The sequence below is a fragment of the Erigeron canadensis genome, chromosome 4 (assembly GCF_010389155.1).
Source record: "Erigeron canadensis isolate Cc75 chromosome 4, C_canadensis_v1, whole genome shotgun sequence".
Classification (NCBI taxonomy): domain Eukaryota; kingdom Viridiplantae; phylum Streptophyta; class Magnoliopsida; order Asterales; family Asteraceae; genus Erigeron; species Erigeron canadensis.
The window spans coordinates 26,989,443-27,040,706 of record NC_057764.1 but is presented as its reverse complement, the minus strand read 5'-3'; the positions used below and the strand labels follow the sequence as shown (position 1 = coordinate 27,040,706).

General features: G+C 33.4%; 8 protein-coding genes across 8 annotated transcripts; 4 read left to right on the top strand and 4 right to left on the bottom strand.

Annotated features, from left to right (window-relative positions):
- Positions 1–4,522: 4,522 nt before the first annotated feature.
- LOC122595172 (enoyl-[acyl-carrier-protein] reductase [NADH], chloroplastic-like) lies at positions 4,523–9,478 on the top strand. Its single transcript, XM_043767502.1, has 13 exons — positions 4,523–4,734; positions 5,904–6,198; positions 6,364–6,473; positions 6,924–6,979; positions 7,086–7,170; positions 7,258–7,305; positions 7,436–7,510; positions 7,990–8,101; positions 8,202–8,253; positions 8,352–8,403; positions 8,479–8,536; positions 8,678–8,776; positions 9,187–9,478. The coding sequence occupies exons 2-13, from the start codon at positions 5,925–5,927 to the stop codon at positions 9,342–9,344; spliced, it is 1,179 nt and encodes a 392-aa protein (XP_043623437.1). The 5' UTR covers positions 4,523–4,734; positions 5,904–5,924; the 3' UTR covers positions 9,345–9,478.
- A 1,781-nt stretch (positions 9,479–11,259) lies between these two features.
- On the top strand, positions 11,260–15,308 carry LOC122597971 (enoyl-[acyl-carrier-protein] reductase [NADH] 1, chloroplastic-like). The gene is made up of 12 exons (XM_043770566.1): positions 11,260–11,527; positions 11,696–11,805; positions 12,183–12,238; positions 12,330–12,414; positions 12,528–12,575; positions 12,699–12,773; positions 13,146–13,257; positions 13,626–13,677; positions 13,797–13,848; positions 13,929–13,986; positions 14,098–14,196; positions 14,965–15,308. Exons 1-12 carry the CDS (start codon positions 11,260–11,262, stop codon positions 15,117–15,119), a joined length of 1,170 nt encoding a protein of 389 aa, XP_043626501.1. The 3' UTR covers positions 15,120–15,308.
- A 1,048-nt stretch (positions 15,309–16,356) lies between these two features.
- Positions 16,357–20,323, top strand: LOC122595613 (enoyl-[acyl-carrier-protein] reductase [NADH], chloroplastic-like). The gene is made up of 13 exons (XM_043768017.1): positions 16,357–16,420; positions 16,601–16,898; positions 17,084–17,193; positions 17,635–17,690; positions 17,782–17,866; positions 17,968–18,015; positions 18,148–18,222; positions 18,598–18,709; positions 19,021–19,072; positions 19,163–19,214; positions 19,295–19,352; positions 19,449–19,547; positions 19,906–20,323. Exons 2-13 carry the CDS (start codon positions 16,622–16,624, stop codon positions 20,058–20,060), a joined length of 1,179 nt encoding a protein of 392 aa, XP_043623952.1. The 5' UTR covers positions 16,357–16,420; positions 16,601–16,621; the 3' UTR covers positions 20,061–20,323.
- A 16-nt stretch (positions 20,324–20,339) lies between these two features.
- On the bottom strand, positions 20,340–25,648 carry LOC122595612 (obg-like ATPase 1). The gene is made up of 12 exons (XM_043768016.1): positions 25,486–25,648; positions 24,581–24,748; positions 24,036–24,159; positions 23,738–23,829; positions 23,541–23,639; positions 23,225–23,338; positions 22,582–22,646; positions 21,981–22,097; positions 21,737–21,812; positions 21,476–21,568; positions 21,057–21,107; positions 20,340–20,618 (listed from the first exon to the last, which is right to left on the bottom strand). Exons 1-12 carry the CDS (start codon positions 25,570–25,572, stop codon positions 20,520–20,522), a joined length of 1,185 nt encoding a protein of 394 aa, XP_043623951.1. The 5' UTR covers positions 25,573–25,648; the 3' UTR covers positions 20,340–20,519.
- A 1,558-nt stretch (positions 25,649–27,206) lies between these two features.
- Positions 27,207–34,927, bottom strand: LOC122597892 (subtilisin-like protease SBT2.2). Its single transcript, XM_043770474.1, has 10 exons — positions 34,614–34,927; positions 33,205–33,364; positions 32,431–32,828; positions 31,416–31,511; positions 31,079–31,151; positions 30,203–30,485; positions 29,407–29,729; positions 28,612–28,882; positions 28,111–28,392; positions 27,207–27,813 (listed from the first exon to the last, which is right to left on the bottom strand). The coding sequence occupies exons 1-10, from the start codon at positions 34,844–34,846 to the stop codon at positions 27,392–27,394; spliced, it is 2,541 nt and encodes an 846-aa protein (XP_043626409.1). The 5' UTR covers positions 34,847–34,927; the 3' UTR covers positions 27,207–27,391.
- A 1,360-nt stretch (positions 34,928–36,287) lies between these two features.
- On the bottom strand, positions 36,288–40,986 carry LOC122598118 (probable ADP-ribosylation factor GTPase-activating protein AGD11). Its single transcript, XM_043770720.1, has 9 exons — positions 40,890–40,986; positions 40,630–40,749; positions 39,236–39,320; positions 38,971–39,046; positions 38,718–38,881; positions 38,351–38,627; positions 37,342–37,458; positions 37,157–37,252; positions 36,288–36,826 (listed from the first exon to the last, which is right to left on the bottom strand). Exons 2-9 carry the CDS (start codon positions 40,721–40,723, stop codon positions 36,542–36,544), a joined length of 1,194 nt encoding a protein of 397 aa, XP_043626655.1. The 5' UTR covers positions 40,724–40,749; positions 40,890–40,986; the 3' UTR covers positions 36,288–36,541.
- Positions 40,987–43,592: 2,606 nt separating this feature from the next.
- LOC122597274 (lysine-specific demethylase JMJ706-like) lies at positions 43,593–45,923 on the top strand. The gene is made up of 8 exons (XM_043769887.1): positions 43,593–43,842; positions 43,942–44,098; positions 44,195–44,414; positions 44,492–44,545; positions 44,639–44,718; positions 44,809–45,101; positions 45,655–45,785; positions 45,876–45,923. The coding sequence occupies exons 1-8, from the start codon at positions 43,593–43,595 to the stop codon at positions 45,921–45,923; spliced, it is 1,233 nt and encodes a 410-aa protein (XP_043625822.1).
- Positions 45,924–46,378: 455 nt separating this feature from the next.
- Positions 46,379–50,291, bottom strand: LOC122597273 (DNA-directed RNA polymerase V subunit 5C-like). Its single transcript, XM_043769886.1, has 4 exons — positions 50,001–50,291; positions 47,551–47,727; positions 46,830–46,943; positions 46,379–46,639 (listed from the first exon to the last, which is right to left on the bottom strand). Exons 1-4 carry the CDS (start codon positions 50,289–50,291, stop codon positions 46,514–46,516), a joined length of 708 nt encoding a protein of 235 aa, XP_043625821.1. The 3' UTR covers positions 46,379–46,513.
- Between the last annotated feature and the right edge of the window lie 973 nt (positions 50,292–51,264).

Sequence of the window (51,264 nt, the reverse complement as noted above, 5' to 3'; positions counted from 1 at the left end):
ATGTGATAGGTCATAGGAGGTGATATGTGATAGAGTGTCATAGCCAAATGTCATAGCCGTATTGTTCCCGCCCTTGGATTTAAAAATTCGTCGAAAGTATATCGAATGACATCTCTAATGAAAGAGCATGAAATTTTAAGAACACCCATATAATTTTTATAATTTATTGATTTACGGTTTTTGAGATAAAAGATTTTGAAAGAATTAGAGGAATAAAATGATTTATGGAGAAGAGAGAAAGTTGTAAGCATTGATGTATGGTACATCATGCATTATCATTTATACATTGTTGAAATTGAAAGTTGAAACCCTATTTGCTTTATAATATAATATAGATATTAATATTACATTATGAGTACAAGTGGTTTTAAAAATTCTATAATAGAGAAATTATTGTAGCATGTGTCTTGTGGAATGACTACGACAAATAATTGCATCAATATTTCTCAGCTAATAATGACAGTGACGAACTTATGATTATTGTACTACAACTTGTAAAATATAACATTTAGAACCGTATACGTTCAAAATTATAAGCTTTTATTAATTAAATGTATGAAAATATAATATTGATAATATCGTAAACCCGTGTCCAGTGTTGGACACGGGTCTAAAATCTAGTACAATTACTATTGTTATCAAATTTTTTTTCTTTTTTATAATAAAAAGCAATACAATTCTACAAATTATTAATTTATAAAACTATATAAAACCATCACTATGCTTAATTAGCTTCATCTCAAAGATATAAACCTACCAAAATCATTGCAACTTACGGGGAAAAAAAATCTTTTATTTTTATAAAAATCATAAAAAGAAAAACGGGGCTCAAAGTGTGTAAAAAACCTTTGAAAAATCTTAACCGATGAAAAGAAAAATGTGATATTATTTCATGTAAATGTGCTAGGAAGTCAAGGGGCTCATTTCAAAAACAATTTGTCATGCTAGTAATAATGCACTTCTTGACATTAAAAAAAGAATCGATATGTGCCAAATGTTAAAGCTTAACGATAGGTATACGTTTAGATCAAGACTTTACTATAGAGTCATAAGATTAATATCACTTATAATTAAATACAATCAAGAGAATTGATAAATAATTAAATATAACCACTTGAGTTAAATTAAGACTTATTCTGTATGAATTATGTTTAACACATTATTATATAAGCATTTGAGTTAGATCAAGTGGCTACTAAAATGTTTAACATATTATTACATAAGCATTATTAAAATGAGCTATGTTTAACACATTATTACATAAACATTTGAGTTAGATCAAAGGGCCGGGTATGGTCCGGGTTTTAGTAATCCCGGATCCAGACCCGATTAACATTCCCCGTCTCAAACCTGGACCCGGACCCGACGAGTCTTCATTTACTTATTAACTATCGGGTAACGGGTTTTCTATTATTAATACCTTTTGAAATCCTTTTTTTTGTTATATAAAGATTTGTAAAGTAAAAATTTAGTTTTTCACAAAATAATCAACTTATTGGGATTTTCCATCTTTATAACCTCTATCACTGAATGTTTGAAACATTAATATCTAGCTTCATCATTTTTCTAGCTAGTATGAAACTTATCTCAATAATCTGATTATAATAGCAATGTTAACTGAAACCAACGAAACTGTTAATGTGGAACTAAAACTAAATTCATTACACAGTCTTAAGCTTCATGCGTTTTATATGGAAAACCATTTTACTTTCTATAAATATTTAATTGATCTCTCTTAAATTAGTACACATTTGTTAAGTTTGCATTTTATACCTATTCAAATAATTTGAAGTAAACATATTACTATGTAATGTAATATATACGGGCCAAGTTTAGGGTATACGTGTCGGGTTTGTGGGTTTTCATTTAAAAACATACCCAGACCCAAATCCGCAAAAAAAAACCTATTCCCATACTCGGCTCTAGACCCGCTTACCTGAATTCAAACCCAACCCAAAATTCTATGATTTTGGATTTTCCCATCGAATACGAGTTTGTTTGTCATCCCTATTCATTATTTAATAGTAGTAAAATTAAAACTGAATACAATTTTCAAAACATATTGTTCTCTAATACTACCCCATACCATTGTCATGAATCCATAAAAAAATCATCAAATATCTTAAAAAAAAACCCCATTTATTTAGCCACTTTGAACAAGTAGTACATAACGAAATGAGAAACCAAATAATTAGACAAAAATATATCACAAAATCCCTTTTCTATTTAACCCGACCCGAATTATAACGATTTAAAATAACGTTTCTCGGTATCTTTGAAGGATATAACGATTATGATTTGATTTATCAAATCGAACATATTATATGAGTGAATACAAATCACTCATGTTGTTTGTTATGAGAAGTGAAGATAATTCACTTTGTTCAATATATGTATGATATAGAAATATATTCTTTTTTAGTGATTCACTTATTATACTCATAATATGTACAGAGACACAGAGGTGGCTCAACAGTACTATGAGACTAGGCAATTGTTTTAGGCCCCCAAATTTTCAAGACTTCAAAATCTTGTATATTAGACTTAGTGTTTGAATTTTGGATTAAGTATCATTATATAATTTGCATTGCAGTAACGCCTTTTTGATTTTTGCATCAAGATTTGTATATTTTTTTTATTACTTGTAGTTCAATAACAAAAAACGAGCTATTTTTTTTTATTTTAGTTTATATGGTAATAAACTAGACCCCTACAATTAATCTCATTTGAGGCCTATAAACCTTAAGGCGCCACTACAGAGAGAACGAATGGTATCATCCATCTCTCCTCTGTCATGTATGAAAGAGCATGTTTATATAATTAAATAGGATTCATTTTTATTGTAGTGAGAGTATCCTTATTACTATATAATGTGGAATAGAGTGCATGACCCTTTGAGAATACATGAGAGCCAGAGATGTTTAATAGTGAAGTCTGTCACTTGTTTATAGTGAATATGGTTCACTTATAACATGAATATTTATAAGTAAAAAGAGTAAATAGGTATTTGTGAGATAACAATTGTTACCCAGTTACTTGTAACAATATAATGTATACGTAAATAAGATGGGTCAAAGGGCTCTTGCTATGCCTTTAGGCTTTAATAATATGTATGTAATCACATACGTGATCAGTGGCAGTTACCGGGAATAAATAGTTTGTTTTTACATTCTCTCCCAAACAATAATTTTTTATTTCTTTTATTAGTTTTGCCACATCAACACTTATAAATTGACATGTCAATTCATATTTTTATTTTGAGCTAATTAATTGGAAAGTGATCTAATTAACTTTTCTCAATAATATTTTTTGAGTTCCTACTAAAAAAGCACTAGTAGAAGTCTTTATCATTCAAAAACATTTATGGTGACTTAAAATGTTAATCCGAACCAAATAGACCGAATAACCGAAAAACCCGAACCAAATAGATCGAATAACCGAAAACCGAACCGATGAATACCCCTATTGTTTAACACATTACAGTATTACATAAACATTTGAGTTAGATCAACGGGTCGGGTATGGTCCGGGTTTTAGTAATCCCGGATCCAGACCCGATTAACATTCCCCGTCTCAAACCTGGACTCGGACCCGGACCCGACGAGTCCCCATTTACTTACTAACTATCGGGTAACGGGTTTTCCCACCGGTAATCGGGGATCCGTTATTATTAATACCTTTTGAAATCTTTTTTTTTTGTTATATAAAGATTTGTATAGTAAAAATTTAGTTTTTCACAAAATAATCAACATATTGGGATTTTCCATCTTTATAACCTCTATCACTGAATGTCTGAAACATTAATATCTAGCTTCATCATTTTTCTAGCTAGTATGAAACTTATCTCAATAATTTGATTATAATAGCAATATTAACTGAAACTGTTAATGTGGAACTAAAACTAAATTCATTATATAGTCTTAAGCTTCATGCGTTTTATTTGGAAAACCATTTTAATTTCTATAACTATTTAACTTATCTCTCTTAAACTAATACACATTTGTTAAGTTTGCATTTTATACCTATTCAAATAATTGGAAGTAAACATATTACTATGTAATGTAATATATACGGGCCGAGGTTGTAGGTTTTCATTTAAAACCATACCTAGACCTAAGCCCACAAAAAATATAAAACTATTCTCATACCCGGCCCTAGACCTGTTTACCTGAATCCAAACCCGACCCAAAATTCTATGATTTTGGGTTTTCCCATTGAATATGAGTTTGTTTGCCATCCTTACTCATTATTTAATAGTAGGAAAATTAAAACTGAATACGATTTTCGAAACATATTGTTCTCTTATACTACCCCATACCATTGTCACGAATCCATAAAAAAATCATCAAATATCTAAAAAAAATCCATTTATTTAGCCACTTTGAACAAATAGTACATAACGAAATGAGAAACCAAATATAATTAGACAACACAAGATCCCTTTTCTATTTAACCCGATCCGAACCTACACGTTTATGAAACCCACGAGTTAAACCCACTTAAAAACCCTGTTACGAATGGCAAATAATAATAAGAAAAACAATCACACTACTACTGGTTTCTCACCTGTTTTCGATACTACCAAAGCTACCCAACGGCCCTCTCAAAGACATTTCTTCCTTGTTTTGATCGAAACCCCCTTCTGTCTTCCAACTTATATATACATATATATCTATACATACACTGAAACTCCATAGCCAAAAAAGACTAGTACATTTTTCTCTGATCTGAAAGGTAAATCAAACACACACATACATACCCATTTCATTCCTGATTCTTACAGTTACTGACTGACCTTTAATTTGTTGTTTTTATTGCATTTATCTTAATTATATATATATATGTATATATATGTGTGTGTGTGTGTATTGTGTCAGTATTATTACGCTGATCTAAACTTGTAGATTTAAAATGGGTTATGCAGATATACAGTTTATTTATTTATGAGAAATGTGTATTCATATCGTAAATTTACGTGTTTTCGTTATGGTTTAAGTTGATGTGTTACTTGATATGGACATTGATTTGTGTTTATTGTATTAACCTTTATTTAGGTGTGTAATTAAGGTATTTATTTTAGCTAATTTTTAGGCTTAATATGTTTATGATAGGCGTAAAAGTTTGTGTACAACTTTGTTATAAGACGTGAGAGTACGCGAAATAATTTGATGAAAAGATTAGTCGAAAGGTGTGAGCCTACTCTTTTGATGTAGCAATAAAAGCTAGATATATTTAAAGAGATTAGTTTTGGTTGACCATGTTTGTTAAATCTTTGGATTAGCCAAGGAGGAACTCGAATTATATGAAAAAGTTTGTTGATGAAGCTAGATCGGTTGGCTGGATCACAATTGTAAATGGACTACTAGTTAAGCTTGATTTATGTCTCGTGGCGATCAAGCTAAATAGATAGGGTGTTTTTATTTAAGCTTCCTGGTAGTTGGTGCTTATATATAGAATTGGAAGCTGGAACTTTTGTATGTGTAGAAGTGTTTGACAACGTACCTCGAAGCCGTCAAGTTGAAACTTTATAAAAAAAATGTAAAATGACTTGAACCAATAGACAAACAAAATATGATGAAACTTAAAAGGGGAATTTCATGTAATTTAGCATAAATTAGCTCAAGCTAGTTTTATAAGCTACTCCGAGTAGCTTGTTTTCTTAGAGATAACTTTTTTTTAACAAGTTATTAGAATAAGCTTTGGAAAAACCCTCAACCCAATAAGCTCTTTTTGAGCACACCCATATAATAGAGAATGAACTTTGTGATCATAAAAATTTGAACAATATCATTCATTTTTTACAACCATCGATAGTAAACAGTTTTAATGTACATATCAAATAATGGAAATGATAAAAGTTGTAATCTTTTGTGAATTTTTGCTAATATATGTGGTTCTTGCAGGTCTGTGATCAAATTATTGAAATGGCAACTACTACTCCTAATATGCATATTGCTATAGCAAGAACCCCCACCTTTTCTTCTCGTGATGTTTCAAAACCAAGCATTGCAGTTTTCAGTAGCGACGTTAAGGGGGTGTCATGTGCAAAGCTTAAAAGCTCATGTCATGTCTCTTCTACACATTTATTATCTCAAAAAGTCAAATCCAGTCCTTTGAGATTTGAAAGGATGGTCACAAAAGCCATGTCGGATTCGAGTGACACAAAACCTCTTCCGGGGTTGCCTGTTGATCTAAGAGGTTAATTTTGCGGACTTGTTTTTATATGACTTCTGTAGATTTCAATATGCACGATAAGATGATGATCTAGGCACAAACTGTTACTGATTATATGTCTTGTGGATGATATGCTTAGATATTTAAAAAAATGTTAGAATCAATTCTAACTTAAGGAGCTATGTGCAGGAAAGAGGGCATTCATTGCTGGTATAGCTGATGATAACGGATATGGTTGGGCCATAGCAAAATCTCTAGCTGCTGCTGGTGCCGAGATTCTTGTTGGCACATGGGTCCCAGTATGTTTATAATCTTAGCCTTAATGCTAGAGGTGGCAAATTCAGCCAATTTAATGTGTGGTTGTTTTGGGTTGTATTTTATCTCACATGGGTCAAATCAGATAAAGGGAAATGGACCATTTGGGTCGAAGAGGTTGCAAGTAACCATATATTTTTTTAATATGTGCAACCTTCTAAATGAATACATTCAACGATTTAGATTATTATTGTTTTAATCATAATTAACTAATTAGTTACTAATTAATGTATTTTAATTAATGGAAATGGGCCTTTTGACTTCTCTCAGTTTGACCCGTGCTAAAAACAGATCCTTGTAGCCCACCCTTGTTTTGACCCATTAGACAACCCTCATGATCTGCCTGCCCTTTCACCTCTACCTACTTATCTGTGACTGGAATCCTCAAGCTATATAAAATGTATCTTGTTGCTGATGATTTTACACCTTTGTAGGCACTCAACATATTTGAGAGTAGTCTTCGTAGGGGAAAGTTCGATGAATCACGTGTGTAAGTGTGTATATAATACTCTTTCTTTTCAGTTATATCAAGATTTGGGATTTTGGTGATTAGTGATTACTTAACTAACCAGCAAGTTGAATTTGTTTTTTTTTAGTTTGCCAGATGGATCTTTGATGGAAATTACTAAAGTTTACCCGTTAGATGCCGTTTATGACACTCCTGAAGATGTTCCTGAGGATGTAAGTTCAATTTCTCAAAGATGTTTCTGCAGTTTATGCAAAGATGATTTCTGAAATACTCCATTATTGTTATGCTGAATTATGCAGGTCAAAACTAACAAGCGCTATGCGGGGGCCACAAAGTGGACTGTCAAGGTATCAATTCATAGCTAATAGTTGGAGTTATAGTCTACATGTTATTGTGACATCTAATCACAAAGCTCTTTGAAATATAATACAGTGAAAGACAGCATAGCACAACTAATTCAAAGTATATGTTTTGCAGGAAGTAGCCGAATCTGTAAAAGAGGACTTTGGCAGCATTGACATCCTTGTTCATTCATTAGCCAATGGACCTGAGGTATGCTCTGGATATTATTTCTTGTATATAATTTGTAGTGGATATTGGAAGGGGCAAATTGACTGGCATAGGTTGGTTGTTTAATGAGTTGAAATGTGTAATGTGTTGTATAGGGGTGTGTTGGGTTTGTGTAGAGCACTTTGTGTTTGGATTATATTTTCTTTAATTAATATTTACTTTGTCAAACATCGAGTACAAATATTAAAACAATAATGACAAGCAAATGTTTGAAGCAAACGATTTAGGAGGCTTCATGCTTTAAACACACTGTGGCGACTTTGACCAGTTTTTTTAGCTACCTTTTTTTTTTTTGATTTTACTCATTTGACTTGTTAGAGACAAAACATTACCCGAACTGATCCCTTCATAAGTTAAAGGCCCGAAAATTGCCTCCTCTAGTAGTTTAACCTATTAGTTAGTTCAAGTAAATGGTTCTTCCATAGTTAGTATTAGAGATGCTAATTAAGCACGGTTTATAGGTTACCAAACCTCTCTTAGAAACATCAAGGTACGGGTATCTTACGGCAATCTCTGCATCAAGCTATTCTTATGTATCCTTGCTCCAGCATTTTGTTCCAATAATGAACCCAGGTGTGTTTCACAATCCCATCTCAGACTTTCATGCATACATACCTTTTGGTTAATAAAGTCAATATTTTAATCGTTGAATTTGAGCTTTATTACATTTCAGGTGGTGCTTCAATATCTCTGACGTACATTGCTTCCGAAAGGATCATACCAGGGTATTTTCTTTCATTCGTACAAAAAATAAGTTCATTTGGATTCTCTTTTTCTCGAGTCATCCTAGAGACCATCTTTATTTGTACCTTGTTTATTACAGATATGGTGGAGGTATGAGCTCTGCCAAGGCTGCTTTGGAGAGTGACACAAAGGTTAGTTCCTTTATCTCATTTTTTCTTAATGGTGGTGTTTTCTTGTCTTACTATAACTAAGATTAATATACATAGGTGCTGGCATTTGAAGCGGGAAGAAAACATAGAATCAGAGTGAACACAATATCCGCAGGTAGTACCATAACATTGTAAACAATTTTTCTATAGAATTAGAAAGTTATATTCATGATCAAACAATAAAAAGTATAGTATCATTATGTGCTATGATACCTCTATGGTTATGTTGTACTAATACATCATAAGAATGTACCAGGACCACTAAGAAGTCGTGCTGCCAAGGCAATCGGTTTTATTGATATGATGATTGATTATTCATCAGAGAATGCGCCGTTGCAGAAGGAATTATCAGCAGGTCATTGTGAATCTATCTTTGGTATCTCAATGTGCTTCTTTAAGCTTTGGGAACCTAAAAGTTGTGGTACCACTTAGTTGGGTTGACCCAAAAAATTTCATCCAGATCTTTTATGAATAATTAAAATATAATTGCAAATAGAGGTATACTATTAATGCTTTGTCATATGGTTTGATAAGATTCAGGCTTTGAAAATTCACTTTGGCCGCTTCCTGATTTTGAACCACATGGCCATAAATAAAACATTAATGCTGAATTAATTATATAAATGGTTTGGAACATACACCTCTAGGTGGTTTTGGAAGTATCATAAAAGCTACGGGAGTTTATTCTAGTCAATATATATGTGTGATCAGTGTGTCTTTTATCAATATGCGGTATTGAATTTCTGAAATAATCTGTTTTAACAGAGGAGGTAGGAAATGCTGCTGCTTTCCTGGCATCACCACTGGCTTCTGCTATCACCGGGACAGTTTTGTATGTAGACAATGGGTTGAATGCAATGGGAGTTGGAGTTGACAGCCCAGTTTTTAAGGATCTCAACATCCCAAGAGATAACAAAAGTTAAGGTAGTGAGCAAGCACAACATTGTTGTGATTTTTCGAATAAATCTGTAATCGTCTTTGTTTGAATAGCTTAGTTTGGCTTTTACTGTAATTTGTCTCAGACATTGTATGCTGTAATAGCATTGATTTTTTTTCATGTCAGAGCCTGATGAAACAAATTCATGGCTGACACCAATTCATCTTCTTAGTTAAGGTATGCCATGAGATTCTTGTCTCATTGAGATTGAATAAATTACATGATGCTGAGCATTGTGAGCTCACATGGTGTAACAAGCATAAAAACTATCTAAATTTAGTTTCCTCGACCACTCCATTGAGTGTTTGTGTGAAAAAAAATACTGGTCACATGCCCGCGCGATACGGTAGCGGCAGCGACGGGTGGCGGTGGTGGTAGCGGTAGCGGGTGTGATTATTAATGTAACTAAACGCATTGTCAAAGAATTTAAGGTATAGGTAGATATAAGTACAATTACAATAAAAAAAACTTCTTGTATTTGTGTTTTTTAGAATTTGTAACTAAATGCGTTGTCAAAGTTTTCAAGGAATAAAAAAACCTCATTTTCATAGAAACCAAAAATTGAAAAATTAGAAAAAGTTTTCTGTAATTGAACAGAGTTTAATACTTTGAAAATTTTGGTACTTTCGTGACATGGGGTAGTAGGGGACACTTAACAAACATAGAATGATTTTGTACACGATATGAACAGAGATGCACACACCGAAAAATGCATTAATAGGGTTGTATGATCTGCATCAATAAGACAGAAATTGAATCATTTTTAGTACTTGTATTGATTGAAGCTTTTATGCTTTGTGCCATATTATTGTACTCTGATCACAGGCTTATATAGTCAAATATTTCACCTTAGCATTAATTCAGTTTAAATTTCGAAAAAAAAGTGTACTTGTACATACTATTAATTTGTAGTACTCCCCGTGACAGCAAGCTTTTCATTGGTCAAAAGGTTTAACCTCATAGATAAACTTCTCTTTTTACTGAGAAGAAAATGAATTTCACATTTTAAGACGAAAGTAGTGATGTTCGAAAAAAATGACGAAAGTAGTGGATTACTTTTACACCCTTCAAGTTCAACAAAAAACCATGGTGGAGTGATATTAATAGGCCAGAACTTTGAACTATTTCTTATCTCATACCAATGTGAGAGGGGTTGTTACATGTATCACATACTCAAATATAGATGTTTGATTCAATTTCATGATAATTAATTAAAATAAATAGTGTATCAATATGTATTAACTACTTAAAAGTTGCAATCTAGTTACAAAGCATATAAAACTATTAAGAGAGCAATTGGAATGGAGATGTAACATCCAGCCTATGTTAGAATGGTATAAGTGAAAAAAATGATATAACATCCCCAGCCTATGTTAGAATAGGTTTGGCCGTTTGGGTAACTTGGACGCCTAAGGACTCCGTGCGGTTAGACTTGCCACCTGGGTGGTAACCTTTCGCCAATGGATGACTCTGTATGGAGTAGCTGAGTGATTCTGTCCTGATTATAAAAGGAAGGTAATACAAGAGTTTATTAAATATGGACTAGTGATGTATTAAGAATGAATAGCATAATATATTACTAATAAAGTTTTTTTAATTACTTTGCAACAATGAAAATGTGACCATCATCAGCCTATAACCCTATATATATACACACACACAAGTGCACATAGGAGCTTAATCTAAGTTTTTATTTAAAGAGGTAAGCCACACTCTTCATTGCCTTTTAGCTTTAAGCTAGTTAATGAAGATCTAGTTAATGAAGATATAGTTACGTTAATTCTGCGACTTCTTTTAAATCATATGAATGAAAATAGAATCCTTTCTTTTTTACTGATGTGTAAGTTTTTAATCAACAAGATAAGTTTTGATTATTGCAGGCTTAATATCATTTTACTGAAATGACTACTACTAATACTGGTATGTACATTGCTATGGCAAGACCCTTATCTTTTCATGAAGTTTCAATTTCCGGTGTTGCTAGTATCAGTAGGGACTTTAGACGGTCATCATGTTCAAAGCTTAAAAGCTCATGCAACGTTTCTTCAACATGGATATTATCTCAGAATGAAAAATCCAGTTCTTTGAGATTTGGAAAGATGACCACCAAAGCCATGTCAAATTCTAGTGACCCAAAACCTCTTCCAGGGCTGCCAATTGATCTAAGAGGTTAATCTAGTGGACCTTATTCTGTTATATCATAATTTATGTTGTGGACTTGTGGATGATGTTAACCTTTACATATTCAAGAAATGAGTTAAAATCACTGCAAAAAAACAGCCAATTTTGGTTCAAACATGTTGTTAAAACTTACTAACTAAGTGGAACTATCTGCAGGAAAGAAAGCATTCATTGCTGGTATAGCTGATGATAATGGATACGGTTGGGCAATAGCAAAATCTCTAGCTGCTGCTGGTGCTTTGATTCTTGTTGGCACATGGGTCCCTGTAACATACTACAATCCTAGCTCTTATTCCTAGTTAATTGCTTCTAGAGACTAGAGGTGGTGAGATGGCGGGCTGGGGTGGTTGGCCATGTCTGGTAGACCCACTAGAACCTTTAGTCCATTTCAACTTTTTCTTATGATCACGAAAACGTTTTACTACAATAATATTCCAAATGTCTACATAAAAAGAGTCCGATGGTTTTGTGCATTAAGAAGAGGCTTTGGGCGACTTTCAGCCCATTTGACCAAGTTGTAATAAAATGTAAACCTAAATCACCGGATCACAAGTTAATGGGTTGAAACTGTCACCTCTATAAAGTAAATATCCTCAGGACTTCTGAATTGTATTTTCCTATAGATGACTTTTTACCTTTGCAGGCATTCAACATATTCGAGACTAGTCTTCGAAGGGGGAAGTTTGATGAATCACGTGTGTAAGTCTTTTCACAATTTCCTAATTTTCAACTATTTCAAGATTATATTAGTATTCCACAAATAAACAGTAGGTGCATTTTGTTGTTTTAGATTGCCAGATGGATCTCTGATGGATATTGCTAAAGTGTACCCCTTAGATGCAATCTATGATACACCTGAAGATGTTCCTGATGATGTAAGTATGAACACTCATAAAGGTCTTCCTACATTGTATTTAATGTGTCAGTCTCGTACTCTCATATATCCCATAGGCCATAATCATTAACCATGTTGTGCTGAGTTATGCAGGTAAAATCTAACAAGCGTTATGCAGGCTCCTCAAAGTGGACCGTTAAGGTATAATCTTGTAGCTCATGATGGGATTATTCTCACTTCTATTCAAAGACAAATGTTCCTGCAAGGCTGCAAAAGTCTTGGCATATCATATAGCTAATTCAATATTATCTTTATTTATTTCAGGAAGTAGCTGATACTGTGAAAGAGGACGTTGGCAGCATCGACATTCTTGTGCATTCATTAGCCAATGGACCCGAGGTTTGCTTTAGATGTTATTCCATTTTTAATTTTTGTTTGGAAGTGAGAGTTTTGACTCCTTTTTTATTGTAACAGCAAAGACTTACACCTACAGACTACAACAACCTGATAATTACACCAATTGTCTCAAGTGAGGCTTGAACCCACCACCTCTAGGTTGATGGGGCCCTAATACTGTTAGGCCAAAGGCCCTTTGGTTCGGGTTATATTGATCTCTAACAGGTCAAATGGGTCAAAACTCACCCAAAGTGCTTATTCAATATAACTTTTGCAATCATATTTATATATATAATATGGACAATTAGTATTTTCCAGATAGTTGGGCCTAGATTTGTCCAAAGTGTTTCGATGCTAATTTAGCAAGATTTGCAGGTTACCAAACGTCTCTTACAAACATCAAGGTCTGGGTACCTGGCTGCCATCTCAGCATCAAGCTATTCTTTTATATCTTTGCTGAAACACTTTCTCCCAATAATGAACCCAGGTATGATTCTCATCTTCACGTTTATATATGAATGGGTTTGGCGGGTTGGCATAATGGATTGGATTGACCTATCACACTTTTTCCCAGAAAGGGCAATCTTTTTCATAAAGAATCAACATGTCAAGAGTATACTTGTTTCCCAAGTACTCCATTTTCTTGAACAAAATGATCATTGGTAAGTTACACTTCATATAACTTTCTTCGGTGCTCTACCCATTTTGATCTATTTCCTTTTGAGCTAAACTTTTTTACATTTTACCCACGTAACTTACTAAAGATAAAACATAAGTACATTACCCAAGTCAATTTCCAGTTCCCGCCCTCTACATGTGGATGATAAACTGTTGAGCTTGAATATAATGTTGCAGGCAGTGCTTCAATTTCTCTGACCTACATGGCTTCTCAAAGGATCATGCCGAAGTAATTTTTTACATTTTATTTTCAGTAGAAGTTTTTTTCTTTTTCTTTTTTTTTTGGTGTGTGTGTGTGTGTGGTGGGGATTCTATAGGTGATCCTTATGTGCAACCTTTCAATACCAGATACGGTGGAGGTATGAGTTCAGCCAAGGCTGCTTTGGAGAGTGACACAAGAGTTAGTTCCTATATTTACAAAAGTTCTTACTTCGCGGTGCTATTCTATTGGCTTCAATTAATTAGGATTAATATACACAGATGTTGGCCTTTGATGTTGGAAGAAAACAAGGAATCCGAGTGAACACAATTTCTGCAGGTATTGCAATAACTTTGCAGCTTCTAATTCTTTGTATCATAAGGCAAATATATTTTAATTGTTACAAATTTTCTTCCTTATATAACATAATGGATAATAAGAATGTACCAGGAACACTAAGAAGTCGTGCTGCCCAAGCGACTGGTATCATTGATCAAATGATCAATTATTCATTAGAGAATGCACCGCTGCAAAAAGAACTATTAGCAGGTCAGTGCCAATTTCCCTTCAGAACTTTAGCGTGCTTCCTTAAGATCTGGATGCCAAGTAGCTTTTGGTGTGGTATGAGTCGGGCCTGGTTGGCTTGAAACCCTCTTTTTATAAAAATTCATAATCATAAACATTATACTACTTTGAATTTTAACTCGTTAGAGACAGAACATATAGTCCGAGTTGACGCCCCATAAGTAAATGGGTTGAAATTGCCATCTCCGGGTGGTACATTAATTAGAGTTAGGCCAATGTATACACACTGAAATGTAAAATTTATTGTCAAAACTTGTGAATTTTTTTTATATATAGTTATATTCTTTATCAATACATTAATAAATTAACCACTTGGTCTTAGATCAATTGGCCACCTGGGGCCTTCTTTGGGGGTTATGAGCTTGGAGACCAGGGATCGAATCTCAGTTCACCATGGTTTCGGGCATTTACCTCTTCAGACGCTTGCGGGCCGTTTTATCGCATCCTTGGTCTCTAGGGGTGCATTCGGGCAACCTCTAACATACTACCCACTGGGATGTCACTACTAGGGTTCGAACCACTAAACAACTAACAAGCCGTTCTAAAAAAAAAAACAAAACATTTATAGATTCATTGTTGACGTATAACTTCGTTAAGAAGTTGTGATGAAATTAAGGTTTTTGATTGGTTAGTTATTATGTCAACTTTCCTTTAGTGTGTGTATATATATATATATAAAGGTGAAGATAAAGATGTTTTGTATCAAGACTCTTAAACAATCTATATAAGCAGAGGAGGTCGGAAATGCTGCTGCTTTCCTGGCATCACCGCTGGCTTCAGCCATCACAGGGACAGTCTTGTATGTTGATAACGGACTAAATGCAATGGGCACCGGAGTTGATAGCCCTGCTTTTAAAGATGTTGACTTTTCATTTGAAATAAGTTAGTCACAAAGCACAATCCAGTTCACCACTTCAAAATAAAGGTGTAAGCTTATTGTTTGATTGGCTTCGTTGTCTTTCCCATTTTTACAGTACAATGTATATGTTGTACTTTCAACTTTAGCATTTCCAGATTTTGGTGATCACGCACAAAATATGTGCATGCACACATTGACACAAGCATCGTGTCCACATATTTTATGAAGCACAGATTAAAGATATCTTTGTGGCATTATAAGTATAACATGTTTGCATCTGTGATGATTTTACTTCAATTTTAAAGTGCTGTTTCTTATGATCACTTTATTAGTGAAGGCATGAATCTCCATCTCATTCTATATTTCATAACCGTATATATTCAGAATGTAGCATCATCATCTTCAAACATATGGATTACAACTCATAATAATGGTCAAACAAGTTAATACAATTGCACTAACATATCGAACAGGTAGCAATTAAGTTGTCCATTTTTCACAGATAACAATTTCTTTTTGTATGACGATGATGATGATGATGATGATGATGATGAAACAGGAGATTCTCAAGTTGTGCAGGGGCATTTTAGGTCCCTTGTGTCACCGTTATTACAATCAGAATTTAACTCAACTGAAAAGTGCTGCAGACTATGTTAAACCAGATATGATACAACTCAGTTTGCTTGAACTTAATTTACTCATCGAGCACATTATTCTGATTAGATGGGCTTAACTTCTTTCAATTGCCATTTATGCAGCTAATTAAATAATTCAAAGTTTGGTTTCTAAATGAATTGATGATACTGTCTAATACATTATGCCAACTGCTGGCTACGTACTAGCCAACTGCCAAATGTATAGGTAGCTTTAATTAATACCCTTAAGAATTTGGTTGCTGGCAGATTTTGAAATTTTAGCCGCTGCTCAAATTTTATGCGTAACTGCAAGTTGAGCTATACAATCATAGACCAACAAATGCCAAAAATTCACAAAAAATATTTATATTGCAAAATAATCAGAATCTTCTATGAACTTTTTCATTGTATTTTTCTTGCATGTGTGTTTATTTAATATGGACAGAGATTTATTAAGAACAAATAGCATAATAAATTACTCATAAAGATTTATAATAATTTTGCAACAAAACAAATTTGACCATCATCAACCTATACATATAAATACATACATATATACAGACATAAATAAATACATGTACCAATATACATGTGTGTGTGTGTGTATATATATATATATTACTGTATATACGAACACACACATACGTACACAAGTATAAGAGCTTAAAAGAGTGCTCGAAGTTTTTTTGGAGAGGTAAGCCACACTCGGGTTGATTCGTGTTTTTCTTTGCGTTGTAGCTTTAATTTAGATAATGAAGATATAGTTACGCGAATTCTGTGACTTTTTTAAGTTCATATGAACGAAAATATAATCCTTTCTTTTACTGATGTGTGAGTTCTTAATCATCAAAATAAAAAGTTTTGATTTTTGCAGGTTTAATATCAACTTATTGAAATGACTACTACTACTACTACTACTAGTATGCACATTACTTTTGCAAGACCCTTATCTTCTCATGAAGTTTCAAAATCCGGCATTGCTAATAAATTTAGTAAAGACTTTGGAGGATTATCATGTTCAAAGCATAAAAGCTTATGCAACGTTTCTTCAAGACGGTTATCGTCTCAGAATGTAAAATCTAGTTCTTTGAGATTTGGAAAGATAATCACAAAAGCCACCTCAGATTCTAGTGACCCAAAACCTCTTCCAGGGCTGCCTATTGATCTAAGAGGTTAATCTACTAGACCTTATTTTGTTGCATCATTATTTATGTGAATTCAATGGAAAAGACCATTTCTTGTGGATGATTTTAACCTTTACATATTCAAGAAACAAGTTTAAATCGCTGCATGAAAACAGCCCAATTCCGGTTCAAACATGATTTTAGATTTACTTACCTAGTGGAACAACCTGCAGGAAAAAGAGCATTCATTGCTGGTATAGCTGATGATACTGGATATGGTTGGACAATAGCAAAATCTCTAGCTGCTGCTGGTGCTGAGATTCTTGTTGGCACATGGGTCCCTGTAACATACTATAATCCTACCCCTTATTCCTAGTTAATTGCTTCCAGAGATTAGAGGTGGCGAGAAGGTGGGTTGGGGTGGTTTTTATCGCATCAATACAGGTTCCGTTGAAATTGTCAGTTAAATAGTATGTGGCAAAACAGGCAGTGTTCTGAAACTCACTAGCACCGTTCTGTCCAATTTAACTTTTTCTTATGGTCACGAAAACATTTTACTATAACAAAACTCCAAGCATTTACATAAAAAAGAGTCGGATGGTTTTGTGCATTAAAAAGAGGATTTAGGCCACTTTCAGCCCGTTTGACCAAGTTCAAATAAAACATAAGCCTAAATCGCCCGTACACAAGTTAATGGGTTGAAACTGCCACCTCTATAGAGCCAACATCCTCAGGCTGTTTAAGTTGTATTTTGCTATGTAATGATGACTATTTAACTTTGCAGGCATTCAACATATTCGAGACTAGCCTTCGAAGGGGGAAGTTTGACAAATCACGTGTGTAAGTCTTTCCACCATTTCTTAATCTTCAATTTTTTCAAGATTAAATTATGATTCTTTGACTAAACAGTAGGTGCATTTTGTTGTTTTAGATTGCCAGATGGATCTTTGATGAATATTACTAAAGTGTACCCTTTAGATGCCATCTATGATACACCTGAAGATGTTCCCGAGGATGTAAGCATGAACTGTCATAAAGATGTTCCTACATTATGTTAAAGTGACAGTCTCATATATCCCATAGGCCACAATCATTAACCACATTATGCTGTATGCAGGTAAAATCTAACAGGCGTTATGCCGGGTCCTCAAAGTGGACCGTTAAGGTATAATCTCGTAACTCATGATTGGATTATTCTCACTTCTATTCAGACTAATTTCAGAGCCAAATGTTCCTGCAAGACTGAAAAAAGCTTAGCATATCATATAGCTAATTCAAGATTATATTTTTATTTCAGGAAGTAGCTGAATCTGTAAAAGAGGATGTTGGCAGCATCGACATTTTTGTGCATTCATTAGCCAATGGACCTGAGGTTTGATTTTGATATTATTCCTTTCAGTTTTTGTTTGGAAGTGAGAATTTTTAATTTTTTTTACTAATGGCAAAGACTTGAACCCAATTGTCTCAAGTAAGAACTTGAACCCACAACCTCTAGGTAGATAGGTCCCTAATAATGCTAGGCCAAAGGACCTTCGGTTCAGGTTATATTGATCTCTAATAGGCCAAATGGGTCAAAACTCGTCCAAAGTGCATATTCAATTTAACTTTGCAATCATACGTGTGTGTGTGTATATATATAGGTATTGGATAAAATAAAACAAGTATTAAGGTAAACAAATAGTATTTTGGGAAAACTGGGCCAAAATCTGTCCAAAGTGTTTCGATGCTAATTTAGCAAGATTTGCAGGTTACCAAACGTCTCTTACAAACATCAAGGTCTGGGTACCTGGCTGCCATCTCAGCATCAAGCTATTCTTTTATATCTTTGCTGAAACATTTTTTCCCAATAATGAACCCAGGTATGATTCTCATCTTAATGTTTGTATATCAATGGGTTGAGTGGGTTCGCATAAAGGATTGGATTGACCCATAACACTTTCTCCCAGAAACGGCAAATTTTTTTCATAAATAATAAGCATGTCAAGAATATTTGAATTGGTACGGTACACTTCATATAACTTTCTCCCATTTGATCACGTTCCTTTTGAGCTAATTTTTTTGATTTCACCCATGTAACTTATTAAAGATAAAAATATAAGTAGATTACCCAAACCAGTTTCCCCTTCTAAACGTGGATAATAAATTGTTGAGCTTAAAAATAATGTTGCAGGCAGTGCTACAATTTCTCTGACCTACATAGCTTCTGAAAGGATCATACCGGGGTAGTTTCTCTATTTTATACATTATATAATCAGTTGAAATTTGTTTTTCTGCGGGTCATTTTATCCTTAACTGCACCCTTTTAATGCCAGCTACGGTGGAGGTATGAGTTCAGCCAAGGCTGCTTTGGAGAGTGACACACGAGTTAGTTCCTATATTAACTAAAGTTCTTACTTCGTGGTGCTATATTATTGGCTTCAAATAATTAGGAATAATATACACAGATGTTGGCATTTGATGCTGGAAGAAAACAAGGAATCCGAGTGAACACAATTTCTGCAGGTACTGCAATAACATTGCAGCCGTTGCATCATAAGGCAAACACATAGTATACTTTAAATGTTAGAAACTTTCTGCAATATTATAAGAATGCACCAGGACCATTAAGAAGTCGTGCTGCCCAAGCGACTGGTATCATTGATCATATGATCAATTATTCGTTAGAAAATGCACCGCTGCAAAAAGAACTATTAGCAGGTCAGTGCCAATGTCCCTTCAGAACTTTACTACTTCAACTTTCAACTTGTTGGAGATAGAACACAGACCACGCCCCATAAGTAAATGGGTTGAAATTGCCACCTCATGTGATGCATTAATTAGAGTTAGACCGATATATACACACTGAAACGTTAAAATGATATTGATAAAACATGTGAATAATTTCTTTTTATATATAATGATATTCTCTATTAATACATAAATAAAATAATTGTTATAACCTCGTTAAGAAATTTTGATAAAATTAAGGTTTTTGATTGGTTTAGGTCAACCTTTCTTTAGTGTGTATATATATATATATATATATATAAGGAATCTTAACAATCTATATAAGCAGGGGAGGTCGGAAATGCTGCTGCTTTCCTGGCATCACCGCTGGCTTCAGCCATCACGGGGACAGTCTTGTATGTGGATAACGGCCTAAATGCTATGGGCGTTGGAATTGATAGCCCTGCTTTTAAAGATGTTGATATCTCACTATACACAAATTAAGTTAGTCACCAAGCGCAATCTCGTTCACTTTAAAATAAAAGATGTTTTCCTTCACATGTTTCAGTTACAATGTGTATGTTCTACTATCAACTTTAGCATTTCCAGATTTAAGGCGATCATGCAACAAACAAAAGGATGTGCATGCACATTGAAACCAGTAATGGCATTGCGTCTCCAAAATTTATGAATAAAGATACCTTTGTAGTATTATAAGTATGACATGCATCTGTGTGATGATTTTACTTCAACTTTTAATGGCTATTTCTTGCGACGACTTTATTAGTGAAAGCATGCGTCTGCATCTCATTCTATATTTCATAAACGTATTCAGAATGTAGCATCATCATCTTCAAACATATGGATTACAACTCATCAAATGAAGCATTAGTGACGAAAAAACAGATCTTTCTAAATAGAACTGACAGGTAGCAAGCAGATAAAAATGACAGACAGACAAGATCATTTCTTCCCACCACCAGAGACGTTAAACTTGAAAAATATAATATCGCCATCTTGGACCACATAAGTCTTCCCCTCTTGCTTGTACTTGCCAGCAGCCTGCAAAAATAAATACCGTGTTTTCAAGAACTTCGTGACCAGACAGGTACCACAAGCAGCATTTAGAGGTGTGGTTATTTTGACCCTAACAAGTCAAATTCGGTCAATGAATTAATTTTAAAACATATAACCCTTGCCATCTTATTAAAAAAAATTACTATTAATGATAATAATATGACTTTTGTAACCATTTTAGACATTGATTAGTCCAATAACTTTGGGCCAACAGTGTTCCTGGTCTACCCAATCCATACAAAACTATCAGTTCAAATTTTTAACCCGTTACAGACACTGCCTATTTTGCCACACTTAGAAGTGATCCTATATGTAAATTCTGTTGTGCATCACTGTACGTACTTGTACCATAGTACAATGCACCCACCGGGGATGAAGAAAAAGGATTGGATATATTTAGCAATTATCACAACCAAATAATACCTTTACAGCAGACTCACTTCCATACTCTTTAAGATCCTCAAACTTCATTACCTGCAAAATATCAAGTGAGAATGAGCCATTGAATCATTTGCTAATTGTAAAATGGTATCTAAGTAAGTATATATTGTTAATGATAATTAAGCTCAATTCTGAAAATTATTTGTGGGAAACTATTGATTTGTTATTTGGAAAATTCTGGCTAATGAAAACACCTATACAGAACTTCCAACCTCTTAAAATTTTGTGGGAATTTCTAGTGTTATACTACAAAACATTAAGATAAACAACAATTATGACGCGGCACAATCCAATAGAGAAAAAGAATAATCACAATTCTAAAAATCATAACCTAGACTTGACATTTGATACAAAATTTTTTGATGTTCAGAACATTTTGAGTAACACTCAGAAGAAATTACCTCAGCACAAATGAATCCTCTTTCAAAATCAGTATGAATTGCTCCTGCAGCTTGAGGAGCCTTACTTAGCCTTCTGATTTGCCAGCATTTCACCTACACAAACACAATGGCACATAAAGTTCAAGAAGCTGCATGAAACTGTCACAGTATACAGTAGAAACAAAGGAAGGCCCGCCAGATAATTTGTACGCATTTTGTCAGAAACCGATTTGTATCGAATAAAACTTAATAAGAGGTGAAGAAGAATGAAAAAAACATTACCTCATCAGGGCCCGCAGTGAAGAAGTATATAAGGTTGATAGCAGCAAATCCAGTCTTTATAATCTTTGGAAGAGCACTGCCACACAACAGGAATCAATCAGATTTTAAAATACTAAAAAGTAATTAAAAAAGAAATCAATCAGATTTTAAAATTCTGAAAAGTAACTAAAAAAATGTTGTAAGCATGCTCAGTAAAATGCATAATTGAGATGACTATAATGCAAATGATCCATTCCATAATAACCTTTGTATCTTGTTCTCCTCACAATATTTTGCTGCTTCATCTGCAGGCAAATCAGCAAGATTTCTTTCTAAGGCACAGCTGAAAGGAATAATTGGCTCGCCCCCATGCTCTTGCACCCTAAAAAATAACTATAGTTAAAATTTCCAGGGCAGTGAATTCGTTATGCTGCAAAGTTTTTAAATCCAATCCTTGACTTGTAACTGTAATATAATGAATCCAGTTTGCAATTTACATTGGGGAATGAAAAGGTACATTCCATTGAAATAAAAAAAATACCAACATAACCTAGTTTCATTTATTTAAAAACTTCAAGAACACAATTTTTTAAGGTAGAGCTTATAGTGTTAGTCAGATTACCTTTTAACTATAATCTTAAGGGGGTTGTTGATAAGTTTTTGTATGTTTTCACATTATTTATAAGTTGAAAACTCAAACAAAGCAGGGATAGAACTGTACTGTCTTGATATATATGTAATATATAGAGATTTTTTTGGTTTGTATAAGATATCATTTCATTCCAACATGCCAACCAAACATGATAATTGAATGTGATGATCCATTCCATCAACCCAAATATAATTTAACAAGTAAATCAGCATACCAAGCATGAATCTTAGGAAGAAACTTGTTCTTTTTCCTTGAATAATCTTTCTCATTCATGTTGACCTGCAAAAGAAAGTTATCACATAACTGATAATCAATAATTCATGGACCAGGGCATTCCAAGAATACCACAACTTTAGTGCATCTTGGCTCTCAAATCACAAGTATATTTGAATCATTAAATGAAGTATCTTAGGCATTCTAATAAGACGCAGAAACAAGAGCAATAATAAGTTAATGAAGATCAATTGGATACGCACTCAGAGCTTTATAACTATCACAAATCCATAATTTTTTAAGCTTTATTAGATTTGAAAGAGAAGAACAGAGAGTGCAAAAGTAATTATAATTAATTTTTCTCACACTAAATCTGTTAAATAGTAGCTAACTCCACAAAAACTCATTATTAAGTCTTAGATGCTATGCTGATGAGGTCATAGATATTCAAATAATATGAGATTTGACACACAGGTGAAGTTCTTAGAGTGCCTCTGATTAGTACAACTAATTCTCAAAAAACAAAGGCCTCCCTCCAAACTGGGCATAGACCAAGTCACTTGGGGTAGGACATATACATACATGATCCGTAACAGAGGATCAAAATTCAACATGGCAAGCATATATAAATTCCCAAGACATACCAAATAGACAACAGGTTTTGCTGTGAGCAACTGAAAACCGTTCAAGATTTCAATTTCAGCAGCTTTCCAATCACCTAACCGGACATCCTTTTCACTCTCAAGCCATGTTTTGACCTGCAAAAAAAAAACACCAAGCATACCAACATTGTTCATATATCTTCCGATGATACCGTACAAACAAATAGAGCAGTAAATCATATTGAGGCTAAAAGTAAAGCAATCAATGTTCTCGATTCGGGACGACAAATACATGAGCTGCAAAAAAAGAGGTAATTTGCAAAGAAAACTTAGCATGTATAGGATATGTGAAAAGTACCTTCAAGCAAACTTCATGCTCTACTTTTAACTGCTTGTCATTGCTCCTCTTCATGCTCTTTTCAAGATCTTCAATCGTTCTTTTCATGAACTCGATATCCTTTACAACATATAAGATTACTAATATTAAGCATTAAACATCCAAATTAAAAAAAAAAGCGCTTAAGCACATTAATATAACTGGAATTTAGAACAAACCTTCAGCCGTAATTCTGCAGTAATGACTTCCAAATCTCTTACAGGATCCACAGAGTCATCAACATGTATGATATCTGGGTCTTCAAATGCACCTGGTATATATAGAAGTATACAAACATAAAAACTCTTTCACACTTCAAGACAATTTAGCAGCAACATGCACCAAGTAAAAAATGTATACTAAGATCCAAACATGTAATATATGTTTTGATGTACGGTTATTTATGTTTACAGAAAACATATCCAGATGATCTATATAGTAAGTAAGTTTAGAAGGATTACACAAATGCAATCTTACGTAAAACATGGAATATCCCATCAACTGCACGAATGTGAGATAAGAAATTGTTTCCAAGCCCTTGTCCTTCATGAGCACCTTTAACCAGCCCAGCAATGTCATGAATCTCTAAGAATGCAGAGACCTACCAAAAAGCCAATAAAATGAGTACTGAAAGTTGACAGAACATCATCAGATAGTAACTCTTTTCATATCAAAATGGACAAATTAGAAACTTCACAAGTAATTACAGGTTGATAGATCAACTTATAACAGTGCACAACACTATATATAAAGATGGCATGATACATATCTCGAGGGTGATTGGGGAAAGTATCTGATTATGGCATTTGCAGAACCCAAGTAATAAAAAATAAGTGTATGACAAGCCATCTGGAAAAAAGTGACCATCTACGTTTTCTTACATAGAGATGCAATACCAAAGAAGGAGGTTAAGACATCATTTCTCCAAATGTCATTTTGTATACATAAAAGCTATGTTGTAAATACATTCCAAAACACCCTCTTAGTCATAAGTATATAGTGTAACATGGTACATATATTACCTCACTCTTAGGCTTGAAAAGTTGACAAAGCCATTCAAATCGCTCATCAGGGATATTGACACGAGCCTCGTTAGGTTCAATCGTACAAAAGGGAAAGTTCTCAGCAGGTATCGACAGCTTAGTAAGAGTATTGAACAGAGTTGATTTCCCTACATTAGGCAATCCAACCTGAAATAAATACCAGACAGCATCATCAGTACGTTTTCCTAGTTTAATCCGTCCAGCCGCTAAAACCACACTGCATCTACCATGATATTCCTTGAGCAATTTAACTCTTATATACATCAAAAATATCACAAACACCCAAATATTATATAGTTGCATGTTCAAACAAGAACGGAAAAGATAAGCTGGCAGCAATGAGAACTAATGTGGAGATTCACATGTTAAATATGTGACGATTCAAATTTGTACCGGACTATAATAATTAAAAAACCCGGCAAAACACATGTTACTTGATATTTTTTAAACAGTCGAGAGCATTCACACGGGACGGATCCAATATGTCTTCTAGCAGGTATTCAGCTTGTCAGTGTTTTCACTTTAGTCTCCACATATATTTCATTCAAATCTCAGTATATATATATAAAATGAACTTATTCTCACATAAATTAATACTGTACTTATTATTATAATCTCATTATGAGCTACACATACAATTATACATACACTATTATACAAAGCAAAAATCAATAGATATATTTAGTAATACATATAGATAATAATAATAAAAAAAAAGGTAACACAAGAGTAGTAGAGTTAGAGGCAATTAAACTACAGAACAAATTCGATTAGAGTAAATTAGGGTTACGAAACTGAATGAAATGAAAAGAATAAATAATGATTATAGATACAGAAATATGTATGTATATATGTAAGGTGTATAAAGGAAAGGAGGAACTAACAATTCCGATTTTAAGATGTGAAGAGAAACGGCCGAGAATAGGCCTTTCAACAGGTGCGTCTTTTGATTTCGATGCCTTTGGTGGCATTTTTCTTCTTCTTGTAAAAATGGAGACTAGTAAGCACAGGGAGTGAATGGACTGCGTGTATTTTGGGGGCTTATTTAGGGTTTATAAAGTTGGCTGTTTATTCTTTTTGGTTAAAAAGGCAAAATTTGCCACTTAAAATATATAACTTATTTTTTTATAAGGTTAAATTTGTCACTTAAAAAGTATATAAAAAGTAAATTTGTCACTCAAATTAATCCTTACGTGTAATCTTGTCATTTTTTCTATCAAGTTAATAATTGTGTTGTCACTCACTAAACTCGTCCCGATGAGGAAATTGGAACACGAGTTTTCGGGCTAGGTTCGAGTATATAGGTTTTGGGACAAGTATATAATGATTTTTTTAACAGGTTCGGGTTGGTGACGGTTTTATCCGTATACCCGAAATCCGACCCGTAGGTTATAAAGAAAGAAAAAAAATTAATGAACCCGATTACTCCATAGGGAAACCTCTTACCTAAAAGGTAGTAAGTAAAAATGGACTCATGAGGTCCAAGTTTAGGGTGGTGGGATTTTTATTCAATTATGGGTCCAAGATACCTTAAACCTAACACATATATGACTTATTTTCATCCCTAATAATACGTCATGTCGGACCTTAAAATTATAGTCAGCAACACAATCATCAACTTAATAAAAATAATGTGAAAATTGAACCTAAGGATCAATTTGAGTGGCAAATTTGCCCTTTATATGCATCTTTAGTGCCAAATTTGACCTTTTAAAAAAATAAATGGCAAATTTACCCTTTACATATATTTTGAGTGGTAAATTTGACCTTTTAACCATTCTTTTTACATTAAAAAGAAAAACCATATATACCCCATCCCTTAAAAGATATGAGGTATACCCAAAGTTGTGTTTTGAGAATAAAAAAAAGCTGTATAAACAGGTTAAGATATACACAAACGTTATCTTGCTTTAGTAGAAAGACTATATTTAAGTTCTATCTAAATAATAATAAAATAAAAAAAACCTTGAGCCTTTGCATGTGATGAACTTCTATACTCTGTTTCCAAAGACCAATGTATTTACTGGTTATTCAAATTATACTCCTTCAAAAATGAGGTATAGAATAAGGTAATTAAAGTCGAGAATGCACTGTAACCCTTCATTCTCGAGTTTATTTTATAGTAAAAGAAAGAAGAAGATTAGATAGGGGAAGAAAAGAAAATAAAAGGGTTACTAAACGAATTTCTAAGAGATTTCGTTAAGATGTATAAATAATTATCTTTTTTATAAAGTCCCAAGTCCTAATACTGTGTTCTTGAGTATTTCTTTTTTTAAAAAAAAGAAGAGAAATTATAAGATTAGAATAGAAGAGATTCAATCTTTTCAAATAATCCCAGATATGGGAAGAAATTTTTTTAAACAAAAACAAATAAAAAATCCTCTCAAATCTTATCATTTTATTTCCTTTCCATTGTTAAAAAAAACTCAAGAACACAATTTATTTTAAAATCACTTGTAAACAAAACTCAAGAACACATTGTAAGGTATTTTAATCCTACTACTTGTTTGAATATAAACTAATATGGTATTTCAACCATACTATTTGTTTTATAACGTTTGGTTATAGTAACAATAAAAAGAAAGAAAAAAAAAAGAAGCACAAGTTACAAAAAATTATTGCAATTAGAATCAAAATAGATGCATCATTAGCCTCACCATTAGTGTATTAAATTACATTACTCTAACATAAATTAATAATTTACACACCAAAAACTGGACAACAAAGTGGGTCACGAAAAGAACAAAAAAAAAAACAATCAGAAACCATGCTAACAATCATACCGTCCTCTCAACTACTAGTCGTGTTATATGCGATTTTAACCACCACCGACACATGAATGTTTACAACATGACTTTTATCACCGAATAATCCGATTCTTCCAAAGCTTGCAACGTTGTTGTTCAACGTTGAATTTAAAACCACATTCAAAACCTGTTTTTCACCATTGGCAATGAAAAAATGAGCCGGAGTCACCTTCATTGAAACCCCATAAGGAGCAGTCCAACCCACACGATATGTCTCGTTCCCAGCAATGTTGGTCACAAGTCTTTGGATGGCTCGAGTCTGGTTCAGTTTTGCAATTGTGATGGAAGGCAAGTTTAGGTCTGCACCATTAACCACTGTTGCTCCACAATTCGTGCCTGTGTAATTTAGGACCACAGGTGCTGACCCGTTTATGCCACATAGGAATGACATATAGTCTTCATAGCCTGCAAGATATCCATGATATCGTTTAGATATACATATATTTAGGAAAACCAGCATGTATAGCTCTTGTCCATCGAGTAGTTTAAAGGGTGAATGTATGTTTTGAGAGTGATTACATGATATGCTAAAAAATCAGAACTGAAACAAAAACGACCAACAAGCATTCCAGATGATAATGTTGTATATTTTTATGTTGCTTGAAGTTATGATAAGCTAATAAGATTCACCTTTTTCAGATTACACATTCATTTTATCCAAGTTCTTGACATAATAGCCGATCTAGGAGAAGAATGGCATACCTACATCCAGAATCAGACCCGGATCTAATGCTGCAGTTGCATTTACAAAACCGCTTCCCATGTCAAAAGGCGTTGCTGGAGACTGGTTTAAATCAGGATTAGCATATGCCCGTTGTGCCATTATGGGACCCCCATCTTTATCGTGAAGAGAAGCAGTCGTTGATAATGCAGATCCAATTGCCGAAGGACTAAAAGACGGGAACTTTCGTTTTATTAATGCTGCAAGCCCAGCAACATGAGGAGCTGCCATGCTTGTTCCCGACATCATTGCAAAATCTTCACCTTAAAGTAATCAAGAGAGGAAAATCAGTTTACCATAATTCAGGCAGCTTGGGTGAGTGGTCTAAATGGATTCAGGTTGAAAAGGTCTTTTACAGCCTTGGTCAAAACAGGCAGTGCGATTTGACCAGCAAACACTTTGTAGTAGTACAATGATAGTATTATTACAATAAGAAACTACATCTTAGAAGTGACATGGTTATCTAAGAACATAATTAATACCTAGAAATTCCACTGAATCCGTGCCACCTGAACTCCAAGCTGCCCATATAGAATTTCCCGGTGCAACTAAATTTGGTTTCAATACGTCAGCATCTTGTAGGAAATTGTCCTCTGGATCTGGTCCTCTAGCAGAATAATACATTACTTTTGGAGCACTATTACTGAAGTTTGCTTCTACTCCACCTGCAACACATGCAACTGCTCCAAACTTGATGATCTTTTTTGAAACTGGATCTCTCTCAGATGATGAATTGTAGTACTGAAGTAAGATCTGCAATGATAAATTCAGGCCACCAGTGAATACTGAAGTGCATAACGATCATGTCATTAATATATAAATGGGTTTAATCGGGTTATGTTTTATCTTGAACTGGTAAGGTAAAAGATTCGACTACAAACGAAATGGGTCTGGTGTGTCAAACAGGTTGTAAGTCACGTGCAAATGCGTTGAACCTTCTAAATCTTTAAAGGTTTGATAATTCATTGATATAGATCAAATGGGCCAAGTACAACAAACGGGGTGCAAGTCATGTGAATTGTATATGAATAAACCTTTTAGTTCTGCTGTTTAAATAGAATAAGGTTGTAATGATACAGTTTTTACTCGTATATAAAACATTAAAACTAGAAAAATAATTACAAGTTTTTGGAGGCCGGGTTTGTTTCGATCCCTAACCATAGTTATTAAGAAAAGCTACTAAATAAAGCATATGTTATAATGTGTAATAAAAGGGATCAAATTACAGAAACCATTAAATAATAAAGGTTGTGACACTCTTAAAGAACACTGCTCACCTTGGAATCATTAGAAGAAGGAATTATTATGCCAGGCAAACTCATTGGAACAGGATTAAGCTGAAAGCCAATGATAAAAGGATCCATGGTGAATACAATTCCAGCTGCACTCAAATTCCTAGCCGTTTGTATAGCATTACTTATTGTAGATTGCCCGAGTACAAATTTTATGGAGTAGCTACAGATTAAAAGGTTCCCTTGAACAACTGTCTGATTCAAGCTACCGGCATCTTGACATTCGCTCAGATAATCATCTTTTGGTGTTTCTGAATCAATGACTGCGTCCGTTGCAGATACTAAATTGTAACTTTCATTTGTTCCCGCTGAGAAAGACATCAGGTTACGACAATATTCATCAATTAAAGGTATGTTATGCATGGTATGTAATTTATTGCAGGTTCTCCATCAAAGTAAATACATCACCTAGGACATTTGGATGTGCTTCTGCAGTTTGAAGTTGTAAAAATAACTTAATCAGTCGATCGAGTGTTTGAGAAATCTATGACAACGTATTTCCTATCAATTATAGTTATCATTTTCCTAATAAAATTGTAGCGAAGATTAGGGTAAATAAAACCTTAAGAAGTTACAACTATTAGGGAACTGATTATATTACCCTCAAGTAATTAAAAAAAAAAAGTAGAATTAGAATCCTTTTATCCGAATACCAAGAACTGATTATTGCAACTTTGGTCACAATATCAAAAAAAGGTTTCATATCACACATCCAGACATCCTTATGTAGCAAAAGAAACAAGACTAGAATAGAAAAAAGCTATCTAACAAGTAGACATACGTGCAAGTCCAACTCCTGGAATGGTGATGTTGTTTCCAAGTAGAATAGAGTTGCTATATATTCTGTCATGTGTGGCTGCACCAACTGTAAATATCCATGGACTGAAGGAAGAAACACTTTTAGGTGATGGTCCAGTGTTGCCTGCGGCTTGAACTACAAATATACCAGTTTTAAAGGCAGATAGTAAGGCCATGTCTATGGGATTGAAGTAAGTTGCAATTCCGGGAGGACGTCTGTTTGGAGTAATTGATAAGCTTATAATATCCACTCCATCCTGAGCTGCCTATAAAAATCATTCACAAAAAGTGAAAACAATGTTATCAGAAGTGGAAAATTGGGTCAATTATGTATGGGTCAAAGCGGACTGGATGGGGTTGACCAGCAAACACTGTTATGCTCGTATAAAAAAGTACATCAAATTAAGAGTTAATAAAGGTTACAGAAACAGCATCATAATGATTATAATCTAAATATATAAATAAAACAATTTAGAAGGCCCTATACGTTAAAAATAAAATATGGGCAACTTTCAACTTGTTTGACCCATTCACTTGCAAATTTATATATTTTTTTTACCCAATCCCAAGCACAACCCAAATTAACCATTTATAGGTAAATGGGTCGAAATGCCCCCTCCACATGTTATATAGAACCAAAAGGAGAACAAACTCTTGCAAAGGAGGCTACTTTTGCTGGTACAGTTAATCTAGATGAGAAGGATATGGTAAACTTTCATATTGAAATTCCTAAAATTGCTTATATTTTTTAGGAAACACCTTCTAAATAACATACACATCCTTCATGTCAAATAAACAATGAATTATATTTAGCCTCATGAATGTCATTTGAAATTTACATGCATAACCAGCACCATACCTGGTCAATGGCAGCAACAACATCAGCAGCAAAGCCACCGAAACTTTTGTACAATGCCTTGTAAACAGCAATGCTGAAAAGAGTACACACATATAATAAAATAATAAATATGAAAAGCATACAACATCCTAAGCACAAATCTCAATATTGCAACAACTCCAAGACCAGACAGTATTCAGTAACAAACACATAATGTGGTCTGTTATTTATTCCATAATAAAGGGAAGTGGGCAATTTTGTATTGACATTTTTACATAGCCTTTGACATTTCTTGAATTTTAAGAAATGAAAGAAGAAACGTAGAATTAAGCCGGGTGTAAGAGAATAGTTTACTTACTGTGAACGAGGGGCCATCCCACTAGCATTCCCGAAGTGATGCCCAGCTACTATAACCGGAATACCATGGTTTCCTGCAGCAATAGAAGCTGTGTGCCTGCCATGTATTATTTATTATTTTGATTATTAGTGAAACTAATTATTAAAACTAGGCCGAAAAAATAGTGCAGTTGAAAGGCTAAATCATGTTTGCTATTACACGCTACCATTTGTTAGTTTCTATATATGCGTATAGTGAAATGTCCGTTTCTGTGGCAATATCATACCCGTATTTTTCTCATTGCTTTGATATCAGAAACTAAGTTCAATGCTTTATAGTGAAAAGCTGGCCTGTAATTACTTTATTTGTCAGTAATTAAGTTTATTTTAGGCATTAAACACTTTTTAAGTGTTGGATGCCTTCTAAGATTTTATATTAGCGCGACTTTAAAGCAGCACTTGCGTATTGATCAAATTGGACAACCTACAAAAGAATTCATTTGCTACTACCTATTGTTGCATGACAAATGTTCTATTTCATGCACATGATTAGAGATGGTAAATTTGACCCATTGTTAGTGAATTAATTATTTTGGTTATGTTGAATCTCAAACAGGGTAAAAGGTCAAATAAAAAAAGGTCAAAGAGAACAGGTCAGCGTATGTTTTCAATGCATAAAGCCTCATAAATTGTTTTGCTTAAAAATTATATTATTATTATTATTAATATTGTAATAATACTTTTATAATCATACTGTAATTAACAAATAAATTATATATAGAAAAAAAATACAAAAAATGGTCAAAAAGGTGTCATCGGGGTCAACCCAAGCTGTTTCGCCCTGTACAAAAGATTACCAGTTCCCCAACCCACCCACCTACCACTTTCACACCCTTCACTTTCATTGCATCTTAACAAACTATCAAATAATTATTTAATATCCACATTTTTATTAACATAAACCATTGGTACACATCCAAAAAAGATGCAAATTCCACTATAATAACTAAAATCAAATCGCATACAGAAATACTCACGTCCCGTGGCCATCACCATCAAATGGTGAAGCATAATCTTGAGTGGCATTGAAAATTCCTCGTGTGATAGCAGATGCTGCAAAATGACGGGCCCCAATAAGCTTTCGGTTGCAGGACCCTGATGGGAAGTCTCTAGTAACCTCACAAATGCCCGTGAAGTGCTCAGGAACAGGATAACTATTCCCAGAAAGACCATCAGCGAAGCTTACATGCGTCGGATCAATTCCCGTATCAATCAACCCGATTACAACCCCTTCTCCAGCAGTTTCATAACCACCCTCTTGGGGCCAAGCCCCTTGAGGTAAACCCAAGAACTGTGGGGTGTGAGTCGTTGCAGTTCTAACAGAGTAATCGAGTACCACATTTGCCACCTCTTTTCGACCCAACAACTTTTGCGCCTTCATTCGAAAAATCAATAGTCCATACGTTAGGAAGCATTTAAATGTGTTTTAATAGAATATGACAACTTATATTCTAGTCAACTACACAAATATATTTTAAAATTTTAATACATGATTTGTTAACAATTTTTGTTTTATCACATATAATTCATATACCTACTATATTTCAAAGTATTATTGACAATGAAAATGTGATGAATAAAGGGACAAGTAATCTTAACTGGAAATGTCCATGAGTAATAAAAAAGACTCTGTATTTTATTTGGAAAGTACCAATTTTGGAAGGTCAAAATACGGATCTTTATCTTTAACTAAACGGGGTACTTTCTTACAGCGTACTCTACGTGTTTCTTTAACATAATTAATGGCACACCTGTTGAGGAGTAACAAGAACAGCAAATCCGTTTATTAAGTAATGATAGCTGTACAGTTTCATATACTTTTCCCCTTTTAGGACCCGCCTCAATAGCGAATCATGAACTCTTGATATACGGGAACCAAAATGGCGGTGTTTGCTCGTGATATTACTGAAACTACATTGAAAAAAAAATAACAAAACATAAGTAATGAAAAATACTTGTCGATAGCCAAAAAACGATATCTAACGTAATGTAAGTGAAGCTAAATGCTCACAAATAATCAAAAAGTTCGAATAAAATTTGCTCATTGTCCACTCTTACGGGTCTCATTTAATTCTTTTTTAACTAGTTCACTAAATTAGGCTTTCATAATTTCTTTTGGTTCTACTATAGTACTATCCACTTCAAGATAACTTAAATCAATCCAACCAAAAAAGCTAATGACCAAAATATCTACTAAAGTTAAAAGGCAATCAATTTGGTCCCTAAAGTCAAGTTGCCTACTAATTCATCACCATTACACTTTTATGGATTAGTATGCTCACTATAACACCACAAGTATTTTGTCATCATAAATGATGGTAAAGTAGGAAACACCAAAAAGCTACAAACTTGAATATTGCCTATAGAATTCTATATACTAAGGAGGAGCACTTTCAAATTTTGACTCTATAACATCTAGTTCTACTGGTCTTAAGGTCTACAATCTGTTGGGGGTCAAAAAAAATCCAAGAAACAAAAAATATAATAAAAATCAGCAGGCTTTAAAACTTTATACAAATTAGTAACAAAATAGACAAACCCATAAAACTATTTTACGCTTGAAGATTATGCTAACAATAGCTCCTAGGGATATGGCAATATGCAATAAGGAGTTGTAATGTTGTATATTAAATTATCAGTCATTTGCATCTGGCAATATGCAATAAGGCCATGGTTAGCAAAATCAAGTCAAGTTACAAACATATCCAAACAATATAAAAATTAGTAACAATATCGATAAAACCCCATAAAATTACATTAAGCTTAAGTAAAGCAAGTCAAGCTACAAACTTTATACAAGTTAGTAACAAAATAAATAAAAAACCATAATTTTTTTTTTTTACTAAACAGAAAGAACATTTCAAGCTACAAAGTTTCTACAAATTAGTAACAAAATAGTTAAATAGACAAAAACCACAAAATTGCATTAAACTTACATTGAGTAATTCAAGTTACAAACTTCATACAAATTAGTAATAAAACCTATATAGTTAACAATGATACTCAATCCCACCCTTGGTGGGGTCCATATAATCACATGAAACTTACACAAAAGCAATTCAAGCTACAAACTTTACACTATATGTAGTAACAAAATTAACAAAATCAATAGACTTAAATGTAAATAAAATTAAAAAAAAAAAAGTAAAAAAACTTTTACCTTGGATTTTCAAGTGTAGTAGCTCCACCAGAAGAAGAATGAATAGACACAAAATCATAACTAGTCTTGTTCACTCTATTTTGCTTGTGGTAATTCTTTTTAACAGAAAAAACAGTTGGAGCTTGTTTTAGAGTAACCATATATACATTTGCAGAAGTTGTATCTATATTTTCTGCTTGACATACAACACACCAAGCTAAAACCCCAAAAACCATTAACTTCACAATGCCCATCTTTTTTAAGCCCAAGAAAGTAGCTTTTTCAGATATAATTTATGGGTTTTTTATTTTGAAGATTTTCTGAGAAACCCTTTTAAGGGCATTAAGTGAAATTGAGCAAATGTACATGAAAATATGTAGATATAGGCTAGAGTATAGAGATAGAAAATAGAAGGATTTTAATGAAAGAGAGAATGTGAAGTAAAAAGGAAAAGTTGGAGTGTGTTGGGTGGTGTGCACATGAACGTTTTAATATTTATGTAAAGAATTTTATTTTATTTGTTTTTTATGAAAAAGGGTGATAAATCATTATTAACGTTTAGCTTTTGGATTTTATTTGTTGACTGTTGTTGTTTTGTTGGATGGATTTTAAGGCCTACACCGCCCCCCTCTTCCTTTTTCTCGTGAAAAATTGACAAATAATTGTGTTAGTTTATTTTTTGTATTATTTGTAACAACTAACAAGCATTCTGGAAATACTAAAAATAGTAAAAAAGATAATGAAAGTTTATGTTATCCGGAAATGACTAGTTATAATAATAATTATATTAGTTCAGTAACTTGAGGGAAAAAAAAAATCTAAAGTTTACAATGAGTTATCAAATTAGTATGATATTATTGAAAAATGTTTTATCACAAAAGGTCTTACATTCGAATAATATTTTAAAGGAGATAATAAGTATATTGCTAGAAGCATGATTTTGTGAATGGATGATTTTGTATTTACACATATGATTTTTAGGGGAGAAGATTGTAAGAGAGAATGAAGAAACATACATGCTTCTAGCAGCATATTTGTTTTTTCCTATTTTAAATTAGTTAAAGACAGAAACAAAGATAGTTGAAGCACTAACATAAATAACTTTTAAAACTCCATGTCAAACAACTTGCTAATTTGCTACTTGCTAGCATACAATTCCCCATTTCGTTTTTTTTAGATGTGCAACTCATTAATGTATGCGTACTTAATTAACTAATTGAACAAATCACATGTACTCATATATAGTCATTTGCACTAATTCCAAAAGTAAGTTATTCATTTAAGTGTTATTGAAAAATAGTAAAAAATGAAAAGAAGTAATAATCATTCATGAGGGTAAATTCACACTTTTTGCACAAAAAGGATCGAACTTTACCTTTTGGCAATTTAATGATTGAAGGAACACCAAGATTGTTCGATCTTCTTTCTTTTATGTGGCTTTTTCTAAACACATAGGAAAAAGAATATTAGTTTGCACTTATTCATATAAACAAATAAATAAACTGCTAATTTTTATCTGGTTTAACCAGGAAATCTCATATCTCTAAACTCCTTTCCTTCAAGGTTTACTTAGTAAGGTTCGAACTTAAAGCCTTTCATAAATACATCGACATCTGACCATGAAACAACTTTGACAGTGGCTAGATAATGTACTGATTCACGTAAAATGACATGCAACAAAATCACAAGCTCTCAAAGATTTTATTCTCGTACCCATAAACAGATCTAAGTTACAAATTCAAGACTTGAATATACAAATTAACGATTTGTTACAAACTAATAACTGTGTTCAAATATGATACAGACATAAGAATAGTAGCAGAATATTGATCACACTAATCACTGAACCATGATACTTAACACAAAAAAAAAAGAAAAAATTCTTATATAAGAATAAATCTATCTATGAGATACTTTTCTTTAAAGTTGTGTCACAGCTTCACATTCAGCTATTGGGTAAGAGGAACACATTCAAGCTCGATTTGTAGCACACCCTTCTCAACATTTTGTAGCTTGAGAGCGATTTCTTGCTTCACCGTCCCTTTTGAGACTGTGATAACACCGTCTTTGACCGGGATGTTGTCTTTGTTTGCTGCCTGTTTGTCAGTTCGGTTTGATGACTCATCTTGTTTGGAATTCTCAGATGCTTTGGCTGCAGAAACCAACGGTTGAATATCAATCTCGGCATCACCCATAAAATCATCAGCTTTGAATGTATCTCTATCATAAACAAGCTGCAACACGATACATAACTTTATCAGTTTATGAAACTTATAAACAAGTTTTACTTGTATTTTCAATTGTGTTTTATTTAGTGTTTACAACTTATGTGTTTTTAAACTCAATAAGCACTTTCTGAGTGTTTGAATGAACAAGAAATAAGTGCTTTGTTTGCTTACTTTATCCTGAAATAACTAATACTTTTTTAAGCACCATTGGAGGTGCTTATATTAACACACTTTCAAGTATAAGCACTTGTAAAATATGTAATCCTGAACGCCAAACACGTTTGCGTGTTTATTGTCGAGTACTGTATATTATACAAGTGTAAAGCTTTTACTTACCACTCTTAAAGGAGGAATGTTATTAGGAATTGATAACATCAGCTTTTCATTCCAGACAGGATTAAGGTTGCTTTTTATGACCCGCGTTTTCACCGACTGCATGACAAGTACAAAGTTTATCAATGACACAACATAGTTATGCTATGACTTGTGACCAAACAAGTTTCAACAAGTGTAAGGCTTACTTGGTTTCCGAGTGAGAGGATAACATACGGATCACTCGTCATCATATCTCGAACAGCTAGATTGGTGCCTTTGACTACATTGACTTTTATCAGACCAATAAATTCAACCATACCTGCCTATACACAAGATATCAGACATACTGTAATTATGTTTTGAACACAACTTCAATATAGATTGTATCTTGATGGCATAACTTCACAAGAGATGACATTTTCCATAGAGTTGCTTGAGTTAACAATGGTATCCTTTTGAACCCTGAAAAATCTATTAAGGGTGTATATATAGTCCATCTAGCAGGCTAAGCAGTGGGCCAAAACGGGTCATGGTCAAACAGGTAATTTTTGGTATATGTAAAAATGGTGTGGGTAAGGATGGGTCGACCAGTCAACACTCTATGGTCTAAATATTTGTATTTTGTAAATAATTAATGTATTAAGCAAGATTACAGAAACTACTTTGTTGAAACAATAGTTTAATGTCTTTTATATACAACCGAGGACATTGTGATACATGCTTGGTGACTTTCAACCCATTTCTTTCTGGCTAGATTACTACATTTAACCCATTTGACATGTTATCAAAAACTGAAAAAACAATCCAAGCTGACTTAACATGGATTGTATGAAGATTGGATTGAATTTAAATCTCATCATTAGTCCAGAAGGCTACAACTGTAGTTACAACATTGAGTAGTTGAACAGATATAGATGTCGCAATTTCAACCTGTTGACTTATTAATGAATCGATTGTTCTTAAGTTTTATTTCTAAGGGTCAAATAAAAAAATGAAATGGGCCGATGGAAGTCGCCCATAGTGTATTTTGATGGCATAAAGCCTCCAAAACATCAAAAAAAAAATATTTTGCTGAAATGATATTCGACAAACTAATTTCTTAAAATTTTTTAACAAAAGTTTTGGGTCAGCCCGATCTGTTTCAATATTCAACTTGTTTAACCTTTTTACACAGATAGCATATCATCCTACAAGATGATGGCACAAAGAAATTACCATTGAGTTACTCTTCTTAGTGGTAGGAGCCTTGTTTTCAGCAGGAGTAGCAGTAGTAGTAGCAGCAACAGGAGCCTTGTTTTCAGTATCTTTTCTTCGCCAGCTATTTCGAAATGCTTGGCCAATACTATGCATACGGACATTGTTTGAATTCTTCTTGTCCATGATAGCACCAACAAAGTTTGTTGAAGCACATTGCAAGTTTGACGCTGATGGAGATGGATGAAGACATATCTGTTTATTGAAGTCCAAAAATTCTTTCATCTCGTATTTTCTCCTGGTTATGCATCAAGTCATACATTCAATACTCATCATATAAGGTTAGTTAGAAAAGATAATATAATGATGCATGTAATTCATTCTTTACTTGATGAAGTCAAGACGCTCCTCTATAGAAGAATCCGGTTTTGGTTTTTTACAGTTGTCGGGGATGGAAGCTTCATATTTCGCATTCACCATGCCATTTCCACCACATTTTATTACGGTATTGACTTCTTCATGTGTCCATTCGTCTAAATTGACTGATAACACCTGTATGAAAATATATACTTACCCGATTAACACAAAGCTGGCTGCAGCTCATTTTATGTTCCTTTTTTCACGAAAAACATAATTCGTACTTTTGATATATGAGCACCAAGACTTCTATGTGCACCTGAACATTTGATGCAGATAAATGCTCCAAAGTTTACAGCTCTGGTCACCCAAAATTTATCCAATTTTGGTTAAGATGCATTATATGTAATAAAAAGCTAATAATTGCAAATGTAAAATAAAAAGAAAAACGGGAAAAAAAAAACTACCCTCAAATTTCACATGTATTGTACATACTAAACAAGTAAAAATGGATTTAAAAAGTTTGTGTTATCTGTGATTAGCACTTACACCCATTTTGGATCTGGAGTTTCGCAATCTGCACAGACCATATTAGCCGATTCAGCAATAAAACCGGCCAGTGTTTCTTGTGGGCCTAATCAACGAAAATCACAATGCATCAGGGACCAACCAACTAAAAGTCTGTTGAGTGCAACTTTTTGTGAACAACAAGACATGTCACTCACGACAACAAGTATAAAGACAATATTTAGTTTGTAAAGGCAAAGAATAACAGATGAAGCACAGATGTTGACAGAGAGTTATGAAGAATAAAATCACACATACTGCCTGCAGATCGAGTTCGTCCATATAAGAAGCTTCCATTTTCCTTATTTTCTAAACATAAGAGGTCATAGAGGGAAGGTCCTGAGATGATAGAGTGATAAATCATACAATTTAGCACCACATTCATGAATAACAATTATAATTTGGAATTGGAGGAATGCTGCAGATAACGGAGAATTACTTTTGACAGACATCACAGCAAGCTGCGTCTAGCTATTTGTGACATACTGGCATGTGGAACTTTAGTAATAACTAATATGATTTATCTCCAATAATTAAGCTTAATAAGAAGCATACTCCTAAATTTTGACATTTTTGTATAGCTTTTTTCCTGAAAAAGTGCATTTGGTTTCTTGAAAAGAAGCTATAAAACATGCTAAAACAAGTCTTCACAGCGTCCCCGAAATTGATATCAAGCTCTAGAGATTAGAGTTGATCCCAAACTACTACCACTATTTATATCTGTTAAAAGCGTTTATTTCTTTTCCCGAAAAACAAAGATTATATACTAATGAGCCAAAAACATACAAGCTGTATACACCGGGCTTGACAAACACCCTAAAAAGTATAGACTGCAAATCCTATCGTTGACTTTAATAAACCATCAAAATTTGGGCTTACAGGAGTATGACTGTATGAGCTCCCTAACCTGTCACTTTGCCAACACGAATGAGGTAAGTCACGTTAACTGCAGACAAGAGTCATCTAAAACTCCAGACCTCCGGTTAGTGTTGCAAACAAACTATAATGGATGTCAAAATGCCTAGGAAAACTCTATAATTTGCTAGAACTAACAACTTTACACAATTTTTGAAAATTTCCACATTTTCCTACAATTCAAGCCTTTTCATCCTTTATGCTTTTGCAACAAAAAGGCATGATTCAGAATGCTAAATCCTACATATTTTCTATTGCAGATAATATATTCTATGTTGCTCAATACAAAACAAAACTTCCTTAGATTATATCATAATGTACTAAACTTGCAATCATCAAAATATCATATATTATCGGGCGATATCATAAATTCATAACTCCATATATATTATATATAAACCAGAATCTGCACAAATAAAGAATTAAAAACATACAACAACAAAACGATAAACCAAAATTACCTGATACATTATGGGAATCAGCCGGTTTCTTGTGCATGGTATTAGTATTAGACATTTTTTCCTCAGAAATCAAAACAATGCAGCAACATTTCATATATCTTTATATTCATCATCTGCATTCTAACATCATGATCATCCAAAAAAGTTTATAAACATAAATATAAAAACATTCATAAGCCCTGTCATTATATTATACAAACCACAATTTGCCAAGACAAATAAAACATCACAATATATAACATTCAAGATTCAATCATTACCTGACATATTTTAAGATTTTTTTATTTTTTTAGCTTCAAATATCAAAATGCAGCAATGATGATGTATCCAAAATCTATATTCTGTTGTTGTTATGTGAATGAGGGAGGGAGGGAGGGTGGTTGGTGTTTTTAATCAAAATTATAAATTTAAAGAACATAGTAGTCTATAATATAAGGACTATATATAAATATAACAAGTAATGTAAAGTATCTTTTTGGTCCTTCATCTATTAGCGTATGTTACTTTAGTCTTTGTTAAGAAAATGGTTGCTATTTTAGTGCTTTAATTAGCTTCGTTTACATTGTTGGTCTTTGGCTGGCGGGTGCAACTGAGGTGAGCCCCACTTGTGAGATACTTGTATTGACATGATATTTTTATACGCAATCAACTCGATTTAAGCCTAGTTAAGTGTAACTTAAGGGTTTAAAAATATAAAGTTTAAAATATTTCATAAAAAAATTGTAATTATATAAAAAAGTCTCATTTAAAAGTTTAACCGAAACAATTCGGATAATCAAACAAGTTTGGTGTGACTTGTTGCTTCACAACCATAGTCCAAAGAAATCCAAAACTAAGGCTATCAGAGAAGGTATAATAAGGCTATTTTCAATGGAGATGCCCTTGGATATCTTTCGTTGTTGAACCTTGTCCAAAACTAAGAATTTTTTAAAGGATGCTCTTACTTGTCCTTACCTAATATATTTTTGTTTTTTAGTGGAAGTAAAAGGATATGTAAGGATATGTAAGGATGTTTGTATGGTTGGAGATAAAATTATAAACTCAAAAACGCCTAAGGAGGTCCTTATCATTAGAGATAGTCTAAGGATACCATATGATTGACAATATGTAATTTAATAAAATGAAAAATAACTAAACGAAGGTACGTACAACCAAACATCCTAACTCCTATTTAAAGCTTAAGTTCAACTAAATTTAAAGCGTAACAATATGTCATTATGTTGACTCGATTCAACTCATTTACACCTTTTATAGCTCCAACTCCAGTATGATTAAAGAAATTTTGATACAAACAAAGTTACTTTCTTTTTAATTATTTATCTTTTGCTCATATTTTTTTTCTTTGAAATTGTAGCAAGATTGCGAGACTAGTCAAATTAAAATGCTTTGTTTTTGACCAGTAAGTCAAGTCAAATATCTTGTTTATTTTTCTTTTCTTTCAAAACTGATCATACAACGTTGGTCTTGAGTGTTTAACAAATTTACTTATATATCACGAAATGCAATGAATGAAACAAGTTTATTGAAAACAAATATTACGAGACCAATATAACATGTTTAAAAAAAGCCAAGGACTAAACATGCAACCTATACAACTAGTTTTATATTGGAAAAGTACAAAAAAATCAAAGCTTGTACAAGAAGTTTGACTATGGAATATGGAATCAAAATCCTAAAAGAAATAACTTAAAAAAACGTCAATTTTGGCTAGAAAAAATAAAATGAAATAAAATTATATTGCTGTGTTACAAATATTCCACAGCAAATTGGAATTTACAAAAGCACTGGAATAATAGGGCTTTGTTAGTTGGAGGGATGTATGTTTGTGGAACCCATAAATATTTTTAGATTAAAAATAATATAACTCATTTTAAATTGTAATGATATGTAAAAAAAATATTTGATTTGATGTATTGTTAGACATAGCTTTTAAGCTGTCATAGATAGGTTCAAAGTTCTTTTAAACATGATCCCAATTCATAAAAACTACATGTACAGCCAACCATCAATAGATTAAATTCATATTGCCATCGTTTTTGTTCCTATTTCCTAAACCGGTTCTTTTGAAGTTGTAAAAAAAATATATTATATAATGTTTATAATTTACCTTCGGGTGTTAATAAAAAATTATATACCTTTCAAGAAAAAAATAAAATAAAAAATTATATAGCCACACCAAATTGATATAATGGTCGAGTCTCAAGAAGTTATCTATGTTTAGCCTAGTAAAATCGTTGATGGATTTGGTATTTAGGGATTTAACACTTCGAGGTCTTAAGTTTAAATCTAAATGTGAATAAGAAATGTACGTTTTAGGTTTTTGTTTCCTCTAAATTTGTGTTGAATTCATGAAAACGCAATAATAATGAGCCCAAATTTCCAGTTAAAAAGAAATATTTGAGTTGTTATGAGATTATTTATTGAACAATGACAAACTAATCTTTATTAACATAATAATTTACAAACAAATGTGTCATAATAAACTTATTTGACATCATCTATGATGTCGCCTCCATCATCAATAGCCGTCTCCACCACCACACCGTCGTCGTCACGATCACCGTATCAATATGCAGATATCGTGCTAGTTAGTAGAAAAATGTTTATAACTACGTATATCATTTCTTTTATTTAAAATTTTAAATACTAAATTTTATCTTCATGCTAAAAATGAAATATATCGTGACAAAAGTTAACCGTCTAGGATGAGTAGCCAATAACGTCTTTTCCCTCCTGATCTATATATATTATCCTATTATTGGGCAGTTATTAAGTAATCTAATGTTGTTGAGCAGTTTTATTTTCTAAATTTCCGAAACATCAAACTTCTAAATAAGTATTTGAATTTCAGTTCCTTTATATAATTTCAAAGACCAAGTTTATAGAGTTTGTGAGCAGTGTGTACCAAAAGAACGAAACCCGAAATCATGCCTAAGAAACTGCATCAAAACAAGTCGCGAAAAATGTTAACTTCATTTTCAAAATCTAAGAAAGTTGCTAAACAATTACCAAAATCAAGTAAATCAACAGATTTCAAGTCATACATGTCTAAACAACATTCCATGGGGTTTCGGGCATACCAATCTTGCGAAAATGATGATATGGAATGGAGAAACCAGATAACAGAATGTCCTGTTTATCATCCTTCAACGTTGGAATTTCAAGATCCGTTACGATATATACAGAATATTGCACCACAAGCATCAAAATATGGTACGCATTATTTTGGTTCTCATTTTATATTTAGTTTCTTTTCTGAGTGATAGTATGTGCAATTAATGCTTGTTTAGGATTAACTTAATGGTCTTACAGGAGTATGCAAGATTGTTCCTCCCATGATTTCAAGTGTTCCTACTGGCGTCGTGATAAAGAATGAGAAACCAGGTTTCAGATTTATTCCTAAACTGCAGCCTCTACGGGTTGCAAAATGGACCAAAAACGACAAGAACACATTCTTCATCAGCAATAAGTAAAAAATTTTGTTTGGATTATTTAATATAATCATGTTAATTATTTGTATTTTGTGTATAAGACTGGTTGGTGCTGATTTATGCATTTGTTTCAGAAGCTATACTCTTAATGATTTTGAGGTCATGGCAAATAGGGTGTGTGCTAGTAAATATTGTTTATCCGGATGTCTTCCGTCTGCATACATTGAAAGGGAATTTTGGCGTGAGATGACGAGTGGCAAGAAGGGTACAGTTGAATATGGAGTGAATGTGGAAGGAAGTGCATTCTCATCTTGTTCCGATGATCATCTTGCAAATAGCAATTGGAACTTGAAGGTCTCAAAGTTATTTTAGTGGTTGTAGACATTTCAATTTACACATGTTAATAATATATTTCCCACTTTTGGTTTCAGAAACTTCCAAGGCTGCCAAGATCAGCACTTCGTTTGGTGGAAAAGGCCGTTCCAGTAATGTGATACGTTTCTTTATAGAATTACTCATGTATGTAGATTTTTTTTCTACATTTAGCCGTATTTGATGCTTCTTAAAACTCATTTCAGGGAGTGACTGATCCCATGTTGTATATTGGAATGCTCTTTAGTATGTTTGCATGGCATGTTGAAGATAGCTATTTGTATAGGTATGCTATAATCTTAATGTCTTCTGTAACTCGATACATATACTAAAAAGGGGGTAATATGTACATCATGTACACCCTTTCATCTTGCAGTATAAACTATCATCATTGTGGGGCACCAAAAACAAGGTATGGAGTTCCTAGTAGTGCCGCTAACGAGTTTGAGAAGGTAATACAACATCATGTTTACGCTACAGAAAATTTATCAACAGAAAATTTATCAACTGATGGACCAAATGGAGCTTTCGAGATGCTTGCAGAGAAAACGACTATGTTTCCTCCAAAGATCTTGTTGCAGAACCATGTCCCGGTTTACAAAGTTGTGCAATTACCAGGGGAGTTTGTCATCACCTTTCCTAGAGCATACCATGCTGGTTTTAGTCATGGTATAGTCTTTACCATAGAAGACTTAAAGTTTACCAGCTGTTATAGATGACACTTTTAATACTTTGACCAATCAAATCAGCTTACTACGTAGGTTTCAATTGTGGAGAGGCAGTGAACTTTGCAGCTCGTGATTGGTTTCCGTTTGGCGGGGCAGCAAATGAGAGACACATACTTCTGCGGAAAAAATCCATCGTTCCTTTTGAAGAAATTCTTTGCAAAGAAGCTATGCTTTTTTCACCAAGAAAGATTATAGTTGTGACATGGATGAAGTTTCTGACCACTTAGTCAAGACCATGTTTGCATCTCTCATACAGAAGTATGATGGTGCCATTCTGAGGTTGAAGTCATTGGACCGATATCTTATTATTGCAACAAACCTTAAAGAAACCATTAGTTGCAGCTTCTGCAAACGAGATTGTTATTTGGCCCATGTCATATGTAATTGCTGTTCTGATCCTATATGTGTTTTCCATGGTAAATCCACAGGATATCACTCTTTAGTAGCCAAACTATAATGGTAGTATACTCATTTACTGCACTATGGTTAAACAGATAAAGAGCTTTCTGATTGCTATTGTGGGAGATCCTGTCTTCTTTCTATTAGAGTCAATCTACCCAAAATGAAAATTGTAGCAAAAAAGTTTGGCGAACAGAAACAACCTGGCGTCAATCGACATCACAAGGTACATTATACTTGGACAAAAACTAGACTTTCTAAGCAAGTGTTTACATATATCTAGTCTTATTGTTATGATTGTTTATTTAAAAATCAGCATCACAATGGATTGGGTTGGGTTGAGTACACAGATTCAAAGACTTGACAAAGTAATGCAGGTACAAGAAAGAGGAAGAGATCTAGAAAGAAGAGGACATGTTCTAGGAAGAACAATTCTAGTGTTGATGTTGCAGCACCTGTAAATAGTTACGCGACAAAGAATAAAGTGGCAGTTTCATCCAAGAGGCGGACAAGGACAAGTCGTAGACTGAAGGAAGTAAAGAAAGAATGTAGAAAGATAGCTTCTCAGTGCCAAGTCTGTTGTCCCAGAAATTCCCATTAACATACTTAACCATTGGCTTACAAATACTATAGAAACTTCATACATGGCTTAAGAAAACCTCTTTGAAACAGTATCTAATGCTGGAATATTTCATCGATATTGTGTTGCATCATGCAACTTTGTTAATGTATACAAACAAGCAATCAAAAATAATTAAAGCATTCACAAAACACCATTCTTGTGCAAATGTAAAAGGATGATAGATATCATTTCCAGCCTTAGATTTAATCCACAATTTACTTTGAGGTTAAAAGTTTAAATTGCAGGCGAGTGCAACAATCAAAAGGTTAACCCTACCAAAAGACCTACTGTAGTTATGAACTCCATTCCAGTAATATGTTCCTAGCAACGATTCATATCACATAGCAGTAGTTGACAAAGTGGCCTGTTATCTCACCGCTATAAGTCACTTTGACCACCTGCTTTTTCTCTAGCCCATAGTACCTTGATATGGCATCACTTTCCTTCATAGATGGTAGCTGAAAGGAAAACAAGACATTGTCATTAGGACAAATCTCGTTTGTTTGAATTGTACATACCAATGATCATCAATGCTAATTCTCGACCCCTTTTTCTAGTTCAAAAACATGGAAATGAACCAACATGTAGTCTTGCTAGAAAAGATGGTAAAATTTGGTTGAAGACTGAGACTGAAAATGATTATCTTACCTGAATGTCATCAATTTTGTACTTCAAAAGCAACCACTCCTTCTCTTCAGCAGTCAATGCTTCAATCTTTGGCATTGCAACATGTGTCTTAATGATCACAAACAGCTCAGTTATCTACAAATCAAACTCCAAACCAGGGTCACTGCTCACAAGAAGATTACCAGATAGTCGTGTAAATTATATACATAGACATGCAAAACGATGGTTATTTTGCAACGGATTGAGAAGTTTACTGATTAAAAAATGCAGAGGTTGCAACTTTTTTGGTTTTTTGGTATTTTTAAACTGCATCAGTCCATTTCAACAAGTGACACTACAAATCTGAACATTATTTCACTTTTATGAAAGGTTCATCATAAATAGTTCAAAGGGGAAAATGTTTTGCCATGAATCTAGATGAAGGCTGCACAATAGGTATGCTGGATGCTCAATCGACATCAAAGGGCTAACTAACTGGCATCACATTAATATATACAATATGATAGTCTATGTATAACATAGAAACTACAAACTCTGATATTACATTACCTTGGTCCAATTATTTTTTGAGCTAAGTCGTTTCGGTGTTGATAATATTATTCACAAAAAATCGAAAACAGACTTTATAACAGAGAAAAGCCGATTAATGCTCATGTTATGTTTTTGGAATGCTTACTTCAATTGTAGTAACTATTTGAAGGGTGAATCAGGCTTGAATTAATAAAGGCATGTGTAAACTTACTGGGAAATATTCCACTTTGACTTGGCACGAGTCAAACTCTTTCCTAGCAAAGTGGTTCATGTTGCCCTGCAAGACTATGATAATTCTGTGCAAGCTCTCTTTGTTCAGAATATTCATTAAGATGAAAATGGCTTTTGCTTTGTTGATATCCGCCGGACCAGAGAAAATTACAAGAATCTAAAACATTATAGAACAGGTTATTAGGGAACTCTATAAACCATATGAAACAGAGCACTATATTCAAATGAAGCTACTGTAATGGCCTTCAACGTATACTGCATGCTATTAAGTATAAGATATAGATAAACGCACAATCTCTGCATTTTACTGTATGACATAAAGATGAACATTAGAGCAGCTAATACAACACAAAGTAATTGATTGTATGATTATATGCCCCGAATGATTTTACACCATTCTTACCTAACCTTTAGTTAGCCATTTGAAAGATTGGTTGAGAGCATAAGAGAAGAGGCTATTTTTTTTTCCACCAACTCCATATTGTTGAGAAGTTCTATACATGAGCTAATGCCTGAGCTTGCAAGTACACTCCTACAATTTAAATTTTGTTGACAATTGGGTTTGCATACCCATACTTCTGACACATCTTTTATGAGAAACAACCCAAGTGATGGAAGTGTAATCATCAAAAAAGACTTTTCACCACCTAGACCGTCGTTTATATGATGCCTGAGCAAGTTTAGAATATAAAGATACTTATACGTGATCTTTCTCAGGGTTTGGAGTGATTAGGAACCCTTTTCCAGTATATATATGAAATTTGATTTGGGGCAGTTTGGTCATCAGAATATCTCCCCTTCCCTTTCTCTACAAATCTTCATACATGTAAAGGGATGCTTTGGAGAGGAAAAACCAAAATTTTCTATCCGGTTCCTTTCTTCTCTTCACAAAATTTATATATAAGAATGAAATTACTCTCTACATTTTGTTCCACGAACACAAACTTAAGGCCAATGGGCGTAACCTCATACCAGGTTAAACCAATTTCAATGATAACTGCAGTTTTGGGATATTAAGAAATTATGTAGATTGATCTTATTGATTATAACTCTATAAGGTTCAATGATCCCAGTCCTGCACTAGCTTCGGACATGGGAGAAAATGGAAGTCTTTTGACAAGACACTCTTGAGGTTAGTAAAGTTAATACATATTCTCTACTCTCTGTTGGCCTTCGGACTTTCGGTGCTAAAACAGACTCAGCTATTTGTTCTGGATATTAGATTTCTTGTGTGATATATTAAGAAGCTTTGAGTTAGTTCAAGACCCACAGCTATACAGTGGGATAAAGAGAAATGTCCCTGACCCTGATCATAAGTATCCTTATAAAAGGCTTCAGTTACCTCAGGACCCAAGAATCACCCAAAGAAGCTCAACGTCAATAGTACACATATACTCTCTCAACCAACTACACTCAAAGATCAAAAAACATTCCAACATGCCATAAATATGTTTCACAACAAATACAATTGTACCTTAAGTAAATGATTGTATGACTACATACCCTGAAGATGAATGTTTTCGCAACACATACAAATATACATATGATATACTATGTAACAATGTATCCTAAGCAAAAGATTGCTTAATCCCTGAATATGAACAATGTAACAAAAAAATATACTATCGTACCAAAACTATATGATATAAATAATTGCATAACCGTGCATTTGAACATTATTAGTAACAAATAGTGTTGTTCCTTAGCTCAATGATATATTTATTGCATAATCCCCAAATATTAACATTTAAGCAACAATTTCTAATGTATCATAACCAAAACAAATAATTTTTCATTTTCTTAAAAAAGTATTACACACAACATGATTACTCACTCATATTTTTCACATTAGGACACAAACACACAACCATATTGGTTGATGGGCCACCTCGAATACCGATAGGCCAAAAGCCTTTTTGTAACCATAAAACTCCCCGTTTATCACGATCACAATATTGTCCGTTTTGACCCAACTGACACAAAACTTTCTTCATAGTGGCCATTCTCTCCGAAGTACACTTAACTACAAAGATCCGTATCCTTATGACCCCAAAACATCACACCAAAAACTTACTTATGAACCCAACATTTTTCGAACAACATAAATGTAATCTCCCCAAGATTTTATTTTTATACGACAACGACTAAGGCAACGAAACCCAATCCCGGCATAAGCGGGGTGTGAGGGAGGTAAGATGTAGACTGCCTTATCTCTACCCAAAAGTAAAGAGTCTTTCAGGATGGACCTTCTGCCTAAAAAATTAGCTAAATAAACATTTTAGCAACAAAATAACACAATATCAACATATCTTAAAAAAAAAAGGCTATGGTTCTTATTTACACTTTTTTGACAAATAAATAAATAAATAAACATTTTAGCAACAAAATAACACAAAATCAAAATATTAACAAAAACAAAAAAGGTTATACCTTTTTGGATGGTCTAGAAGCCAAAGGAGCACAAATTCGAAGCTGATCAGGTTCCGGGCTGTCTCCGAAAACCGCCCGAAACTCTTCAAGAGACCAACCAATCTCTGACTCATCAACAAGACAGCCCCTGTCTCTTAGCATTTCCAAAACTGTACGTCGTGCAAGGTAGTACCGGTGGCTCTCCGGCGACCCAGTAACGCCTTTGCTGAGAATGCAAGATGGACCACCGTGAGAAATGGGTTTTGTTGGAGAGACAAAACCTAGTCCTGGTCTTGCTGCTGCCGCCGCCATTGTCTGAAGTAATGTGTGGGTGTGTGTGAAAATGGTGGGGTTGAGTGTGTGTTTGTAGTGTGTAAATGGGGTTTTATATTTTGAGAGTGTACGGACACGAAAATGGAAAGGATCAAAATTGGGATTGCTGAAAATAGTAAAATTTTCGGTTGTGGGGTATTGTGTTTTTCTCCCCCTATATATGGTAATTTACTCACTTTTCTATGTGTTATTTGATTAAATTAAATATATAAATAAAATAAAATTTTGTATATTACTCTTATTTTCTTTTGAAAAAGAGATACATTTCGATTAATAGAACAAATAATCTTAAAACTACCCCAATGACAAGGGTTAAAGTTTCAAAAACATCTACCAAATGGATTACCCATATTAACTGTACATTACTCTTTTTAAACCTATAAGTTATAACACCACATATATTTTTGAGGGAAAATGATCAATTTTTTAAAATTTCTTTGTAAAAATCTCTTAAAACTTTCAAAATATGATCCATTAATTTTCATATATAATTTTATTTTTTAAATTTGACAGATGTCATGATTTTATAGTTAAGAAGAGTTTTAAGATTTACATTGATATATCATTTTCCAATGTTACAATATAATGGTGTATAAGTACTATCGTGGTGAATAACATTGGTCATCACTAGTTAGTCATAACATTCAAACAAAACACATAATCACATGTTAAATAAATAGATAAAGGTTGTGATTGTAATTTATGACAACATTTTGTTGTGTACATGTTATAGAAATCAGTCGATCACTATGTTACGTTATTAACAGGGATTAGAGTGCATGATGTGGTGATCACAAACCACGCTACACTAAAATATGTTAGTTACATCAAAATGATACTGTATTAAGAACGTACCACATTGAAAAATAATTTAATCATGGCGTGATAACACTAATACTCATTAACCAATAAACAAAAGGACACCATGATTAAATGACACTAATACTCATCG

Coding starts and splice junctions, on each gene's coding strand:
- LOC122598118 (XM_043770720.1), bottom strand. CDS start 40,723: ATGAAATGTTGCTGCATTGTTTTGATTTCTGAGGAAAAAATGTCTAAT. Junction 38,882..38,970: donor TTGGTGCTCATATATCAAAA/GTACGAATTATG, acceptor ATTTTCATACAG/GTGTTATCAGTCAATTTAGA. Junction 37,459..38,350: donor CTAAGAAGAGTAACTCAATG/GTAATTTCTTTG, acceptor TCTTGTGTATAG/GCAGGTATGGTTGAATTTAT.
- LOC122597971 (XM_043770566.1), top strand. CDS start 11,260: ATGACTACTACTAATACTGGTATGTACATTGCTATGGCAAGACCCTTA. Junction 12,774..13,145: donor CATTAGCCAATGGACCCGAG/GTTTGCTTTAGA, acceptor CAAGATTTGCAG/GTTACCAAACGTCTCTTACA. Junction 13,987..14,097: donor AGTGAACACAATTTCTGCAG/GTATTGCAATAA, acceptor AGAATGTACCAG/GAACACTAAGAAGTCGTGCT.
- LOC122597892 (XM_043770474.1), bottom strand. CDS start 34,846: ATGGGCATTGTGAAGTTAATGGTTTTTGGGGTTTTAGCTTGGTGTGTT. Junction 31,512..32,430: donor GATGGTGATGGCCACGGGAC/GTGAGTATTTCT, acceptor AATACATGGCAG/GCACACAGCTTCTATTGCTG. Junction 28,393..28,611: donor GGATTCAGTGGAATTTCTAG/GTATTAATTATG, acceptor GATTACTTTAAG/GTGAAGATTTTGCAATGATG.
- LOC122595612 (XM_043768016.1), bottom strand. CDS start 25,572: ATGCCACCAAAGGCATCGAAATCAAAAGACGCACCTGTTGAAAGGCCT. Junction 21,813..21,980: donor GAGGAGAACAAGATACAAAG/GTTATTATGGAA, acceptor GTTGTGTGGCAG/TGCTCTTCCAAAGATTATAA. Junction 20,619..21,056: donor GAAGTGAGTCTGCTGTAAAG/GTATTATTTGGT, acceptor TTATTTTTGCAG/GCTGCTGGCAAGTACAAGCA.
- LOC122595613 (XM_043768017.1), top strand. CDS start 16,622: ATGACTACTACTACTACTACTACTAGTATGCACATTACTTTTGCAAGA. Junction 19,215..19,294: donor CTTTGGAGAGTGACACACGA/GTTAGTTCCTAT, acceptor TAATATACACAG/ATGTTGGCATTTGATGCTGG. Junction 19,548..19,905: donor GCAAAAAGAACTATTAGCAG/GTCAGTGCCAAT, acceptor CTATATAAGCAG/GGGAGGTCGGAAATGCTGCT.
- LOC122597273 (XM_043769886.1), bottom strand. CDS start 50,291: ATGGCGGCGGCAGCAGCAAGACCAGGACTAGGTTTTGTCTCTCCAACA. Junction 47,728..50,000: donor CTTCTAGACCATCCAAAAAG/GTATAACCTTTT, acceptor ATAATGTTTTAG/ATTCTTGTAATTTTCTCTGG. Junction 46,944..47,550: donor TCAAAGTGGAATATTTCCCA/GTAAGTTTACAC, acceptor TTTGATTTGTAG/ATAACTGAGCTGTTTGTGAT.
- LOC122595172 (XM_043767502.1), top strand. CDS start 5,925: ATGGCAACTACTACTCCTAATATGCATATTGCTATAGCAAGAACCCCC. Junction 8,254..8,351: donor TCCGAAAGGATCATACCAGG/GTATTTTCTTTC, acceptor TGTTTATTACAG/ATATGGTGGAGGTATGAGCT. Junction 8,537..8,677: donor AGTGAACACAATATCCGCAG/GTAGTACCATAA, acceptor AGAATGTACCAG/GACCACTAAGAAGTCGTGCT.
- LOC122597274 (XM_043769887.1), top strand. CDS start 43,593: ATGTTAACTTCATTTTCAAAATCTAAGAAAGTTGCTAAACAATTACCA. Junction 45,102..45,654: donor CCATGCTGGTTTTAGTCATG/GTATAGTCTTTA, acceptor ATGGTTAAACAG/ATAAAGAGCTTTCTGATTGC. Junction 45,786..45,875: donor GCGTCAATCGACATCACAAG/GTACATTATACT, acceptor TTTAAAAATCAG/CATCACAATGGATTGGGTTG.